This window comes from Engystomops pustulosus, chromosome 3, assembly GCF_040894005.1.
Source record: "Engystomops pustulosus chromosome 3, aEngPut4.maternal, whole genome shotgun sequence".
NCBI lineage: Eukaryota > Metazoa > Chordata > Amphibia > Anura > Leptodactylidae > Engystomops > Engystomops pustulosus.
Window position 1 is genome coordinate 23,657,600 of NC_092413.1, and position 72,089 is coordinate 23,729,688.

Genomic DNA, 72,089 nt, shown 5'->3' on the forward strand with positions numbered 1-72,089 from the left:
ACTTCCCCACGTGGACCGTCTGAATGCAGCCTGAGGCCCCGTTCACACGTTGCATTTTGGTTGCGTTTTCTTTGCATTTGAAACCCATTACAACAGCTGAGGAGAGACTAATTACATTACTGTTAACATTTGTTAATGCGATGTTAATGCTAATACATTGTTAACGTATGTGTTAACATCCAATTTACGATGCATTGTGTAAACATAAACGTTAACAGTAATGTAATTAGGTAAATCACCTCTCGTCAGCTGTTGTAATGGGTTTCAAAATGCAATGAAAACGCAACCAAAACGCAACGTGTGACCGCAGTGTGACAGGTCTACCATCAGTGACTCTGGGGTTGACCACTTTACCTCCAGTTTTTTCGTACTGTGAGTGTCAGGGTTTTTTCACATTGGTGTTGGTGCTCCTATTCAGTTGCACATTCGGTGCACTTTGTCTCTGTTTCCGTTTTTCTTCCGTTTTGTCTCTGTGATGCATCCGTTTTGCCTCCGTGTCCGCAAATAAAACTGAAGGGTTAACATTGCTTTGCAAACATCACACCTGGTTTTTCAGCCTCGTCTCTGTTTTTTTTTTTTTTTTGCAGACCCATAGACTTCTGTTGCCTTCCGTGATCCGCATCCGTTATGTGTCATCATTTTTTCCATGAACAACGGATCAATGATCAATACAAGAAATCAGTGGCTTTGTGAGGCATCCGTGGAAATCACTGACCCACGGACGTGACGGACAGACGTGAAAAGAAACGCAACGCCAATGTGAAAGAGCCCTAAGTGTGGGGGAGGGCAGGATAATAGGTAATTTACCATAATGATATGTAAGGTGACGCCTCCTGTCTTTTGTGTGATGTGATCTGTCCATGAGCAATCGCCCTGCCATTCATGAATGTATCAGGATCAATGTCCTGGCAGGGCGATTGCTCAATGGACAGATAGGGATCACATGACCCTCCATCTGCGGCCATTTTATGGACAGGAATGTCCAGCTGATGAGGTAAAAGACAGGAGGCTTCACTTTACATATCAAGAAAGCGGAGCAGAACTATTAATAGATGTATATTGGTATTTTACCTAATATATCAAATTACAAAATACATGAGGTAAAGTGGCCAACCCCTTTAAGTATAGGGTGACATCATATTATCCTTATGGCAGTGCAGGGAGGAGATGAGGCAGCCTGCTGTGTGTGGTGACATGTGTCTCTTCGTCCAGGGCCGCAGCAGTCTCTTTGCAGACGCTCCCTCCAGCAGTGCATTAGCCGCCTGTGCTCCCCCCACCGCCAGGCACAGACTGCAGCGCCGGGAAGTGCTGTGCCCTCACTACTTGGGGGAGGGGGGACAAGTGCAGACACTTTGCAAGAAGAAATCATCTTATTATATAGAAGAAGAAGGAGGAGGAGGAAGGCTCCGAGCAGCAGTGACGCCGGGAGATGCACAAACTTCCCGGCAGTGTCACCATTGTGCCCGCATCTGTGCCAAGGCTGCTGGGGGCTGGCACTGGAGGGCACTGTGACCTGGCACTAAGATGAGGAGGATCCATGGCGAATGGGAGTAGTAGTATCATGCTGAAATGTGTGGTGGTGGGCGATGGGGCGGTGGGCAAAACTTGTCTGCTCATGAGCTATGCCAATGATGCCTTCCCGGAGGAGTATGTGCCCACTGTGTTTGACCACTATGCAGGTAAGTGGCACTTTGCTATGGGGGGTAGGTTATGTTATGGTGCCAGCTGGAAAGGATGCCATGACTTGGTTGGCATGTGAGTGGCCCAACAATCTCCATTGGATCCTACAGGAGAAAAGTTTTGCTAAATATTGCAAGGAAAAGTTTACATAGTTACATAAACTTGGCGGATAGGTCACATGTCCAGGGTGAGAACAGATGATCGGGGTGTAGTCTGGCAAAACTTTTGTAGCTTGTTACCCCATTTTATGCTAATGTGTAGAAATTTGGATTATTCTGATTTTAATGTGCAGTTCTCTCTGATACCCCATGTTGTGTATGATCCCTTTTAGCCGTGGCCTTAAAGGGGTTTTCCAGGATGGGATAATCATAGTTTTCTTCTTCTATAAATATTCTGATGCCTGTCCACAGATTGTGACAAGTGAGAGTTGTAGTACCGAACACAACCTGCGGGCACTTGGGGCACTGTTTTTTTAAATAAATCCTGGACAAACTTGTTAACTCTCTATTGGGGTGAAGATTGAGCTCAGGGATTTCTTTCTTCTTTTTAGGGGTTAATAGAAATGCAACTGTTGTGCAACACTGTTACTGACTACAAGTTCTGTATACATTGTATAACTTGTTGGTTGGCACATCGTATAGGCACCATCACGTATAGGCATCTGTCGTGTAGCAGCTGGTGGCAGAGCCCGGGCCTACCATCCTGTGGCTTGTGCCCGGGCTGTGTGGGAGGCCCTGGTACACGGCTTTCATATAATAAATGACACGTTGTACATCAGGGATATTGGGCGCCAGTATCAATATCTCATCCTTTAGTAGCCTTAAGGCTGCAATCTCCTGTTTTGTTTACCTTGCACTTATATTGTGTCAAGTGTGTTTACAGTTAGTTTACAATACATTAATAGTTAGTTTACATTGTGTTTACACGGTTTCGATTTTGAAATGTACAATACATGTGTATCAAGTTTACAAAGCATTTACATTGTGTTTACAATGTATTTAGGTTTTATTTACAATGGGTTTACAGTTTGTTAATAATACATTAACGGTTTGTTTGCGCTATGTTTAAACCTTGCTTACAATACGGTTACACTTTTGTTTGCAAACGTAAATTGTGTCAACAATAGATTTGTAGGCCAGCACGGTGACATCTGCAAAGAGTTTGTATGTTCTCTCTGTGTTTGTGTGGGTTTCCTCCGGGTCCTCCGATTTCCTCCCACACCCCAAAACATGCTGGTAGGTTGATTAGATTTTGAGTTCCATGGGTACAGGGACTGATTTGGAAATCTCTGTGCGCTATGTAAATAAAGGAACTATTTGCATTATATTTACATCTGGTTTGTAGAATGTTAACACTTTGTTTACATCAAGTTAGCTTATTGTTGACATCACGTTTACGTGAACTCCATTCAAACACAGTCTAAATGCAATGTTAAGGCAAAGTGAGGGTACAGTCACACGTGCCTTTTAATTAATGCGTTTTAAGTGGATCTGGCAGGAAGCAGAATGGTTACATTTTTCCTTCATATTTCTTGTTTCCTTCTGGGTTTAACTCAGAAACTGCACGTGTGACTTTAGCTTTCAGACGCGTCTTCTGGCACTGCCGGGCTATCTGCGGCGGTCTCCTAGCTCCCAGCTGCTGACCCTAGTTACCCTGACGTCCCACTCTCATGCACAATAGTCGTGTTGTTCGCTCCGAGTCCCCACCTCGTGTTTTCCTGGAAAGCATTGGAACAATCCGTGAAAATAACGGGCGATGGTGTCATCCCTGGTCCAGTATGCAATAACCCCAGGGGCAGAAGATGTTTACACCTCAGATCCATGCATGAGAACAGAGAGGCCTCATTATGTGGATGTACAACCTCTGCATGACACTTCTTACAAAAAAAATGTATTTAATTCATTAAAAAAATGTTTTCTAGATTAGGATTTTGTTAGGCCCCATTCACCTGACTGTGAAACGGCCGCACAATGGTGGTCTTTGACACCCGGTCACGGGGTCTCACCGCACTATGACCGCAAAATATAAGACATTTCCTATATTTTAGCATTTTTACAGCCCTCAGCTTTCAATGATGGCGGTGGGGTGTGGAGTCTCCACCCAGCCGCGTGCTACACACGGGTTAGGGCGCGTTCACACTTTGCGTTTTGACCTGCGTTTTCATTGCGTTTGAAACGCATATACAACAGCTGAGGAGGGGTGATTTGCCTGATTACATCACTGTTAACATTTCCGTTTACAAAACGCATTGTTAACAACGCGTTAACGCATGCGTTCTGTTAACGCATGCGTTAGCATTGCGTTTACAAACGTAAATGGTAATATAATTAGGCAAATCACCTCTCATCAGCTGTTGTATATGCGTTTCAAACGCAATGAAAACGCGACCAAAACGCAATGTGTGAACGCGCCCTTACGGTTATGTGCATAAGCTAGACATTTGGGTCTTTAAAGGGGCCGAGTCACTTGATAACTGTTTTTAGCCCGATCCATGTACGCATAAGCTTAGAATTGTGGAGCACCATATTGCGACTTCATCGCAACGCGGCTGCAAAGTAAACCCCGTGTATGACATTGATATGTGGGGTGTCGAAATTCGGGTGCCCAATGACCTGATGTTACTGGTCTACGTTATGTAGGGGGAGATTTATCAGAGGTGTCTGAAAGCAGAACTGTTCTAGTTGGCCATACCAACCAATGAGAGCTCAGCTTTCATTTTCCCACAGTTGTTTATGAAATTGAAGCTGGGCTCTGATTGGTTTCCATAAGCAACTAGAACAGTTTCACCTGAGACAAATATGTTTTATTTGAGACAAAAAAAATCTCAAAAAGTATTAGAGGAGACCAAAGTGGTGATATATCCCTGCCCCCTCTTTATGCCAGGGGAAACCCTCTGTGATTTAGAAATGCGATATATGGACAGGTGATTTCCATGATGAAGTTGGTTCCTGTTCTGTCAATGATCCAACCTACGCAAAGGGTGCGGTCACACGTCGCGTTTAACGCGTGCGTTTAAAAACGCATTGCAAAAGCTGAAGAGAGATTTGCCTTATTAAACAGCTGCTAACACCTGCATTTACAAAAGCGTTAACATTTGCGTTTTGTAAACACAGGTGTTAACAGCTGTTTAGTTAGGCAAATCTCTCTTCAGCTTTTCCAATGCGTTTTTAAACTCACGCGTTAAACACAACGTGTGACCGCACCCAAAAGATTTCCTTGCTCTGTCCAACATCTACTCATGGAGGATTCACTCAGTACCGCAAATGACAGGACCCTTGGGTCAATCAGTACCGAGAATGACAGGACCCTCGTATTATCTAAACGTTCCAGTATCGATAAAATATTGAAGTTCCAATGTACTGTGCAACTCTAATTGTGGGGGCATCATCCTTTGGCCAAATAAACGGCCATCCATGTGATAAGGTTGGGTTCTTCCTGATTCGTTGTTGGAAAATACAGTTTATGTTCTTTTATGGCTTTTAGCAGCGGGACAAGTAAACGTCTTGGCAAAATTACAATCCGAGGACTTTGTGAAAAAAGTATAAAAAGTGATGGAGCTGGCGTTCTTAGAACCGTCTCCGCTCCACGTCCTACGGTGGTCTTGAGGAAACACTTACCCTTATACCCTTGGCTCTGCTGTAACTTCCTTTTTCTCGGCTATATTAGGATGTGATACCGTGCACCGTCTGACCGGGCCATCACTGAACAAGTGTATGACATTGAGCCAGTGCTCTCACATACTCTACATTAGTAGGCTGGCAGCTGCGCACAGGCTTTTATATCCGGGTGTAACGTTTTGGCTCATAGAAAGACATGGAACTGTTGGAATATCACACATTTTAAAGTGATACTCTGCCTTTAAAGGAAATCTACCACCAGGATAAAGGATTGTAAACCAAGCACACTGACATACCGATGTGTGCCCCCTCTGGCAGGATCTGCTCTTCTATTAGCTTCTTATTCCTTGGTTTTTACAAAAAAAGGATTTGAAAATGATGCAAATGAGCCTGAGGGGCTCTGGACTCCATAGAGTTAAATGGAGCCTGGAGCCCCTCAAGTTCATTTGCATAATTTCTAAAGCCTTGTATTCTTAAAAACAAGGGCATAAGAACCTTAAAGAAGAGAGGAACCTGTCAGAGGGGGCGCGCACCAGGATGTCAGTGTGCTTGGTTTGAATGGAAGTGAAAGCTGCAGATAAAGATCCAGTTCCTGCCTTAAAGGGGTTTTTCCACGAATCATGTGGATGCTGATTGTGGGGGGTCTTGGTGATAGAACCCCCACAGATCACTAGAACTAGGGGTCCGATGATGTGCCCCAGTTGTACCCCTTGTTGCTCCCCAAGATAATGGAAGAGCTGGATGTGCATCTCTGGGCTGCCCAGTTCATCTCTATGGAGCTGACAGAGATTGCTGAGTACAGCGCTCAGCAATCTCCGGCATGTCTATAGAGATGAATGGGGCAGCCCCGCCATGCGGCCGGCCCGCTCCGCTCATCTCAGGGAGCAACATGAGGTTCGACTGGGTTACATCGGACACCCCTTTCTCGTGATCTGTGGGACCTGTGGATGGGGCCTGAGTTGTTTCATGGGACAACCCCTTTAATATCCCATTCTGTAGCGCACAGAACCATGAGCTTATCTTTAATAGGTCACAGAAAGCTTCTCGGTGCTATAGACCAGAATATAGGGTCTTCTGAAGTGACGCAACCACTAAACTTTACTCGTCTATTGTGAAAAAGGGAGTCATATTTGACCGACCTAAGGGGAGATTTTTTTTATAGGTAAACGTGTGAGATTTCACATAAAAGAGAGAATTTTAGAAAGGACACTACACACCCTGAGGGTGGCAGTAATTTAGTGGAGGGGGGGGGGGGCCCGGTTACAGGTGCTAGTAGTGAACTGTCCCAACAGAACTGGAGCCCATAAATGTGAGATTATTGGGGGCTGCTCCCCCACAATCAACTATGACCTATCATAGTGATATGTAATGAATATAATTAACAATTATGTGATCAGATACATTTTCAAATTTTTGTAAAAAAGTCATTTTGTGTTGGCTAATTAACTGTGTGATTTTTCCAGATTTTTCTGATTTCATCCTTGCTAACAAAAAGTGTATTGAGTCAGACTATGACTCAGATATAAGGACATGTAAGCACAGTGCCCTCTCCCGTAATGGTAACTACTATGCACTGAACAAAAATAGCTGTAGAGTCAGACGCAGAAATGTCTCTTTTTGTGTGAAATCTCAACCATTTACCTATAAAAGAAAATCGGAGGCATTTATTGCCTGAAATGAGTCACTTTTAGAGGCTGGAAGAAAGGGGGGGGGGGCATCACTTCGGACCTCCCTATTTTTAGTTCTATTATACCTACGTAAGGATCACACATAAGGATTGTGGACCAGAATTACAGGCAGTTATAGACATTGGGAGGTTTGAGGACATTGGGAGGTTTGTGCCAGTTTTTTGGCACTCATATGACTAGTTCGACAAAAGGGCATGGTCTATGAAAAGGGGGTGCGGCCTCGCACCAAAAATAATGCTGAGACAACTAAATTCTGGCCTAGTTTTCTGGCGTAAAATAAGCCAACTAATAGGAGGTGCAAAGTACGACTAGACAGTCTTAAACTACGACAGATTCTTCATCCAGCACTAGACACTTCAATTAATCTTGTGCAGAATAATACTGTCTAGTTTTACCTCATAAATCTGCCCCATAATTTGAACTTCCTGTATCTCCGGTTTTGTAGATCACCGAACCATAAGCCTGATAGAATAAAATAAGACTCTTATCTTTAATATGACACCAGGAGTATGATTCTAGGTACTACAAAGCTGAAGATAGAAGTGTCTGAAGTGAAGCACCTACTCCAGCCTCTAAAAGTGACTCATCTTGGCTCATTTTCACATGACTGGGGAGGTGATTTTTTTATTTATTTTTTAATAAGTACATATGCAAGAGACAATTCTAGAAAGGACATTTCTTACTCTACTTGAGTTGGTTGGTAGTTTAATAGGACAAAATCTGATTCCATTTAAACTGTGACTTTCTCCTCTCTTGCCGTCCCTATCATCCTTTCTTAGCTCTGCAATAATATGTTGTAACACCCTTCTGTTATTTCCATAACAAATTGACAACTGGGTGTTACCATTTCTCTTATCAGAGGGGCATGTCTATATTGTCAGCCATTGAGAATTTCAATAAGACAGTGTTAATATGTGTTGATCAGCCAAAAATGCACAAAGTGGAGTAATAGCACCTATTATGGTACATTGTGCAGAAATGCATAAAAAGAAAGAATACAGAAAGTACTACAGAAATATAATTGTCTGATTTTTTTTGTTATTACTGTATGTTCTAGTTGTTTTGTCACACACTTTATAACTCTTCTGTGCTTTTTTTTTTTTCAGTCAGTGTTACCGTCGGAGGTAGACAGTACCTTCTTGGACTTTATGACACAGCGGGACAAGTGAGTATAAAAGACTTTGTGGCGATTATTTTGGATGTTTTTGCCATGATTTTTTAAGTGTCTTACACCTAAAAACAAGCCTTACATTTAATATCAGTTTTAATCACTTTTAGACCCAGAACTTAACCAGAGAAGATTCTTTAAGTTCAGTTACCCGCTCCTATCTGTGTCAACTTTTGTGTTTTTGCTAGATTTTCTGGGCAACAAACCTAAGATTCTGACTGATCTCTTAAAGGGGTTGTCTCTGTAAGGTCACATTCTGAATAGTATATCATTGTGCAGTTAAAGAGTCAGAGACAGAGGGTTTGAAGGTTTATATTAAAGTTTAACAGGGTTTTTTTTAGGAATATTGTGCTGGGTTAAGTAAAAATGACCAAATACCGTACATCCAGTTTTGGTCCCTGTTTGACCAGATGTTCCCAAGGAGCCATTGGACTGGCTTCTTCCAAAGAGTGGACACTCTGGACCAGGGTGTGAAGTCCCTTGAAAAACAGGATGTGTCCAAGGAGACCAGTCACTAGATGAAGCGCCACCTTTAAACTTCCCCCCTGTGATACTTCAGTGCAGGGATAAGCCCTTCAAGGCCCCCCACATCAGAGAAATGTTGTTTGGCCCCAAATCTTTCCAAGTGGGATCAGGCATATTGAATTTTTATTATGGTAGATCTTTTTTTCCCCTAGAAAATACACCTCCTTCAAAGTTGAGCATGCATGTGTGTGCGAGGAAATGATATTATAGCTGTCAGGCAAACCAACTTTTGGCCAAACCTTATGAGCGCACCTTTAAATTTACTGATCGTGAAACCTTAATAAGTAAAGTCCCGTCTTCCTTCTTTACTTCAAGTTACCGTGACCTCTCTGCATTGAGGCTCTTAAACTGCAGCATTGCCGACTTCGGATTCTAGGAAGAATATCCCTTTAAATGTCAGATAAATCGTTCTCAAACCAGTCTATGGAAATTACAGTAAATCCATAGTGGCAGCGGCATGCTTGTATTGCTTAATCTGTGTCATCTGTCATTGTAGTCACTGTTATAAATGAAAGGGAGGAACGTTAAATTACCCAGTGCAGCGGAAAGAGGAATTTTCAACAAATGCGTACAAGGATCTCATTTTCGTTGGCGATTATCCTCTCCGCTGAGCAGTTGTGCCAAGCGAGAGCAGATTATGCAGGGCAGGCGCGCGCAGTCTGTCTGAAACGTTGGGCTTTACATATTGAAATGTGTATCTGTAATGTTACTGAAGTTTGGGGATGGCAGCCGATCAGCAGTAAGTGGATTTCTCCGGTGATATTCCTCGAAGCCTTGGCATTCATTCAGGGTTGCATAATACAAGGCTGCCAGGCCTGGGAAATATTGCTGTTCTTATTAGAATGTTCGTGAAGATATACTCTCTAGAACTTTCGTCCTGCAGAATCCAGGTCATTGCCATAGTCAGTTTTTGGTAGGGTATAAATCATACTTCCTAGAATTCTTTCTTTTATCTGAAATCTTTGCCACAATTTGCCACAAAAAAAAAAATCACTTCTAAAGTCATGCAAAAATGAGCAGTGGCGAGTCATTTATTGCCTGAGATGAGTCACGCTGAGAGGCTTCAGGGGGGAGTGTCACTAGAAACATGGTTCTGGTATCATATTAAAGATAAGGAACTCATCTTTCAAATAACATCAGGCTGTGAGGTGCAGATTATTAAATTAAATGTCATCCCATTTCTTTAATGCCTGTATTTCTGGTTCTCAGAACCACACATGTGATGGGAATTGAAAGATTCTACTCTTTAATATGATACTAAAAGCATGTTTCTAGGTAGAATATAACCCAAGATATGGCCATTTGCATTGACTTCCCTTTCGACCTCTAAAAGTGACTCATCTCAGGCAAAATATGACTGTTTGACTGTTCTCAGCTGCTTTGCATGAGGGGGATAATACTTAAGTGAGGTAAAATTTGATGACAGTGTTGCTTTAAGGCCTCATGCAGACGACCGTATATTTGGCCATGATCTGGCCAAATTGCAGCCAAATTATGGGCACCATTCTATTATACCCGGTCACTGTACGGTAAGCACATGGGGTCTCAACGCACCTAACCTGTGTTAGTAAAACCTGTGTGTAAAAAAAATTGTCAGTCACAATGATTGTAGCATGTAAACAGCATCTGACATCTGTAAGACGACTCCGTTATGAGGGGCAGAAATGTTAGATTTTTGGACGAAAATAACTAAAGATGGAATTTGGTTCTATTCTTACAAAATGGCTGACTGAGAAATCTATGTTTGAACCCAGTTTAGTTAGGTTCACCGCTTAATTATTTGTAGGAAAGATCTGAGAAATTAAGATTTGTGTGGTAAAAAAAATGACAATGACAGCAGCCATTTTGTTTGACTATCCTGTCAGTATTCTTATTTCTTGCCAGGCCTAGCTATGTGGGGGGTAGCAGTAGCCATTGCTACAGAGCCTGAGAGCCTGAGGGGTCTCTCAGAATAAGATAGGAGTACAGTATAAGTGACACACGGGCAGGGGATTCACATCACTGATATTGGGGCGAGGTCACACAACACTTCTCTATTAAAGAAGCAATAGTCTGCCTCTGCCTGAAATGGCTGATAACAGGGAAGGCCAGATTTGTATTCAGCTCTAGTGAAAATTATTCCATTTTTTCAGATAAAGATTACAGGAAACAGAAAAGGGGATGAGGGCAGAGGAGATCTTCTGGTGATTTCTTGTAAACAAATGCTTGGTCTCTACCAGAAATCTTTTGAATTAAGAATTGTGCAGGATATCATACCTATATAACGATATACTTTTCTATTTGGCATAAGGATGATTTCGCTTTTCATTCAGATTTTCTTTATTTTTGTGCTCCATTTTAGAAACTGGAAAATTAAAATCCTGACTGGAATACTAGAGTTGTTGTATGACAGACCCCTGGCTAAAATGCAGGCTTTTGGTGTGATTGGGTGTATACTGGGTTCCCAGGTTTCACCCTTTATCGTGTCTGTGATCTTTGACTGAATATCTGTCACATAGGGGCAAATTTACTTACCTGATCCTGTCGCGATCCCTGATCCGGACGGTCCGACGAAGATGAAGTCCGTAGCTTGTGCGCCCGATTTCCTGCATCTGTCGCTTCCCCGCTGAAGTCTGCCGGAGTTCACCACCTTCTTCCTGGTGCTTGTAAATCCTGCGCGTAGTCCGAATCCGTCGGGTTGTATGACGGCCACGCCCCACCCCGATTTACGTCACATGAAAGTCCGATCATCTGCACCAAAAAACCCTGTTAAAAGCGGCGCAAATCGGAAATCGTCGGGAAACTTGACGAAAATGCGTCCGCAGACCCTTAGTAAATGAGCCCCATAGTCTTCAACCCAAGTGTGCACCTAGCCTGCTGAAGTTTAAGGACTTGTTCAGCTGCCAATTCCCCACTACTATGTAGAATGGCTCGGCCCAGTTTCCTTAGAGGGGAATAAGATGCTGTGAGCCATCTCTGACACTGGAAAGATTAATATGTAGTGTTGGATTTTACGTTTGGGAGATAACTGAAAAAAACATGCATGCTCAGCTGATTTTTCATCCAACATGAGCAAAAGAGAGGCAAAAAGTGCTGATAGGAAAGAGACGATCATCACGCACAATAAATATTAGGGTGATATATTAAATTATGCGTATAACCATCTTTACGGTAACATTTTTTTTTAAATTTTCTTAAAATTTTAATTCACACAAATGAAGGCCCCATTTCCCGATCACCACTGTCTAGTAGTGATGTTTGGCTTTTTTTTTCCAGGTCACCGCTGGTACTAGTTGGGCCTCAGTAGAGACTTTTACACAAACATTAAGTTACTGATATCTGGCTTGTCGGATTTACAGCCTGTATTATGATTCAATGCAGTATTTGCTATTCTGCAGGAGCTAAAATCTCCCAACATTCCTTGCTTGCAAAGAACTTTGTTTTTGTTTGTTTTTTCCTCTCTCGCCTTCGCCTAGGGAATTGTGACCGCACTTTAGAAGATGTTGTACACCTTTAATTTTAGATATATTGGAGCAGTATAAAATACTGTGAAAGCCCTTTAATTAAGTTCTCAATGACTTGCTTTATTTCCGTGCCCAGGATTATTCACATTCATAGTCCCCGGCCCCAGTATCTCATACATAAACAGGTTGTCTGACGTCCTCTCCGACCTTGCTGTGAGACTTGGACAAGTGAATGACCTCATCTGGCGGTAATGTGTTTAGTTTGCAGATATTTTTGCTGGCCTCGTCTCTCTGATACGTGATGATCTTGTAGTAGAAAATGTTTCTATTTTCTTCCCTTGCGTTTCGGTTACTCAGCATTATTTTCCCGTATTCCCTGCTGTTCTTGGTCTATTACGGGCACGGCAAAGACCGGCCACAGTTTATCCGGAGAAGGTTACTACATGTGAAACCCAACCGATGTTTTTAATACACAAAAACATTGCATACGTGTGTTCATACCATACGGCATGAGCTGCACTTATCACTGCCCTTTCATGGTAAAACCTTGGAGTTGTGCCCAGCATTTATTTTCGGCTATACCGGATTCTGTCGCTCGCACAGGCAGACTAGAGTTTCTCTTTAAACCACAGATGTAGCAGATGGTCTCTGATTTAGGGATCAGAAAGCTGGAGCTGCCAGTTTATAATTTCACTTGGATGTGACGCCTCCAATAACTATTCGCAACTATTGAAGTTCTTTCCTGAGCATGAATTGTACCCGGAGCACCTGAAAACCAAAGACGTATGAGACCAAGCGGAAAATATCAGGAAAGCCTAATTCCCAATAAACCTGAACGTGCAACTGACCCCAGCTCGCATTTCCAACAATGGGGGAGGTTTATCAGGGTGTACAAGCCCTGAAAATAATCACAATTCTAAGAATTCTACGCCACCGGAGCCTCCTGATCATGACTTCCAACTTTTATAGAGGCAAAGAGAGACAAAAGATGTGGGGTGCATGCGTGCAGTGGAAATTGCCCCCCCAAGTCCCACTTTTGTAGCCCTCATATATTGTAGCTGCCTCATACTGTGCCCTCCCGCACCTCCCCCTCATATTGTGCCTGCTCCTAGCTTCTTCTTTTGCTGTTTAATATAAAAATAAATAACTAAATACAATACTTCTCCCCGTTCCCCTGCAGCAGCTCTTCTCCTCTTCTCTCCTGCTTTGTGTAGCAGGCTGATGACATCATCACATTGTGCCTTCTGGCTCTGCTACAAACAGCAGCCGAACAGGGTTGATTCTCGAATTTTTGCTGCCTGGGGCGAAAATTGAAAAAGTTTATTTTTCAGGTAGTACGGAATTGTCAGCATTTGGCGAGTCTGCACTACCGGTGGTGAAATGCCGCCTCTAAAAGGGTCTAAAATCTACCGCCTGAGGAAGGGACTTTACCCCGCCTCATGGCAGATGCGGCCCTGCAACCGAGGCACAGTGATATCTCTGCATTCAACGCTGTCTACATTCAGAGGTTGGTAACAGAGTTTATGTCCCGGGTAAAAGTAAAAACAGAGGCAGGCAGAGGGCGCCCATAGGAACTTGTAATTGTTACTGCTATATATTTCTTAATTCTGCTGGTAGATTTCCTTTTAATAGGACATCAAAAGCGTGGTTCTAGATGCTATAGAAACAAATATTTAAGCATCGAAAGTGATTTTTACACATCAGCCTTTAAAAGTCACTCGTCTAAGGAGAAAAGTGACTCTCCTCTGCTTATTGTCTTACGACTTTGTAGGTGATTTTTTTTTTTTAATAGGTAAATGGGTGAGATTTCACATAGAGGAGGGAAATCTAGAAAGTACATTTTATACCTGACCTAATAGGGTAAAATTTGATGACATGTGTCCCTTAGGTTGTCTCAATCCTGGTCTGTGATACGGGGTAACTCTGCTGACACCACAGAATTTTTATTTTCCTAGCTAATATTATAATGTCATTGTTATGACATGGAGTCAAAACATATGTTGTTGCCATCTCTTCCCTCCTGTAGCAAACTCTTACATACTACCCTTGAAATCTCAGATTCCTGGACAGTGGGAGTAGTGGGATATTGGGTTTACTCCAGCTTTAGGGCTCACAGATTGTATGGTGGCTGCATCTTAGAGACCGAATGTAGCTCTGAGGACCGTACCGTTATATATAATACAAGGAATCCCTTCATCCCCACAATGCAGGGACTCCTTGCATCATATATATCTATGATGCATGGAGGCCCGCCCCTGGAGCGGTGTTCAGTCTATAAAATGCAGCCACCACGTGGTCCCTGACACATGATCTTGTGTTTGAGGTCTTGGGCAGAATCTACTTGACGATCTTTAGATTTGGTTATGGATGTCATCTATAAAACCAAGTACCCATGTATTATTTAGTGGTGATTTCTGAGATGGCACACTCCCTTTATATGCTAACTACCTGACTGGGTATATGACATTGTGCGACGACCTCCTTACAAGCAGCGGATGTGGGACATGTAAAGACGTTCCTGGTTTATCTGGTGACCCTACATCTCTCCACACGGCGGTGCAGTCATCTGCCTCAGGCAGTAATCCCAGTCATTGCATCAGTCACTGTCACTCTAAAAATAGCGTTCAACTTTCCAGTCACTTTGTCCTTGTTTATTCGTCTCCCGTTAAAATTTTTTTTTTTCATCCTTAGTAATCTGTAAAAATTGGCCATTAAAATGCGTCCTCGGTGCTGACATGTAATTGCCGGGGCTTGGTAATTGCCAGTAGATGCTCGAGTAATTCATGGCTTGGCTGATGAGTACACACTTTATGGGTTTTCACTAGATAATGGGGGTATGTGCCTAGTCAGAGAACAAAAATGCTGAATAAATTATGGTGAGGGTCCCATGTGACTCATAAGGAGGAGATGAACACGTTTCAGGGGTCGGAGATGAGTCCTAGTGACTCCTAGTTTCTGTCGTTTCCTCCTCAGTTCTTCCCACATCAGTTAAACTGAATAATATCTTAACAAAACGTGACCAATGAATATGTCACCGCGTCGTGAAGGATGTTTGACGAAGTCTCACTGGCTGAACCCTCTTCATACATACCACATGTTTTCTCAGCTAAACCAGTTACCTACGCTGTACTGATGAGATGCAAAGACTTGGAAACAGGGCTGTCTACAGTTGGGAATCTGTTCCTTCTGGCTTTAATCCGACGTCATGTCATTTGGTTTCCTGAAAGTCATGTGTGATGTTACGGGGGCTGTCTAACAAGGTAGCTAAGAGGCAATGTTTTCCTTATCTTATCCTGGAAACATTTTTTTCTATATTTCCGTGCATAATACAACAAACATGTGAGCTGTATATGTATATACCCTATACTGTAATACAATAGTAATGTAGTATTTGGTATGAGTGATCAGACCCCCCCTAGGATTCAAGTACCCTAGCGGGCCATAAAATACAGGGGAAAAAAACCCTAAAAGTTCAAATCGCCCCTTTTCCCTAGAACTAAAATAAACAAACATAAAATGTTAGGTATTACAGTGTCACAAAATGCCAGACCGATCAAAATTTAAAACCAATTATTCCTAGCTGTGAACCCTGTAAGGGAAAATAACTGTTTTTTACTATTTCAAAAAACGTTAAAAATTTCCCATCTTCCCAGTACGCGGCATGGAATATTGAATGGCTCTACTAAGAAAACAAGCCCTCATACAGCTCTGCAAATTGAAAAGTAAAATAAGTAATGGCTTTTGCAAGGTGGGGAGCTAAAAACTGGCATTGGTGTTAAAGGGGATGTATTGAAGTATAAGATAAAGATGCAGTTATGGGGGGGCCGGGAGTCAGGCTGAAAAGTGAAATGGGTACCTGCGCTTCATTTACATCTTTGGGACAGAGATGATCCCTATTTTGGGATGTTATTACTGGATCAGAAAGTGCAAAGTAGTGAGTGAGTGTTGGAAATGGGTCAGTCGTTAATCCGTGTAGGGAGTATGGCTTTTATTTATCTTTTTTACAGACAACTGGCCAATTTTAAGTAAAATTTTATTTTGATGAACAATCCCTTTATAATGACTGCTTTGCATGGGACATATTTCTAGAACCTAACCTTTATTCTCTTGAACATTTACGTTAATGTTATAGTGGTTTACTTTCTATTTTGGACGAACATTGGTAAAAAAAAAAAAAAAAATTATAGCAGTTCACGGTGCAGATTTCAATCGTCAAGAAAAAAAATGAAAGATGTGCCTTGGTTGGTTGAACACGACTTATTATAATTTACAGTTTAAACAGTATGGCATTGTGTATAGTTCCTACACATATGTCTATATGGCTGATTTATTGTCATGTCCAAGCAGATGTGGTCCAGAAGATAATGGGGCACATTTACGCGGACCACGATTCTGTCAGGTTTCCCGAATTTTTCCTTTTTGCCCCGGGTTTTTGGCGCACGTGATAGGATTTTGACGCATCGGCGACGGCTTGAATGCGACACAAATCGGGGCCGTGGACATCGGACAACCCGACTGATTTGGACAAACCACACCTTTTAAACACGAAATTGCGTTGCAAGGTCAGAAGATGGTGAACTCCGGCGGACCTTAGCGGGGAAAGCGAGACATGCAGGAAATTGGATGCACGATCTTAGTGAATCGCGGCAGAACCGATTTCTCGTCGGACAACGCACAGCGGGGATCGCGACGGGACGGGTAAGTAAATGTGCCCCATTGACTTTAGGACCAGGTAGCTGTATATTAGTCACGTATACAGCACAGTATACGTGAGTCACATGTCCCACATTTCCCTGTGGTATACACATCCCATTTGCTCTGAGCACCCGCAGACGTCCCCTCGGTCCTCGGTTTGAGCAGGATGATTTAATAATCCCTTGTGTCACAACATTAATCATCCCTTCTCCTTCTCCTTCTCTTTTCCAGGAAGATTACGATCGCCTGAGACCATTGTCTTATCCCATGACCGATGTGTTCCTGATATGTTTCTCTGTGGTAAATCCGGCCTCGTTTCAGAATGTAAAGGAGGAATGGGTGCCCGAGCTGAAGGAATATGCACCAAATGTGCCATTTTTACTGGTGGGCACGCAGGTAAGTTTTTGCGACGGTTTAGAAATTCAGAGGTGAACTTTTCCCGCCAAAAGTTGAAGGCATATTTTGCGAGGTAACAACAGGATTTGATTGGGTCAGCTGAAGGACCTATCAGGGCCTGTTGCTAGGCAGGAAGATTTGGTAGGGGGAATAGTGTGTTTTTATTGGCTCAGAGGGGTGATCAATCACAACCTGTTATTGGAGGTTATGTAACATTCTGCTCAGCTACAGGAGGTTGATTGGTTGGGATCTTTATGCCTCCCTAGGGAATGATTATTTAATGTAAGTTATGTGGCCTTGTACTCTAGTGATGGGAAGTCCAGCTCTTCTTAGCGAGCTGGCTCATTAGGCTCCGCTCACTAAGAAGAGCCGGCTCTTTTGGCTCCTGAATGGCTCCCTATTAAATACATGATAGGGAGCCGCAGGCCAGTCAGTCTCCCCACACCACAGCACTTTTAACCCGATTCTATCGGGTGAAAGGGGGCGTGGTGAGCCATTTAGGGCGGGGTTTAGTGAGCCATCGGCTCACTGAGGTGAGGCGGCTCTTTGTGAACGACCCATCACTATTGTACTCTGATTATTCCCATCCCTCAGGAGCAGCTGGATTTGTACGCTCATCCACCGTTAGGTCTTGTATGTTCTGTGTATACGCTGTATTCTGGTCGTAAATACGGAACGTATTGTAACCGTATGGCAACGTATCCGCATAAAATACGGTGGGCTGGCTAATGATGGATGGCTGACAGAATGCACCTTCCACTGGTTCTGGATACTGTATATACGGAAGCATACAGTATGCAGTATGTATTTATTATTTACTTCCATAGGACATACGGAACAGAAAATAGGACATGCTCCCGCTCACGGTGCAGTACGGTACGGTGGAAAATATGGTCATGTATATGGATGCCCGTATTGCCCATTGGAATGCATGGGGTCGTATTCCGGTCGTTTTAATGCGCTCTCTACACGTTTGTATGGATGGGCGCCTTGTACTGTATTGTATGGTTACGGTCTCTATATTAGTTAGGCCTCATGCGCGGGGCCGTATATACATCTGTTTTTATACGGTCTATTAAAGTCACTTGTCCGCTATAGCCAATCACTGGCCAACATGTAAAGCATGTGACATCTGAGATCAGTGATTGGTTGTTTCAGTCATATGAGAGTGAGGTATATGACATCTTCACTGCAAGAAGGGACTGTGGCAGTCGTCTTATATTTGTTATCCATGATATCAAAATAATGAGACAGAAGGGCTCTGGGGGCATTACCTCCATACTACAGATTTGCAGGCTGTTACACTGTCTCCCCTGCTCCCTCAGCACTTCCCCCTCTCTCTGCCTAATGTAATCTCACTGCAGCAGAGGAAGTTTCAGCAAACAGTAGGAGGGGGAAGTGCTCCAGTGTAACAGCCTGTGAATCGGCAGTGCGGAGGAGCCCTGGTAACACCCCCTTCTTGGTCATTACAATTATAAAAGTTGATTTTAGAAGGAAGGAGGCCATGAATAACACATATAACAAGATTATAACAGTCACGGTGCCTGGATCTATGAGTAATGTCCCTGGTTTATCATGATGGATTTTGGTGGTAGATTTTCTTTAAAGGGATTTGGCAGAAAATGGACGTCAGCCCCTTTAACACAGACATTATGGCCTGTAAATTTGTGATTTTTAACAGCAACGTTGCAGTGATATTCATTGGATGCGCTGTTTAAGTGCAGTGCACTTTTTAAAACCAGAACAAATATCGGGTCAGGTCATTCTGTCTGGCTGTGCCCTTTTCTTGTCTCTCATTAAATGTGTTATTAATAGAAAAAAACCTTCCCTCCGAAGGGCATTGGGGACTTAGGATGTTCTGTGATGTTTCTCTGCTTCACATTTCTATTTGCTTTTTTTTCATGTTTCAGAATATTAAAAAAAAGTGAAAAAAAATGTCATTTTTTATTTTTATGTTTCTGACTTGCAGATCGACCTAAGAGATGATCCCAAGACTCTATCAAAGCTAAACGATGTGAAAGAGAAGCCCATTACTGTAGAGCAGGGGCACAAGCTGGCAAAGGAGGTGAAAAAAAAAACTTTTTTTCTCTTAGTTTTTATTTCTTCTGGCTTCATAGTAGGAGCAGCAGAGGGACTGTATCATTATGTAAATGAAGCGCCGCTGATCCTTACGATACCAAATATTATTTTCCAACCAAATAACACAACCTACGTGCTTCAAATACAAAGCGTCGGCTAAGACCAAGTTCACATTTGTATAATGGGGCCTTCAGTGCAGATCATCATAAAAGGTGGAGTCCATTATAGCAAGTGGGGTCTATTGTTTGTCATTGGATCCGGCATTGCTGTTATGTGCAAATTAGGATTTCATCTCAACAAGTGCACTGTGGGAGTGGTCTCACACTGCTGTGCTCTTAGCTCCCTGCATTTCCTACAAATTTTTACTAAAAATAATTTTTCCGATCGGGGATATCTACATGACATGACCAGCTAAGTATTTAAAGGGCATCTACCACCAGGATAAAAGACTGTATGCAAAGGAGCCTGAGGGGCTCCAGGCTCCATTAACATCTATGGAGCCTGGAGCCCCTCAGGCTCCTTTGCATACAGTCCTTCATCCTGGTGGTAGATGCACTTTAAGGCAGTGTTAATATGGTAGCCATTTAGACCTCAAAATTTTACATCAATTCTGATGAGACAGCCATATTTAATATTTAAGTAAAATTCTTGCTTTCTGCGGTGACCACCAGAGGGAGCTATCTGTAGACAAGTTTAGTTTTAACTTCTTTAAGAACTGCACCTCACTGGTGACTGGTGCAGCGCTCACATGCTGTTAGGGCACATGATTGAAACACGATTATACTACTAAACTACCAACACCCTAAGGTAGGGCATAAAATATCCTTTCTAGCATTACCTCTTTGTCAGTTGAGTCAGTCCTTCAGATGCACCTGTCCTGGGCTCTATAACAATTTGATTGATGGTTCTGGATTCATTTTGGTATGATCTTTGAAATTCCACCAGAACCATGATTGTAGATGTTATGCACAAGGGTGCACCAACCATTAGGTGAGTTGGGCCTCTTGCCTCAGGCAGCACCACCTGCAGCATGATGGGGGGAAATAATTAGGGGTGCAATGCAGTACCTGATATAAATAGTGTCTCTTCACACCCAATGTAAGCATGGAGAACTCACATGCTAAAACAAATCTGCAGTGCTGCTTCCCCTGCAGCCTCTAAAAGTGACTCATCTCAGGCAAAAAAGTGACTCCTCTCTGCTCAATTGCATATGCCTTTGGAGAAGCTTTTTAAATAGGTATATATAATCTATTTTTTCTGACTTGTATTCTGATGTCTTGTACTGTAAAAACAAATAGAAGGTGATTTAGCCCTTGTATATTGTGAGGATATGTCTGTGCGATGATCATGGGTAGAATGACTTCATGCTATTTACTGGCAACCCATGGTACAAGCTCACCATTTTTGGAAAATGACATCAGTTTTCTGCTAGGAATATATTAGCAGATGTATTTATCCGAATGAAATCGGAGATCGGCTCATTAGATTTTGCCCTAAAGATAAAATGCAGAAATCTGCATAAAACATGAGTAGCCACAATGTAGCACAGCACAGCCGTCATATCATACAGCTTCTATCACTACTAAAGGGGTTTCACATTGCAGACCAATATCGCATAGGCAGAGGGTCTCCTGACCCACCACCCAGTCATGGCTTCATTCATGGGAAGTCTAAATGGAGAAGTTGTCAGCTTGCCTGCTGTGACAACAAGTAGCAATCAAACAGTGTCACATTTGCACATCTATAATGTGACCCTATTTATTAATAAAATGCACCATAGTAAGCTTGTGCTTCTGCTAAGATCTAGCATAAATCACCCCATTATTTACTGTGCTAGTCCTGACACCTTGGATGTCCCTCTCCAGAGGTCCTGCTTAAAAAGAGCCCACCAGCAATTTCAATACAAAGCTCTAGTCCGTGTAAGGTATTTGTCCCTGGAGGACTGTATAACCATACCTTGAAATATGCTGTTGACTTAAAAAAAAGAAGTTCATATTCCAGGTTTGTAGCTGGACTTAGATCATTCTGCTGCACTGGTATGTAAGATCTCTTCATTGTACTGCTACACAGCTCCTCCTGCCCTGCTGTATGATTCATACAGCAGTTATTAAGGTAAGAGGGGGCCATGCTGTGTTCAGTGATCCAAGTCCAGCTATAATCCTGGAATATACATATTTATTGGTACGAACAATCTATTGTCAGTACGAACAACACACACAAAGGTATGATTACACAGAACTCCATGGACAATACTTAGAGATGGAAAACGACTTCCACCTTCTTGGATCTTGCGGAGGGTCCTTATTGCCCTCTCAGGTGACCTACTGTAGAGACCATGATATGTTACAATCCCCTCCTTATATCACCCCACTCGAAGTACATTATCTGAGGCTCCCGGCTGTATCTATACAGAATACTGAATCCATCCCACACGGTTATGTCGGAAATCTCTATTCTCCGTGTATCTCTCGATGACGACACACTGGGGCAAATTTACTTACCCGGCCCATTCGCGATTTAAGAAGGTAGTTTCTCCGCCGTCCACCAGGTGGCGCTGCTGCGCTGAAAGTAATCTCATCGCGCCGGAATGCACCACCTCGGACCAGGTGAAGGTAAGCGCTCCCCAAGCGACACTTTTTCGGTTTTTAAATGCGGCGGTTTTTCCGAATACGTCGGGTTTTCGTTCGGCCACGCCCCCCCCCCCCGATTTCTGTCGCGCGCATGCCGGTGCCGATGCCCCACAATCCGATCGCGTGCGCCAAAATCCCGGGGCAATTCAGTTACAATCGGCGCAAATCGGAAATATTCGGGTAACACGTCGGGAAAACGCGAATCGGGCCCTTAGTAAATGACCCCCATTGTGCACAAGGCGGATGGGAACCGGCGCTTGCAATTGTTTGCTGCCTACTGAACAGGAAGATAAATTGTAGTCCCATTTCATGGACAAAGAATTGCTTTTTATCCTTTCCAGGTAATTTAGCTTTGCCATCCTCACACAGTTATCCCGCGCCTGTGTCACATCCACCAGACTTGTTCCGTCATCTTATTATTTAGCTTCAGTATCGCTGCCGCAATAAGACATGGAAATGATTGTCTTGATTTATATGTAAAGGAGTTAAACCAAGATTTATATTATAATCTATTTGGTGGGGATCCAACTGCTAGGACCCCCCTACCTATCACCATAATCCTTCAATACTTTCGGAGAGTTGGAAATTGCTGAGCACGGCACTGGGGTATATCTGGGACTCCCATTATAATTCCTTTATTTATGTAACTTGCCAAATCAGTCTCTGTCCCCCCATGGGGCTAACAATCTAATCAACCTACCAGTATGTTTTTGGAAAGCAATTTCGGAAGCTCCCATAGTATTTCAGCTCACTCACTCTGATTCCATTGCTTAAAGGAAATCTACCATCAAAACTCATCATGATAAACCAGGGCCCTTACTCATAGATCCAGGCACCGTGACTGTGGTAATCTTCTTATATTTGTTATCCTTGGCCTTTTTATGCTAAAATCTACCTTTAAATTGTGCCAATGAGCCAGAAGTGCCCTTGGAGGGGGTGTTTCTAGAGCTTCTCCGTACTTTAGCTTCACAGGCTGTTATACTGTTTGATTTACGATCTCTCACATGCGTTTTCTGGCATAAAATCTGGCTACTGGAGTCAATTGTACTTGCAGTGGGTGCCTGGTATATGACAAGACCCGCACCTACTTATATATGCGCATTGGGCTGGGGTGAGGGTCCATCAAAACTGGTGTGAACGCTGATAAATGCCTGCCCATGTCTTCATGCCACATATAGAGATTTATACTTTGTAACCAGCAGACCCAGCAATGTGAATGAGCCCTTGAACATCAGCCCTTCAGCAGTAGGAGCCTTTAAGCTCCACTAATAGACAAACCATTAATATGGCGGCCACGGTCTATATATGTGCATATGAGGGATGCAATACTTAAAAGATGAATTACATTACTAGTGTGCTGGCAAGAAAGGAATCTTGCATAATACGCAGATATTAAAAAATAGCAACTGTTATGCATAAGAAAACTAAAACTTCTCTTTTTGTGGCCACTTTTGTGGGGGGGATTTCATTCCACATAGTTGAAATGAAAACCTTTTATGGTATGGTGTGGCTGATACAAAGTTATTTGGGGTAACAAAGTCTAGGGTTTACATTAAAAGGGAATTACCAGCTTATCTGTGCCAGAGCATCATGGGATTGATAGCAAACCACAGGACGAGGAAAGGGGAAATGCAGGGATGGAAAGTTTTGGAAGATTTCTAAAGAACACTGTGGAGTTAGTAACATATCAGGAATCTGCATAAATAATGGGGCAGATGGGATTTATTAAGGCTGCTGCGCTGAAGTTCCCCGAAACGCACTGGAATACACCGAACCGGGCTGAGTGAAGGTAAGTGCAAGCTCCGCAACACATTATTTTTTTTTTCAAATGCTGCGTTTTTTCCGAATCTGTTGGATTTTCGTTCGGCCACGCCCCCCCCCCCATTTCTGTCGCGTGCATGCCAGCGCTGATGCGCCACAATCCGATCGTGTGCGCCAAAATCCCGGGGCAATTCAGGGGAAATCGGCGCAAATCGGAAATATTCGGGTAACGCGTCGGGAAAAACGCGAATCGGGCCCTTAGTAAATGACCCCCAATGTCTTAGTACAATGTGACTGAACAGAATCTTATCTATAGATACAAGACATAAATGTATCTAGCAGGGTTCCCACCAGCAGAATATACTGTAGTTGTGACTTAAAGGGGTTGTCCTCTATCCACATGATAGGAGATAACAATCTGATCGGTGGGGTCCCACTGATTACTAGAATGATAAAAACGGCAGGTCAACAGTGTGTCCTGGTGCTCCATTCAGTAGTATGGGCTTGTACAAAATTGCTGAGCATTACGGTCTGTTATCTCCAATACTCACACAGTGAATGGAGCGGCAAGACACATACTGACTTTCCACTCCATCAGTTAGTGAGAACAGGACTCCCATTTTTGTGATGAGTGGGAAATCCCTGCAGTCAGACCCCCACTGATCAGATAGTTATCCCCTATGATATGTATAGGGGTTAACAATCAAATCTGGGAAAAGGTCATAATCCTAAGAATATAAAGGAATTGCTATACATGCTATTCTCCCTTTTAGTGCATGACCTCCATGTGTTTGCTGTTGCTGTACTGCAGTTACCTGTGACTCTTCAGGAATAGCAGATCTTTCTTTTGTCTGCAAAATGATGTAAGCCTGTAGCGAAGTGCTGTCCTCCCCCCTTACTCCAGCACACGGTGACTCACGAGCTGCAGTCTATCTCAGCATCATCAAGAAAAGGGCCAACAGTGCAGCCGCTTCCCCTTATACATAGTCACCACACAGATGATGGCAGAAGAGGATGCGGCTGCCAAGTAGGGTAATAGAAAGACATAAACACAAAAAAACTGCTAAAAGGCTACTCGATGCTTTTCATGTATCCAAGTACTTAAAGGGAACCTGTCAGTTTAACTAACCCACACTAACTAAACATATCTTTGAAAACTGCTATTATACAGCAGTACCACTATCCCTATATTGTTCCTCGCCATGCCTGAAAAGTTCTACAGTCAGTTTGTAAAGTTGACTCACCATCTATGCAGATGACCCCATGCGAGTCTGATCATTGTCTTACCTTTGAGCCAGTGCATTCATTGTTATCCAAGCTCGGCTATGCCTCTAGCTCATTTTTTTACCCCCTCCCTCAGGAATTAGAGAGAAGTTGTCTGTTTGACCTGTAGAGAATTCCTGAGGGAGACGTTGGCCGTGTGCGACTCACAGGAGAGAATTCCTGAGAGAGAGGTGAGGGATGAGGGAGCAGATTTCTCTTCAGCAAGTCACATACAGCCAGCGTCTTTCTCTTTCCCGAGGGAGAGGCGAGTCCACTTTACAAAATGTCTGTGGAGAGGAACAATATAGGGATAGTTGTACTGCTGTATAATAGCAGTTTTACAAAGATATGTTTAGTTAGTGTGGATTAGTTCAACAGACAGGTTCCCTAAGGACACTACACCACCCACAGGCCCTTATGAATCCGGTAGCTTAGTGTCTCCAATAGCCCTTTCTTTGCCGCAAAAAGCTTTGTATTTACTCATCACCTATGGCAGATCTATGATGGTAGAGGCGTACACACACACACACACACACACACACAACCTCAGCGTGCAGGATTCAGGCTGTGGATGCACAGGTAGCACAACATGGTAACTGCTGCCCCTGTCTTCAGTGAATAACTGCACTAGATAAGTATAGACGTTTTATTCCAAGAGCAGTTCTGGAGTTTATTTGGGAAGTAACTTGCCCGTGTGTGGTTAATAATCAGATATAAACCCCCTCTATGGCTCTACAAGTCATAACTGAACCAACATACTGAGTCCAGTTCAGCTGAGCTGTTGTGGTTGTGCAGACTTGTGGAATGAGGCTGAGCTCACCATAAACCACCATTAGGACTATTGTTTTTTGGCTTTCAAATTGCCCTATATGAGCACATAAAAATGTGTGTTGGCTCAGTGAAGCCGGAGTAATACATCCCTGCTATAGTGTGCGTTCATCAGAAATATGGCGCTCCACGTCTTCTGTGACTGGGAGCACCAGAGAGGAGTCCAGTGGGGCTTCATACAGCAAGTATGAGGGTGGTGGCATTTTGAACCCGTTTTTTGACAGTTTCTCAATTATCTTAAGCATTTTTTTAACTGACCTAAATATGGGTTCAAAATATCAGGTGTGCCACCACCTTAAGGTTTTTCATTTTAACCCAGGCAGTGCTTACACAAGGTCTAGGTGTCCCTTTAAACAGTGAGCAAGCAACTAGACAGCCCCAGGCAAATAATGGAGAAGCTGCAAACACCTGATGGGGGGGGGGGGGCCGGGGGTGACAGGTCAAGTCCTCATTAGATCTCAACTTTATGACTATATGTCTACAGCCTGAGGGTGATGTCACACATGGCGTTTTTAGTGAGTGCGTTTTCATATCATAAAAAACGCATCCGGTTTTGTCCGGTTTTCCGAATTTGCGCAATTAAAACCGGTCAAAAACGTGTTTTTTACGATCTGAAATGCACTAACTGAAAACGGCCCAAAAACGCCATGTGTGACATCACCAAAAGCCGGGGCCTGCTCAGTGAGTCAACAGACTTGTAATGAAAAAAAAGCACAAAAAAAATTTCTTTGCACTTTATTACAAAGAAATCATATATATATATATATATATATATATATATATATAAATAAAACTTGTTGCACATGAATGACCTATATAACTGTGTGACACGCATCAGAAGGCGAACGTACCTGGTACACGTAATAAACCGCTTTATAGTCATGCTTGTCACCACTCAGGTTGTAAAGCTTTATTGCTAGTTTCCGACAAATAATGGCTTTTTTCCCCCCTTTTTGACAGATCGGGGCGTGCTGCTACGTCGAGTGTTCAGCTTTGACGCAGAAGGGACTGAAAGCAGTCTTTGACGAGTCCATTATAGCTATTTTAACTCCAAAGAAGAACCCCATGAAGAAAAGGATAGGCTCCAGATGTATAAACTGCTGCCTGATCACGTGAGACGTTGCGCTCCGCTCCTACGGTACGAGTCCCGCACAGCTGTACCACCGCTGCACAATAGACTTACATTGACCTGATTTACGGATATGACATGACGGCTCGCCAGCCTTCTGAAGGAGAGATGTGGTTTCTCAGGGTCTTATTCATATCGCCGCTACGTGTGTGTGCAGTGTGGTGACCGCGCTTACACAGACAGGGGCTGGAGTCATCCGTCCCGCTCTTACTATCTGCTTTTGTATGTCAGTCTCTTCCGGTTCCAGTAAATCCAGAACGGAGCCAGCAGGAGGCCGACGACGTAACCGAAGGTAGCGCCTAGCGAGCAGGAGATCGGCCACACCTGCGGGAAGACAGAGAACAAGCTTTATTAGCACAATGGAAGGAGCACAGGTGCAGCTTTAGTACAGGATACCTCCTCTTCATATACAGGTTGAATGAATTGTGATGTATGCCGGGGGGATATTTAGTGTAATGATGTAATAAGTGAATAATACAAAGTAATATCTAACTGTACACAGGCTGATGAATGACGGGATGAACGGGCTCTCCCTTCTATGACAAACACAAGGAAATAACACTGTGTTAAAGTTTTTTTTTTTTTCACCATGGGCCCATAGAGGTAATAAAACTAACAAACAGTGTATACTTACCTCTCTCTGGTGCAGCACGGTACCTACCATCATCATGGGCTCAACATTGACCTCACAACGACAACCATGTTGCCGCTACGGCCTGTTGTAGGTAATAGTGGGTGTACGGCTGCATTAATTGGCTACACCGGAGAAGGGGTGAGTATACCCCATTTATTGTTTTCATACATCCTAGGGCCCATAGTATAAAAAAATATATATATCAAAACTGTTATCCCAAATATAAATATGTATATGTGCTATCCCCTGTACACAGGATAATTAGCTGATCAGCGAGGGTCCAACTGCTGGGTCAAGCACGCGCCCTGCCGCTCCATTCACAATCTGTGTTAGAGATACCAGAGCACTGTGCTCTGCAATCTCCAACGTTCCCATAGTATTGAATGTAGCAGGAGGGTGCATGGTTCATCTTGGCACTGCACCAAATAATGGGGGGTCTGTCAGTTTATCTCCTTATACTGTTAATGGGGGATTACCTATATACTTGAGACAACCCCTTTAATCCCTGTAAACGTGTGTTGGGGATCATAGGCATGACCGTGTCTGAGGTGTCCAATAGCAGAGGCACATTTAGTATAGACCCATAGCAATTCTGGATCTTCTTGTATAACTAGGTTTACTTGAACAGGGCTGAGCTGTCAACTTACCTGGGAAGCAGAATTAACCCTAACAGGGGCTTCGCTGGTAACTGGGGCAGCTGATCAAACCCTAATGTTTGGCCATCAATATGTTACTCCCAGAAATCCCTGTGAAGTATGTGTGGAAGAGAATGTGAAGAGTTATCTCCTATTATTTCCTATACTGCTGCAGGCCAGTGAGGCTTTTGTAGACCGCTGCATGTTGTACGTGTTACCCTAGATATTGTGTCCTGGTATTTTCTAGTGGTCTATTACTACCGGCACTGTGTTTTTGATATTGCTTTTTTTACATTCAAGCAGTGCAGAGCGTAGGGGCTTAATAAGCGGTACAGAACCCGGGGGGTTAATAAAAGGCTCTGCAGCTTTGGTGAGCGAGCAGTATAGAGGCTGCGAGGGTCTCATTTTGTACATTGTCCACGTCTTGTGGAAATGCATTTCACTCCTTCACTCGCAGGTCAGGCTTGGATAACGCAAGCCCCTGCACAACTTGATCACGCCAATGTGCCTCAGTCTTTCTTTGGAGCAGAGTTCATTTCTCATTGCCTAATAAACCTGTGCAGTGTTTAAGACCAGCGTCTCTGTCTTTCTGGGGAATATTCGGAGCCCCTCCGTCCACAGGACACATGTCCTGATGGCTTCAGTCTCTTTAGTCCCCCCCTCCACTACCACTTTCTTAAAGAGAACCTCCAGAAGTTCAATACTAATGGGACATCGATATAAGATCGCTGGGGGTCAAATCCGTTGCTCTGGTCACTAGGTGTCAATATTCCTATTTGTCTATACTTCGGATAATCCAGCAAATCTTGATCATCTAAAAGTGACCATGAAGGTTTAATAGGGATTAAGTAGAGACATGACACCAAGGTGTAGGCAGCTGGAACCACCGCTGCCTCCTTCATTGTTCAATGCAGATGAGTGCATGATATATTAATTGCTCGACTGATTAAATGTAACCTGTCAGCAAAAATTGGTTTTATAAACGATTACCAATATGTTGTCTAGCAGCTTTACATGTTCATTTAATGTTTCTTAAATAACCTAACATGGTTCAAACACCCCCCAAAAAATCAACTTTGTAAAATGGTGGTATAAAGTCAAGGAGAATGAGAGTTTAACACGGAAGTCAAGCTCTCCCTGCCTCAGAACGCCGCCTCCTCTGTGAATGACATCATGCACCGGACTTCAGGAGATCTGGTTAGTGATGTCCCTGGATGCTGGACCATTAATTACAGTGAAGGGGCTTTCTGCGGAAGAGAGAGCTTGAATTCTGTGTTAATATCTCCGCCTCCTTGATTTTATACAATCAATTTATACTCACTCACAATTTATATCACAAGTAGATTTTCTGGATGATGCCTCCACATTGGGTCATGAAAGAAACATCATCTAGAAGGTGTTCAGCTGCTTGACAACATACTGGTAGTAGTTAATTGAGTCAATTTCTGCTGGCAGGTTATAATAATAATAATAATTCTTTATTTATATAGCGCACACAGATTACGCAGCGCTGCACAGGCATGTCAAATTGGTCCCTGTCCCCGTGGGGCTCACAATCTAAACAACCTAACAGTATGTTTTGAAGTGTGGGAGGAAACCGGAGTACCCGGAGGAAACCCACACAAACACGGAGAGAACATACAAACTCTTTGCAGATGTTGACCTGGGTGGGATTTGAACCCAGGACCCCAGTGCTGCAAGGCAGATGTGCTACTCAGGTTACCTTAAAAGGGTTAATCCAAGGTAACATGCAAGCAGGGGAATGTTTTCAGCCTGGTGGAGATAAAGGTAGGCTCTGCTTACCCCTCCCATCTCCATAGGAGCTGAGCAGCCACACCAACATACGGCCAGGAAGAGGAGCTGCTGTATATGTTGCATGCACCGCCGCCATGTACAATAGACGTCCATAATACTTTTGTGTGCACAAGGCTGAAGACTGACACATATCACCTAGACAGGGGATACATGTCTGACTAGTGGGACCCTGTTTATCCCAAGACTGAAACCTATCGCCTGCCTAATTGCGGGTAGCCCGATGAGCATAGCTATGGGGGTCCCCACAAGAGCCCCTTCTGAAAGGACGGATGGTAACTCACATACGCTGCTGACTCTTTGGGACGGCCAGAGATTTCTCTTCAACGTTCCCCTTTCCTTCTTAATGACCAGTGAGATCCCAGTGATGGGAACCCCACTGATCCGGGGAAAAGGCTGTAACTTTTAATCTTGGAATAATCTCCAGGAGCTTGAAGATCCAGGTCATGTGTATGAATACATACAGAACTGATCAGACCATGGGAATGGATAGAAGGTAGAACTCCCCGAGGACACAGAACTACAAGGAACAAGCCACCATTTACCAACATTAACCCCTCTGTTATACTCCAAGAGGAGAAGAAAATATTATTTCCCATTACTTGTGTAAACCTGGAGTGCGTCTTATAGTCCGAAAAACACTTTACTTACATGGTGTGGTGCCCCCTGGTGTTCAGTGTATCGCAATGTGCAAGTTTACCTTATGGCCAGGTCTCTTGTACATTTTCTTGTACAGAATGTGAAAAATGTTTCAGCCAAAAGTCAAGTCTAATGAAGCATCTAAGAACTCACACAGGAGAGCAGTCAACAGAAGTTTCCTTTTGCCCTGCTTGTCAGGAAAGGAGCATAGCCTCCACAGAAGCATACAAGCGGTCCCCTACTTAAGAACACTCGACTTACATACGACCCCTAGTTACAAACGGACCTCTGGATGTTGGTAATTTATTTACTTTAGTCCCAGCCTACAAAAATCAGCTGTAACAGTTATCACTGGTGTCTGTAATGAAGCTTTAGTGTGAATATTGATTCTTATGACAACCCAACATTTTAAAAATCCAATTGTCACAGAGACCAAAAAAGTTCTGGCTGGGATTACAATGATAAAATATACAGTTCCGACTTACATACAAATTCAACTTAAGAACAAACCTACAGACCCTATCTTGTATGGAACCCGGGGACTGCCTGTAGTGGTATAGTAAAATCCTCGTAAAAAACAACTACCATGGTCCTTTACATTTGGTTCCTCTGCCTCCCAATATTAGCTCTTCCTTCTATCTTAGCGCTCATGATGACTGGTACAATTTTCCATTGTCAATCATGATAGTTATGTCAATTACGGGAATGAATCGTACAATTATTACAGGGGGAAACTTTTAATTGAGTGCAACATATCAGGCCACTACCTAATTTCATGCTGTATTATGGCCTAATGAAAGCCTATGGGCAAATTATTGGACGCTCACCTGATATGTAATGGAAGGTAGAACATTCGACTATATTCTTACTGATTATTGCTAGAGCAGCTTTTTCCATCAACAGAGTAGAGGCCCCCCACTTGTAAAAAATATGGGGCTTCATTGTTCCAGATCTACACTCACCGGCCACTTTATTAGGTACACCTGTCCAACTGCTCGTTAACACTTAATTTCTAATCAGCCAATCACATGGCGGCAACTCAGTGCATTTAGGCATGTAGACATGGTCAAGACAATCTCCTGCAGTTCAAACCGAGCATCAGTATGGGGAAGAAAGGTGATTTGATGCCTTTGAACATGGCATGGTTGTTGGTGCCAGAAGGGCTGGTCTGAGTATTTCAGAAACTGCTGATCTACTGGGATTTTCATGCACAACCATCTCTAGGGTTTACAGAGAATGGTCCGAAAAAGAAAAAACATCCAGTGAGCGGCAGTTCTGTGGGCGGAAATGGCTTGTTGATGCCAGAGGTCAGAGGAGAATGGGCAGACTGGTTCGAGCTGATAGAAAGGCAACAGTGACTCAAATCACCACCCGTTACAACCAAGGTAGGCAGAAGAGCATCTCTGAACGCACAGTACGTCGAACTTTGAGGCAGATGGGCTACAGCAGCAGAAGACCACACCGGGTGCCACTCCTTTCAGTTAAGAACAGGAAACTGAGGCTAAAATTTGCACAAGCTCATCGAAATTGGACAGTAGAAGATTGGAAAAACGTTGCCTGGTCTGATGAGTCTCGATTTCTGCTGCGACATTCGGATGGTAGGGTCAGAATTTGGCGTCAACAACATGAAAGCATGGATCCATCCTGCCTTGTATCAACGGTTCAGGCTGGTGGTGGTGGTGTCATGGTGTGGGGAATATTTTCTTGGCACTATTTGGGCCCCTTGGTACCAATTGAGCATCGTTGCAACGCCACAGCCTACCTGAGTATTGTTGCTGACCATGTCCATCCCTTTATGAGCACAATGTACCCTGTAACATCTGATGGCTACTTTCAGCAGGATAATGCGCCATGTCATAAAGGTGGAATCATCTCAGACTGGTTTCTTGAACATGACAATGAGGTCACTATACTCAAATGGCCTCCACAGTCACCAGATCTCAATCCAATAGAGCATCTTTGGGATGTGGTGGAACGGGAGATTCGCATCATGGATGTGCAGCCGACAAATCTGCGGCAACTGTGTGATGCCATCATCAATATGGAGCAAAATCTCTGAGGAGCTTCCAGCACCTTGTTGTATCTATGCCACGAAGAATTGAGGCAGTTCTGAAGGCAAAAGGGGGTCCAACCCGTTACTAACATGGTGTACCTAATAAAGTGGCCGGTGAGTGTATATGGTGCAGCAGTCTCACCCTGGAGATTTAGCTGTATGCGAGTGCAAGTAGAAATGTAATACACAAAAGCTCCATTTAAATGTCTTGCTCTGAAGATCAAGCATAATACCCATAAAAGATAAGAATATGCTAAATAACATTGAATAACATCCCCTGCTCATGAGTCGTTTGCCATACAGTGTGTACAGCAGAGATCTGGCACAAGTACCAGGTCTATTCTCTAGGATCTGTACAATACACAGGGTCACAGTATACAGCTGTTCCTCATACATTGTACATGTAATAAACTGCATAGAAATAAGGAACTCACCTGCCAAGGTCTATCCCAGTCCAGCGGTATAGGAAAAGCTCCCAGCCAGGCTCCAACTATACTGCAGATTGTGGTTATCTGGAGGCTGTGGTCCCACACTGACATCGCTCTGAGGGAAAACCAGAAAAAAAGGACACGTGAGATGTATAAAACATAACAGGCTGTAAAACTTGATAACTGGATTGTGTTTGTCAGGAAACTGGAATGCACAACAGATAGATATGTGAGAGGCAGATAAGAGAGAAAGATAGATGTGGGAAAGACGGATTAGATATATAATGTATTGATAGATATGAGAGAGATCATTAAATTATAGATAGATATGGAATTGACGAATTACATATATAATAAATAGATAGATAGATATGAGGGCGAGCTATGAGATAGATAGAGATAGATAGAGATAGATATGAGAGAGAGAGGGATACTTAAATAAATTATAGATGGATATGGGATTGACTGATTAGATATATAATGGATGGATAGATAGCTATGAGAAAGATAGCTATGAGATAGATACATAGATCATACCCATCTTTACTGAACACTCTGATCCAGGCATGAAAGTTTGGTCCTAGTATACACAGACATCGGGATGTGGTAAAAGATGAGAGCAGGACAGCAAACAAGAAGGTTTCCCAAATGGATCTGTAGAGAAAACATAAAAGTGCACACACTCAGTATATAAGAATCTATATCCTCTTACCGCCAACACCACTTTACAGCAGTCATAGATGGGACCTATTCTACACCTTCACATTTTTACACCAGTGGAACAGTAGAAGAGATCCTGTCCTGTGTACAGTTCCATCTGGGATCGATTCTGTTTAACCCCTTGATCACCAAACGAGACCATGGCAAGATCTACATGGATCACCTTCTCAAGTGACATGAATGAGGAATGGGTAACCCCTGTTTAACAAGTCTTTTACCCAAAGTATGATCTGTCTGTTCACAATTAAATCTCTGTTAGTCACCTCATTTACAGATTCAGTCACGGCACAGCGAGCTGCGCTATTTTGTTTTCAGTAAAAAGCTGGAAACTGTGAAGGAAAGCAGATGGACCCCTTTAAATACCACAGCCGGTCATGTGACGTCCATGGCACTAGCTATGATGGAACAGAAGTCTAAAAACAGCAACACAGATGTGAACGCTGCCTTAGCCTGCTGTCCGGGCAACCTTATCGTTGTCCAACCGGTGACATGACATTATATAAAACCTACTCACTCTATGAGAGGCGCGCCATACAGGACTATAATCCCATGGAACAGCAAGCAGGAGACAAAGAAGTAGAGGCCGGATTGCTTCAGCTTATTGACCTGAAATATACAGATAAATAACAGAAATCAGACATGTAAAACTCAAGTGACAGCCTGACACCGTCAGAAACAGCGCCACACTTGTCAATGGGCTGTGCCTGGTATTGCAAATCAGACTGCTCAAGTAGATGCTGCAATATAAGACAATCTGAGCCAATCTCTTTAAGCTCAGATGCTATTACCTTGTGGGCAAAGGAGCTTCTTTTGGTGGAAGGATTTGGTTTCAGCGTTAAACGTAACAAAACATTTACAGTAACAACGCACACGGAGCAGATGCACAGCCAGGTGAGGTGCGTGCCCAAAAGAGAGAACTCATCCAGGAGGAGCGGAGGGACACAGAGGGAGAAGAGGACGGCCAGACCGCACAGCACGTGTCCTACTGACAGTCTTCTGATCTCTGTCTCATCCATGATTCCTGCAGTGAGAAAGAGAAATTCAATATACATGATCAAAAGTAACAAATACCAAGCAAAACAATGAAGTTACAATATTCCCCTAAACCGCACTCTTTCTTTTAAAGGTTCTCTAGACTTAAACTATTAAAGGGGTCGTCACACAGGATAGGAAATAATGATCTGATCGGGGTGGGCTGGCATCTGAGACAGTAGCTGATACCTGAGAGCACCAGGGAAACCAACGCTCCCATAGTACTGAATGGAGGAGCAGGACACCTGTTTAACCTAGAGCTCTATCAATTAGTTAGAATAGGACCCCAGAGGGGTCCCAGCAGTAAGACCCCCCTCCCCCCTTCCCTAATCAGATTATCCTCAATATGAGATTGGTTGGGGGTCACACCCCCTGAACCCCAACTAATTAGCTCTGCTCAGTACACAGTGGATGAAATAAGAAGTATCTAGCTCCAATAGCTTTGTAGTGGGAGAACTGCAGCTTAATTTTCATTCAATAGAACAATAGCTAAACTGCAGTAACCTAATCTACACACCACACAAAGAATGGCGCTGTCTGCATCCTACTTCATTCTCTGCATCTGAGCTGGGGGTCTCTGGGGGTGCTAAGGGTTGGATCTCACATATTGTGATACTAAGGACCTACAGTATTCTATGGAAATATTTTTGATCCTTTAAGGATCACGGTGTGTACACAAAATCAAAGTTGGATCTAAATTTGCCATCATAGGGAGTCTAAATAACTGCTATTATATATTTATGTGGCCATACAAGATCTCACATGCTATCTAAACATCTTTTATCGGAGCCTTAGGCATCGCGCTCACAAATGGTGTTGAAAGTGGTACGAGTTTGTTCAGATTTTGGTCTGAGTGCGTTTTTCATAGTTCATTCAAAGTTCAGTCTGAGTGCGAGCGGGTTTTTTTTTGGTAACACAGAATCATCATTTAGATTCTCTCTCTGAAACTTGTGCAGTTTCTAGAAATTATAAATTTACAAGTTGATGTTAGAAGGGACGGCAGCCATGAATAACAAATATAAGAAGATTATCACAGTCACGGAGCCTGGATCTATGAGTATTGTCCCTGGTTTATCAGGATGGATTTTGATGGAAGATTTTCTATAAGCAGTTTTGTCATAATGTGCGATATATATCACGCATTCATCTCTTAAAGGGATTTTTTAGATATTACGGACCTATCCCTAGGAGGAGGCAGTACATGACTACTGCGACCAACCCCCTGACCTCCAGGTTACACGGTCACCATTACCATAGCTAACAAAGATCAGCAGTACCGCCAGCCGTGTGGCCATTTTTAAAACCTTGGACATCCCCTTTAAGTGGCTGACTTGGTTATAACAACTTGTCTATCCCGGTCCCGGCAGCAGTTGTCGCCCATTCGGCCATGTTCTGCTATGAGAAAATCTGCAGACACATAGATCACCTATATAACATTGCAGAGCCTGGGCGACGATCACAGCAGTGGCCATATTGTCCGTTACAGTGTAACAGGACGTGTAAATTGTATTATACTGGTTGTAGTAATGCTATAGTAGAGGACAGGATGATGTATAATGATATAGAGGGCTGTTATATTAAAAATTACAAAGAAAATGTAGATCATAGGAGATTCCGGTCTGAATATTATAAGTATACGGGTTATATATCAGTACAGGGCTCCTGCAAGGCTCAGTGCAGTGCAATAGGAGGCGCAACCATAGAGGACACGTCCATACTACAGGACTCGGTGACTCCCTGTTTCTTAGCCCGGCAGGACACACAGGATAAGGTCACCATGACGAGAGGAGACACTCACCTGCCGCTCACCGCTCCTCCTCCATTACCTGTGCCCCGACTCCGCCCACAGCCAATGGGAACGCACACCAGTACAGCCAATGGGAGCGAGAATCTGTTATCACGTGATCCCGGGCATTAGACGGAAGTGACGACACCGGAAGTGCGCGTTGTTTACAGTCCTCCGCTGTACGGAACGTAAAGGAAGCAGAGTAAAGATGGTGTGCGAGAAATGTAAGTGTCACCCGAGCGTTGGGGGGCGCTGCTGAGGGGTGTGTGTCATATGTTCTTCAATTTTAGGGAGTCATTTCTCAGTATTGATATTGTACGCCGGTGTATAGTAATGTGTATAATGTACATCATATGTGTAAAAAAAACTACAACTCCCAGCATGCCCAGACAGTCCTAGGTATTGCGGGGCATCTTGGGAGTTGTAGTTTTGCTCTCTAGACCCTGTCTGCCCTTTGTAGTCTATAGTTAGACATGTACAGGTATCACCAGTTCCATGAGCCTGTTCGTCAATTTTACAGGAAAAATATTGTAAAGACAAAATTTGGGACTACAGTGTTACATGTCCCTATGACAACTATGAAGGTCTGGTTTAGGTTTTGGGAGTATAAGACCCTCCTCTGGTAAGATCTTGTACCTGTGCGGAAGATCTTGCTCCTTTAATTCACTACTTGTACAACGCAATACACTAACTATAGGAACCGAAAATCCGGTAGGTCTAAAAAAGGATGACCAGGGCCTCAAATACCTGACATTTACTTTGTTATACATGAGAAACTGCTGTGAGTTATAGCTAAAGTCTCCTCCTTAATAGATTTAAAGGGGTTGGCCACTTTAACTTTTTCCTAAGGCTTTTAGGGAGAGAAACCAATGTTTATGTCACTTACCTTCATAAGGAATTCTCCAACGTTGTCCCAATCCTCCTGTGCGATCCTGTAGCCATTTCTTCTCTTGCTTGCTGGACGCCCATACCGGATCACTCACTGGAGGAACATGTGATGTTCCTCCCGTCCAGTACGCGCTCACGTGATGTATCCTGTACTCCGCTGTGAGTGTTCATAACTGCGTCTTTGCTCAGTGTGCAGAGAAAAGCCCAAAGAAGAAAGGACCCGAAGACCTAAATCAACTATTAAAATTGTGCTAATGAGCTAGAAGCTGGGGGTGTTACCAGAACCCTTCAATACTGCAAATTTACAGGCTGTTAAAATAAGCAGAACCCTCTGCTCTCTACCCCCCCCCCCCCTATTCTCTGTGTAATATAGCAGCAGGTAGATGAGAGACATGCTCTGTTCATCGTAACAGCCTGTGAAGATACAGATGGGCTCTGGAAATGCCCACCAGAGCTCTTCAGATTCATTAGCATAATTATAAAAGTTGATTATAGAAGGGAAGAGGCCATGGATAACAAATATAAGAAGATGACCACAGTCACTGTGCCTGGATCTATGAGGAACCAACCTGTTCTACAGGGCAGTGACAAGATCCCAATGATGTCCATCAAAGATCAGCAATACCCAGATTAAAAAAAAATACATTCAGATGACCTAAGGAGTCATGAGGACAGATGCCTGATTCCTCCTAGACTACATAATATCCCATAGGACAAGAACATCACCGTGAGCCGACTTCAGCAGAAGCCCCCGAACATGTGATGACTTAATACTTAATACTATAGGATATTAATTAAACCTGGAGCGGACATCCCAGTGTGACTCTTCCCCGCCTCTGTGACTCCTGACTTGTGATTTGTATACAGCCTTCAAAGATCCCACATTATTCTCACCCACAGAATCTAAATTGTATGCACTTAGTGACCTTTCTGGCATTACTTCTTGTATGCAGACATCATGTGGCCACAGTATCAAAGGCAATATCATTATGTGAAGTGGCTACATTTAGGGTTAAAGGACTGTTTTTTTATTGATATACTCAATAATGATTATTAAATAGCAGTGTCTGATGTAGTGGATGAAAATGTTTATTGAAAAAATGTGATTTCTGCTTCACAGGTGAGAAGAAGCTGGGCACCGTTATCACCCCAGACACATGGAAGGCAGGGGCAAGGAATACCACAGGTACATTCTATGTTCTATATCATTCCATAGTGTGACCTTCCAATGTGATTATGGCCGCACACTGCCGCTATGTTACATCACATCGTAATAGAAAAGAATCAGATTATCTTGTGACTTGCATCATATAATGTGAAATGTGCTCATGTTTAACAGCTAAAAGGGTTTATCCAGGGTCAGGGTTTACAAGGGATGTAAAAATAACAAAGACTGTGGGGCAGATTCTTTAGGGCAGATTCAAAACAGGTGGAGAAACCATATAAATCTCCCTCTCGTTGCCAGTTTCAGAGTTTTTCCGACGCGCACTCCTATAGTGGCGGAGGAAGGGCTGGGGTGTTAACATCTGCCTTGCCACATTTACTATGGTCTCCGCTGGTAAAAATAGTCTGGGGGTAGGGCCATGTAGGCCGGTAAACACATGAGTACAGGATGAAGTAATGGCTGCCATGACTACCCTTATGTAGTGAGTACAGTCAGGATCACTCTTACCTTGCCTATGTTGCTTTTAATTTGTGGGTTGTATATCACTGTGTAATTTATTTTCATTTTCATTCTTCCAGAAAGCGGAGGCCGAAAGCTGAATGAGAACAAAGCACTGACGTCAAAGAAAGCGAGGTTAGTACGTAGACATTGGGACATATTTACTTACCTGTTTCTTGGAGTCCACAGAAAGTGCATTGTCCGTGTATAATGCCCTGTGCCACATTTCACTAAGATCGTGCGCCCGATATCCTGCATGTGTCGCTTCCCCGCTCAGGTCCGACGGAGTTCACTTTTTTTTTTTACTGGTGCATGTAAGTGCGTTGTCTTGCAACACAATTTGAAAGTTAAATCCCGTGCTTAGTCTGAATCCGTCGGATCGTCCAAGGCCCGTCCCCTCGATTTCTGTCGCATGGAAACCAGCGCAGCTGCACCACAATCCGATTGCGTGTGACACAATCCCAGCGCAAACCCCTGTTAAATACCCGCGCAAATCCCGAAAACCGTGAACAGTCTGATGAAAGTGCGATCCGCGACCCTTAGTAAATAAGCCCCATCGTATGATGGAGAAAACCTTATCCCTGTCCATATTCAACGCATCGTGTCGACCAGCACTCTTTTAGCTCTGTGGGCCAGTCTTCAGCACTGGATGAAGACAGAAGATTGATATCGTGATGATGAGATCTACATAACGGCGGCCTTGCATCCATTGGGGCAGATTTACTTACCTGGTCCTGTCGCGGTCCAGCGGTGCGTTCTGTGTGGAGGATTTGGGTCTTCCGGCTATTCACTAAGTTAGTGCGCCCGATGTCCACCAGGTGGCACTGCTGCACTGAATTCCGTCGGAATGCACTGAAGTTCACTGTCCTACGCTGGGTGCAGGTAAATGCAGCGTTTTTTCCGAATCCTTTGGGTTTTCTTGCGGCCACACATGCCCATAGACAGCTTCTTAAAGGGATTGTCCACTTCCAGCAAATAATTGGAATGGTTTGTGTAAGGAAAAGTTATACATTTTTTCAACATACTTTTTGTATCATTTTCTCACATTTTTCTAGATCTCTGCTTGCTGTCCTGCTATAGAAAGCTTGTTTGTTTACTTGCAGTGGATAGAAATCTGTCCATGGTCATGTGATTGAGAGGCAGGCACAGGAGCTCTTAGTATCACACGGCTCTGATTACTCTCTGTGATAATAACGTCTCATACACCTGCATGTCCATCGCAAGACCATGGACAGATTTCTATCCACTGGAAGTAAATATAGAAGCTTTCTATAGCAGGACAGCAAGCAAAGGTCTAGAAAACTGTGAGGAATCGATACAGAAAGTATATTGGAAAATTGTGCGCCATATGCAAAGAAATCGTTGTTCTGCCGCATGAAAGTATAAGTGCGACCCTGCTATTAGAGGGAATTTAAATACGGCCGCTAATTGGTGAACTTCTCCTGTACAGGCAGTCCCCGGGTTACGTACAAGGTTCCATAGGTTTGTTCTTTAACTTGAATTTGTATGTAATTCGAAACTGTATATTTTATAATTCTAGTTCCAGACAATTTTTTTTATTTTTTTTTTGTCCCAGTGACAATTGGAGTTTCAAAGGGGTCCATCTTTAACTAGGGGAGGTCTGTAAGTCGGATGTCCTTAAGTAGGGGACCGCCTGTACTTGCTACTGCTACAAATAAAAATCTGCAGGCAATATGTCTGAGACTGAATTTACCTTCTGAGTACAGAATGTTAACCTTATGTTTACATAGAGACTTCATGATCACTAACACAGAATCCTGACTGCCCCCCTCCCCCATTCATTCTCTTTGTATATAAATAGAACATTTTCATTCACTTGTAGATGCTCAATGGTGTATCTGATATATATATGTACACACATCCATTTACCAATGACACTCAACCTATGACGATCCCCACTGAGGTGGGGATCGTATAGAGCAGTGGTCAGGTATATGCAGCCTCACAGCATTTTATGTCTATGGGGCTAAGGGAAAGCAAGTGCTGTGCTATGTTACACCCACAGTCATTAATGTAGCGGCGCACAGTCTTCTCCTCAATCCATAAACCAAAAACAAATAAATAAATACTGTAGAACATCTAACAGTAATATGTACCAGAAAAGCCAAAAGCCTCTTTGAATAATCACATAAAATACCAAAAGAAGAAGCAAAAGAGGAAAAGAAACACAAGGCTACAAAATGAGTAATGAAAAAGTGATAATCTTTATTCCATATCAAAAGACATAAAAACTATATAAAAATAAAAGATAAATGCATCACAGGACGAGATACATAATGCACACCAGGTAATAGGTCCTGATAAAGTAAAGTATCAAAAGAGTAGTACAGATAATATGTAATATAAAGTTACAAAAGCACATATAATATAGCAAGAGGTTATAGATCATAGACACTAGTATATGTATACATGCTTACAAAAAGCAATAAGGTGAGCAGTGTACCATGGCTACCAACAGATCCGTCCAACGTGACAAGAGACGTAACATGATCAATGATAGATAAGTAAACGCCAAAAAGTGACGAAAAGAACGTAGGAGATACAGTAAGAGGACAGACTATTACCTGGCGTGCAACCCCGATGCGCGTTTCAACCGGTGCAGGTCTTTGTCCTCAATACAGTCATGCACTGAGTAGGAGCAGGGCTCACAATCTCCATTCCATAGTTATGGCGGCCAATGATTAGACCACCAGGTGATAATTGTCCGCTATAGGACAACCCCTTTAATATATTGGTCACAGCTCTACATTTCTGACGCATAGTTCCACACATAGATCCGCTGCCTAGGAATCTCATCTTTCAGATCACATCTGGTTTGTGGTCCAAACTCAAGAGTTCAGCTCATTAGTCCACCAAGCGGGTTTAGTGCCCGGAAACAGTCCAGAGACTTGAGACGTAAGTAGGGACAAAAAAAGGAAGAATACAGGACACTTAAAAAAAAAAAAAACTTAAAAAATTATTTTGTTCCAAATCCAGTAAAACTTTAAGCACCAGACATCCGGCTTGTGGTTGTGTGATCTACAGAACTGGACATACACATTATGCGCAGGGCTCTGAAAAAGCCAGAGGTGTGAATACAACCTGAAGCACACAGAGGGGCTACTCCACACCCCAGTGGTCTGTGCTGATAATTTGCATATTTGTAAAGTTTAGCTCAGGTTTGGACGTATTAAGGGATAAGAGAAAGTTAGTTTTGGTCGAGGAACCTGCCATCGGATCTACTTTAATCAGTAGGTTTCCTTTAACTTTACCTATATTTCCGTTTCTGTAGCTCACAGAACCACAAGCCTGATGAGATCTGAAAGATGGGAGTCTTATCTTTAAAATGACACCAGCAATATGTTTCTAGGTTATAAAGAACAATATAGGGGAGTATCTGGAGTGACTCTTCCCCCCCCCCCTCCCCCTGCAGCCTCTATACTTGACTTGTCTCCGGAAAAAAAATATGACTCCTCTCTGCTCATTTGCTCTGCTCATGACTTTGGAGGAGATTTTTCTTTAAGGGTAAACAGGTGAGATTTCATAAGGGGTAATTCTAGAAAGGCCATTTTGTATCCCAAATGTGTGGGGTAATGGGGTAAAATCTGGTGTCAGGTTCCCTTTCAGGTAAGCATGATGTATAGCATAAGAACAATAGAAATTATAGGTCTCTATGAGAGAACCATTGCAAGTACTAGTGAGATGTATAATGTATATGCATCACCTTACAACAATGTACGCAGCCCAACTAATGTTCCCTATGTTCTTATCGCAAATATGTAACCATGGTAACTAGTAATCATTCTGCTGCCAGGAAATGTGCTAGTAAAGGTTATTGCTATTTCCAGCTCTCAGAATAGGAAAGACCTACCGTGACTTGTAGATTATAGAGCTATGAAAGCAGAACGATGCGGAGATCTCACGGGAGCAGGAAATGTCTGATTTACATCTAACACTTTCATCCCCCTTTATATATACAATGTATTAATACTGACTGTCAGGTTATGCAGGTGAATTGTATCAGATGTGAGTTCATACTCTTGTGTTTTGTCTCTTAGGTTTGACCCCTACGGAAAAAATCGCTTTGCCATATGTCGGATCTGCAAAAGTTCTGTTCACCAAGCCGGATCACACTATTGCCAGGGATGTGCCTATAAAAAAGGTAAGTGATGGGGTACAGAAAATGTTCCATCACAGGAACAATGGTGAAAAAGGAGGTCGAGTTTCAGCATTAGAATGTTGTCCTCTTCAGGTCTTAAAATGGGTTCCACCAACTATTTAAAGGAAATCTCCCATCATGATAAACCAGGGACCCTTACACATAGATCCAGGCACCGTGACTGTGGTAATCTTCATATATTTGTTATCCATGGCCTCCGTCCTTCTAAAATCAACTTTTAAAATTATGCTAATGTGCATGTGGGCCGTTACCAGAATCCTTCAGTGCTGCATATTCACAAGCTGTTACACTGTGCAGCAGCAATTCATCCCATCCCACTGTGTGTGATTACATCAGGGCCTGGATCTATGTGCAAGTGTTTGGTTTATACATGCTTTGATTTGGATGGTACATTTCTGTTAAGTTATCACCTTCCCACAGGATAAGGGATATCAAGCTAATTGAGACTCTGACTGCTGTGACCTCTACTGATCACGATAACAGAAGCCCAAGCAATCTCACATTCTCACTAATTGATGGAGTGTCTGGTTGGATATGTGTCCCGTCACTCCATTCAATAGTACAGGAGTGTCAAAAATTGCCAACCACAGTACTCGGGTATCGCCGACACTCCCAATCACTGTCTATGAGTGTGGGAGATATCTGAGCGCTGTGCCCAGCAATTTTTAACACTTTCTGAGTATTGGAGCAGCAGGACATCAATGGCGCTACATCAATTAGTGAGAATGGGACATCAGCTCTTCAGATTGCAGGGGGTCTTGTAGTCGTGATCAGTGGTCAGCACTCGGCAGTCTGTCCCTCACCAATCCTCTTGTTATCCCCTATCATGTTTATAGGGTTTAACTTGAATAATGTGTATAAAGCCTCTTTAGAATCATAGTAGCCTTACACTCTAACGTTTCCTTTCTTCCTTCTAGGTATCTGTGCCATGTGCGGAAAGAAAGTCCTGGACACCAAGAATTACAAGCAGACCTCTGTGTAGGACTCCCATCCCGTAGTCCAAAGACTTCACTTGTGTAATGTTCATGTAAATAAGTTATGTCTCCCTTAAGACGTTGAATTACCTGAGATTTTCATCAGCGGATGATCTTTCCGTCTATTATTCGGCGTATATTTATTCTGCCTTCATAGAAATAACATCCGATGATCTGATCCCTCCACAATAATTCAACACGGTCCCGAATTTTGAGTTTTGTAAAGAAATGGATTGCTTTTAACCCTATGACTGTGCGTGTCATGTATTATTTGGATAGGTCTCTATAGATCTCTTACCGGTATTTCTATAGTATTACCGGGAAGGGGAATCTGAGTGATGATTTCTGGGATTTTTATTTTTACAATTTCCCAGTTACAGTTATTAGGCCTCATTCACACAAGAGATATCCAGCTGCACCATGCGTCCCTATGGAGAGGGGAGGGGTGAGCAGCACATTCTGCCTCTCCAGCAGTGTGCACGGAGCCTTAGCTGTACACATCGTCTACAGCTTTTACACCATCTTTCTATTATTGTATAAGTTCCCCTCATGCCTCAAAAGAAAAAAAATAGAAATAAGAAAAAACCTTTCCCATCTTTTAGGTAAATTGGGAGTAACAAAATTAATTATATTTGCCAAATGCCACAATAATGAGCGAGAATTTTTTAAGGCATTTTTATTATTTTTTTCAAAGTACATGTCAGTATTTGGTACCATTGCCCCTACACTGTATGACCTGGGTCACATGTTTTGGATCTCCTTCTACAAGCTTCATAGAATAGTTTGTAGGAATTTGTTCCCTTCCTCCTGACAGACCTGGTGTAGCTGAGCCGTGTTTGTAGCCTCTTGCTCGCTCCTGCCTTTTCAGCTTTGTCCATAATTTTTCCATAGGATTGAGATTAGGGCTTTGTAATGGCTCCAAAACATTGTTCTCCTTAAAGGGCATCTACCACCTGGATGAAGGACTGTATGCAAATGAGCCTGAGGGGCTCCAGGCTCCATAGGTGTTAATGGAGCCCCTTAGGCTCATTTGCATACGTTCCTTCATCCTGGTGGTAGATGACCTTTAAGCCACTGTGTAACCAGTTTGGCAGCAGCTTCGGGTGATTGCCAATTTGGAAGACCCATTAACACCCAAGCTTTACCTTCCTGGCTGATGTCTTGAGACGTTCTTCTTCTTTATCACCACAAAATGTTCTTTCCTCATGCTGCATCTATCCCTCCACAACAGGATGCCGCCCCCATGTCTCACGGTTGGGATGTTGCTCTCTTTATGGTTTCTGAACAGTTTTATTGTAGTTTTGTCAGACCACAGTTCCCGTGCATTTGCAAACATTAATCTGGGTTTTTAATGTATTATGGTGCGATGGCTTCTTCCTGGCAGGGTGATCTATCACTGTGGATAATGACACACTCTGACCAGCTGCAGCATCTTCTGAAGGTCTTTTGCTCTTCGGCCCCTTCCACACTTGCGTTGCAGATCACGTCAGAGTCTGATCAGGGTGCGATCAGACTTTGGTCAGTGAAAAACGCACATTTTGCATCAGAGTGCAATCAGTTTTCAGTCAGAGTTTGTTCAGTGTCTCAGTTTTTCACGCGCGTTTTCAATGCAATTTCAATGCGTTTTTCACGCACAGATAATGCGCGTGAAATGGACTCAGGACTGAGCTCTATCTTTTCTATGGCAATTGATGCGTGAAAAACGCATTGCACTTGCATTGGATTTGCATGTGTCTCAGAGTGCAATGCGTTTTTGATGCATCTCCATAGACTTGTATGGTGCGTTTTTCACGCGCGTGACTTGCAAAAGTAGAGCAAGTCGAGATTTAAACGCGCGTTAAAAAAAACGTGCGTGTGTGCGTGAAGCTTGTGCAAGTCCACAATTCTCTTCCTGGTAGTTTGGCTGATTTCTTTAAACTTTCCCATGAAAGAAGCAGAAGTTACACAAAGAAGCAGTGTGTTCCAGGTGTGCCTTCAGCTACGTCCTCAGACATGTCTCTAACTCAGATGTTGCCAATAAACTTCCAAATGACCTCATCATATGGGCTGTTCCAAATTGTTTTAAGGGCATCTACCTCCAGGATGAAAGACTGTGTGCAAATGAGCCTAAGGGGCTCGAGAATTCATTAACTTCTATGGAGCCTGGAGCACCCCCCCCCCTCCAGGCATACAGTCCTTCATCCTGGTGGTAGATGCCCTTTAAAGGCAAAGTGACCTTTGAACTTCTGACTTTTCTGAAAGTAATAAAAATGCCTTACACATTCTCTCTCTTGTTATTCTGACATTTGACAAATATAAATAATTTTGGTAATCCTAATTGAGCTAAAAAGTGAAAGGTTTATTCTGATTTCATGTCAGATAGTGAGAAAAATATCATATGTCTTTTATATAGTGGATGGAAACTGCTAGATTCATAGTATCATAGTTTATACGGTTGAAAAGAGACACAAGTCCATCAAGTTCAACCAAGGAAGGGAAGGGATTGGATGAGGAAGGGATTTTGGGGAAACAATTCTATATATCATAACCATCAATGTTATTTAGGTGTAAAAAGGCATCTAGACCCTTCTTGAAGCTCCTCTGCTGTCCCTGCTGTGACCAGCGCCTGAGGCAGGCTATTCCACAGATTGACAGTTCTCATAAAGACTGGACATCCCCTTTAATCACAGCAAGAAAGGTCACATTAGGAATCGGATCCAGAGCACTTGCTGTTGTCTATAGGAAAATGTGGCCCATCCATAAAGCACTTTGGGGCTGATTTCCTAACAAACTATTGGCCACAGATGTAACTTGTTTATAAGACCCCACACATGACACAATCATTGGTTCTGGAGACATCTTGGACCTGGCATTTGCTATAATTATTGCCCGGGTCTTAGTGACTTCATTAATACGTAGTAGATACAATATAAAGCACAGACATGTATTAATATGGAAATTCCATATTCTTTATTACTCATCTTTCCAGATATAAAACAACATAAAGTTGAGCACCATTTGTCAGTGAATCACAATTTTAACAAGTTGATTGTATTTTATATAATACATTATTTTATATGATGGGTTATTGTTTGATCAGAGCGAGGAATTCTTCCCTGGTCTTGGGGTCCTCTCTGAAGATCCCGTGCATCGTGCTGGTTACCGTTCGGCTGTTCATCTTCTGTACCCCCCGCATCACCATACACATGTGCCTGCAACCCAGAAGAGAAACAACTTCATCTATGGGGCCTGGATGTCATTGAATGGAAACATTTTTGCTCCAGTTTCTAACACAGAGCTCCCAATCATCAGCAATCATAGAGAAAATTTCTGGTTACCCACAGCCACCACTAGAGGGAGCTCTGCATACTGTATTATTGTGGAGGTTAAAGAACGATAAGTTTTTAATATTAAAGTGTTGCACAACATATCTACACTTATTTTTCTGCTCCTGCCAGACCTTGACTGATGTGATAGAGGTTCTTAAAGGACATCTACCACCAGGATGAAAGACTGTATGCAAATGAGCCTGAGGGGCTTCAGCCTTCATTAACTCCTATGGAGCCTGGAACCCCTCAGGCTCATTCGCATTCAATCCTTCATCCTGGTGATAGATGCCATTTAATATACAATTCCCCCTTTAATAGAGTTGTACCAATTTCACGTTACCCCCTATCTTGTGGTCAGGGAATAACAAGCTGATCTGTGATTAAGAGTATGGATACACAGCGATCCCTGTGCTCCCTAATGGATGGAGCAGCAGGTTGAGTTTGTGTCCTACCGTTCCATTTAATCCTTTTGGAGTGTCACAAATTGCATAGCTCTTTAAGAATGAGACCCCCTTTCTTCATGATCAATGGAAGACCACCTCCCCATTAGCTTGTTATCTGCTATCCTGGGGGTAGGCGATAACATGCAAACTTGATAAAGCTTCTTTAATGCATAAACAATGTGCAGGAGGTCTCTGAGCTCCCTCTAGTGGTGACTACAGGCAGACATTATGCAATTATTTAATGGGATTTGGAGCTTTTTTCATAAATCTGTCATTTCAGACTACACTAAAGTTATATCAAGGAATTAATTAAACCTAACAAGTCTTTATACTTCTTCTTGGGACTCATTCAAATCTACAGGACGGCATTTCAGTACCATAAACTGATTCTGACATCTAAATAAAACTTGCAGCCCCCCTTTTTGGAAATAGCTGATGTGTGGGGGTCCTGGCCGTCGGTCACTCAAATGTGTAGAATGGATGGTTTACGCTAAGAATAGGCCCTCCGTTTTTTAAAAAAGGTGGATAACCCCTTTAATGGAAGCCCATCAGCAAGGTACAAACCATATACAATGATATAAAATTATAAGAGGAGTAACACTACATGACACAAAGATGATACTTACGAAGCCTCCATAACTACTGCTACTCCCATTGGCTGCAGGGCCTCATTGATCGCAAGGGCAATCTGCTTGGTGAGACGTTCCTGAACTGTAACAAATATACATATTATTATCACAGCAGATATGACAATAAATAACAACATATGTAAAAGTGGTGTGACACCAGTGACCCTAGTGATGTGACTATAAGGGTTGTACAGGATTATAAAACAAGTTGAAAATTGAGAATGCAGGCAGTATGTTATAGAGCAGGAGAAGCTGTACAGATTATACATAGTGTCCTGTCTGCAGACAGCATGTTATAGAGCAGGAGGAGCTGAGCAGATTGTACATAGTGTCCTATCTGCAGGCAACATGTTATAGAGCAGGAGGAGCTGAGCAGATTGTACATAGTGTCCTATCTGCAGGCAGCATGTTATAGAGCAGGAGGAGCTGAGCAGATTGTACATAGTGTCCTATCTGCAGGCAGCATGTTATAGAGCAGGAGGAGCTGAGCAGATTGTACATAGTGTCCTAACTGCAGGCGGCATGTTATAGAGCAGGAGGAGCTGAGCAGATTGTACATAGTGTCCCATTTGCAGGCAGCAGGTTATAGAGCAGGAGGAGCTGAGCAGACTGTACATAGTGTCCTAACTGCAGGCATCAGGTTATAGAACAGGAGAAGCTGAGCAGATTGTACATAGTGTCCTATCTGCAGGCAGCAGGTTATAGAGCAGGAGGAGCTGAGCAGATTGTACATAGTGTCCTATTTGCAGGCAGCAGGTTATAGAGCAGGAGGAGCTGAGCAGACTGTACATAGTGTCCTGTCTGCAGGCAGCATGTTATAGAGCAGGAGGAGCTGAGCAGATTGTACATAGTGTCCTATCTGCAGGCAGCAGGTTATAGAGCAGGAGGAGCTGAGCAGATTGTACATAGTGTCCTATCTGCAGGCAGCAGGTTATAGAGCAGGAGGAGCTGAGCAGACTGCACATAGTGCACCTCTATGTTCTAGAGCAGGAGGAGCTGAGCTGTAGGCTGCATTAAAGGGTAAGTAGTGTAATGTTTTGCTGAATATTTTATTCATGCTGTAAAATGTTACTAATATTCATCACATTCTATTGTTTTTTTGTATATAAGGTATAAATGTGTGTAGGAATAGTTGTGCCTTTACCTTGTAATCTGCGGCTGAAGATTTCAACAATTCTGAAAGAAAACAGAAGGTATAGATGAGGACATTACTTTTGTTATAGGATCCAGTTCTACATCACCAGGTAAGAACAGACACGTGTGACCGCTGATCCTCCTTACCTCGCTAGCTTGCTCAGCCCCACAACTTTTTTGTTTGGTAAATATCCAATGTGCACCTAGAAGAACAATAAAGTGTTAAACATGTATCCTGCAGCGGGACAATGATCCCAAACATCCAAACAACAGGGTAAAGAAGAACAAGGAGCCCGGGAAGCGCTGATATGTCCCCCATACATCCCTGATCTCATCATCATCTTGTCTGTCTGGGGTTTCATGAAGAGATAGAATTCTACACCCACAGGAGATCCTTTGATCCAAGATGTTTGGAACAACCCCCCTGCCCTGGTCAAGGCAGAGGATTGAGGATTTATCTCTGTGCATTTACTTTGCATTTTGTTTCTTGATCAAAATAAGACTTTTAACACTCTAAAGGAAATCTACCATTTGTTTTTATGAATTATGAAGCACACATACCTTGAGAATGCTGTAGCTTCACTGATGCAGAAACATATTTTGTTTAATCCCTGAACCAAGTGGTTTTGCTACAAAAACTATTATAAAATTCATGACCTTGGGAAAGCTGGGTTGCATGCTGGCTGCGGTACGTAATAACTGTCCAGACAGGATTAATCAACCTAAGCTGGATGACTCATACACAGCAGCTGGGGGATGCTGTAGCGATTGACTACTTCTGTCTGTCAGGGACAACACAGTGAATACAGCGTTCTCTGAAGCAGTGCATAATAAGGGTGAGAGGAGAAGCACCAAGGCTGCCACAGGAGTGATAGAGCCTCATTATCATAACATTATAATAGTGATTTCAGCAAAACCACTCAGCTCAGGGATTAAACAAGATATGTTTCTGCATCAGTGTAGCTACAGCATTCTCAAGTTATGTTTGGTTCACAATGTATAAAAGCAAATGGTAGATTTCCATTAGAAATTTTACTTAGCAGTATTTTTTCCCATGACTGCCGAAAACATTTGCACAGCAATGTACATTGTGACCCCTTTAAATAGTGAACAGATTCATAGCTATCAGTGGAGCTCTGAGACCGGAAAAAGTTCTGCAGGGTACGGCGTAACCCCCCTGTGACTTATCTATAACCATAATCACATTGATCACTCATGGGTACATACCTTGCCAAAAAATGGCACCAGGTGATGTTCACAAAGCGAAAAGACATCGATATCCTTCACAATGACAATCTCATCGTGATTCTCATCAAATATGGCGTTGTTGAGTATATCTGTAATATAGGAGTACACACAATAGTGGGATTTATTAGGACAAAGTTTAACATCTGTATCCAGGGTTTTTTTTTTTTACAATGGATCCTTTTAATTGTATTTTGAGTTAATAAAATTTTTTACCAACACCATCAATTCTATGGTACAGTCAAAATATATATGAGTGATTGGCACAGTACATATAATATATAACAATGATACCATAAACATGAATTGTGATTGGTGCGGTGGCAGAGAGGACCCGCCCCCGAGGAGTTTACAATGCACAAAAGAAAAGGGATTGGAGAAAGTAGTTGAGGGTAAAAGATGCTCAGGTAGTAGTGTAGTGGTTGTAGGGTTAATGCATGTTGTCTTGAGGGTTTAATTTGTGAAGGGAAACAGTTTATGATCCACTGATTGTAATCTGCAACTTGTGTCCTAAATGTTATACTTCTATATGGCCTGTGCACAGATAGATGGGGCAAACCTAAGTATAAAGGGAAAGTACGTATTTATCCCATTAATGTACAATGTTGCAGACTCTTTGCATAGAAATCAGCATTAAGGGATCCTCTGTTAATGTTACATTGACAACTGGGTGTTGCTATTCTCCCCATTAGTGGGGCATGTCTCTTCAGTTAATCAATGCAGATGTCAGTCTATGGACAAAATACACTATACGGACAAAGGGGAAGAGTAAGGCAAATTTACCAACATATTAATGCGTTTCCAGGAGGCATAACAGAGGGATAGAATAATGCAGAATTCCAGAATTGTATGGGGAAGTATAACTGTAAAATAGGGATCTTTAGGAGTTTCCAGATATTCACTTGCGGTCACTAATTGGTAAACCTTCATTGTTCACTTCTTGTGCATCTGTCCTGTCATAAGATGATCACTTAATAATAATAATAATAATTCCTTTATTTATATAGCGCACACAGATTACGCAGCGCTGCACAGAGTTCTCCAAATCAGTCCCTGTCCCCATGGGGGTCACAATCTAATCAACCTACCAGTAATGGAGTGTGGGAGGAAACCAGAGGACCCAGAGGAAACACACGCAAACACCATACAAACTCTTTGCAGATATTGACCTGGATGGCACTTAAATCCAGGACCCCAATGCTGCAAGGCTGTAGCGCTAACCACTGAGCCACTGTGCTGCCCGATAGATGCTGTGCTTGTCACAGTCCAGCTCTGGCTTGTAATGAGCCATGAACTTGTGTGGTCTCATGACCAGGATGGATTCTTATCCTCACTGCTGAATAATGGTTCCCATTTATTGAATCATGTATCAAGTAGCATCTCACCCACTCTTCATTGAAAGATCGTTGACCCCCAGAAGTTTATCAGGCACCTGCTACTTCTTTATGGATGAATGAGCCCACTAGCTAATATGCGAATGCGTTTTCCAGGATGGGATAAGGAAACATTGCCTCTTAACTACCTTTTAAGGCAGCTCCCTTAACATCAATCACGACTTTCAGGAAGCCTAATATTATGATCTGGGTTTAAGCCAAACCAGTACAGGCAGTTCGCAGGTCCATACAACATAGGTTCCATAGGTTTGTTCTTAAGTTGAATTTGTATGTAAGTCAAAACTGTATATTTTATAATTGTAATTCCAGACAAAAAATTTTTTTGCTCCAGTGACAATCGGAGTTTCAAAATCTTTTGCTGTAATGGGACCAAGGATTATCAATAAAGCTTCATTACAGACACATTACAGCTGATCATTGCAGCCTGGGACTATAGTAACATCCAGAGAGCTTCACCAGAGGTCACAAGGTGCAGAGGAGTCCGTCTTTAACTAGGGGTCATCTGCAAGTCGGGTGTCCTTAGGGACTGCCTGTATATCTATTTCACTGTAGACAGTGCTGTTTCCATATCTTTGCATCTCGTCAGTACAGTGTAAGGAACTGGTTTAGCTCAATGAGAAGCTTTTGACTAGGACCAGGAGGTAAGAACTCTCCTTACAGAGACTTTGCCATTTAGGGCCGCCTTGCAGGTGTGTGGATATAAGTCTCCATACGCCTGCAATGCAGCATTAATTGGCAAAGTCTCCATTAGGAGAACTCTTAATTCTATCCCATCTAAAGTGATTGCAACCTCTGTGTCCATAGTCATCCTCTAATGTCTAGTGTCTAGTGTGTCTAGTGTGTATGAACTCACCATGAATGGTCTCCTGATATCCCTTGGTAAAGTACTGCATGGCTTTGGCAGCTCTGATGGGGGTCTTCAGCAAGCCGTCCCTTTCGGGATTCTCCCCCAGTTCTTTTAGGATGGTGGTGTAGGCGGTTTCAATAGACGCCAACTTATCTTTTTCGTGGTGGTCACCGTTGCACTGATGTTGCGCCAAATTCTTCTTCTTGTCCACGTCGCCATTGTAGCTGGTGATAAAGTGGTGCTTGTGTTCTCCGTTCACGTGGCTGTTCATGGCGGATGAGATTTTCTGGCAGGGAAGTGACAGCTCTGATGGATCAGGTACAACAGACAGACTCATCCAAGGGGAAGTCCTCTGTATTTATACATCTCCCGAGCACCAAGGCCAATCTCAGATACCAATCTGTGACGTAGAAACCATCAAGTGTTACACTGGGGCATTATTTTCGGGTGGCCTCGGGCTAAATTGCAGATGACACAAGGGTGTCTGATAAGCAGGTTAGCTATGCTGCTCTTCCCGATGAGCTGGCCAGACGCCCTTACACTCATTATGCTTTCACAGATTCTATAATTATCATGCTAATAATGTAGAAAGCAGGACATGGCCAAGTTCTTATCACCAGCAGATACAACAGGATACAGTAAGGAGAAGACCGGGCATTAGTCATGGACACTGAGCTCCATGTATGAAGTGAGGAAGCCAAAAATAAAGGGAATATTCCACCATCAGATGTCATTTTCTAATTCATATCCCCAGAATAGTGATATATGTGTATATATACCTACATACAGGGCAAGTCACACTTATATTGGATCAAGGACAAGTTCACGGATACGTTTTCCCAGTGGGAATAAGTGTGTAACATATCAAAGAGCGGATATTCTCAATCAGATCTGTAATATCTCTTTTTAGGACAGATATGTCTTTATAGATTCTTATGATTAGATCCGGCGCCTTCTGTGCCGTATTCAGCATGAGGGACAACACGTCATATAGCTGTGCATCTCAGGGAACGTTCCCGGTTGTTATTACAAATTTCTCTTTTGAACCACAAGAGATCATTCAGATCTGATGGCGGCAATCGATTCCTGGTCTTCTTTGATCTGCTACATGACCACCTTCCCATCGGATAAACTTTATTGATGTTTATTTATTTAACCAGCCCCCTCCCGGCCACCAATGTTTTTTTTTTACGCTCTCTGGCAATCCCTTTAAGAACGATCTTGTACGTAACTTGGGGACTGCCTGTATATAGTAGCATAGGGGGCCATTGCTAGCCAAAGTCTTGGAAGCAGAGCCAGTGTTCCCATTATTTTAAGAAATTCCTGCACTGAAATTATGTTTAAAGTTGTCTGTCATTCAAAGAAGTGGCACCCTTGTCTGCAGGTCGGGGGACATTTATTATCGACATTTGAACAGAAAACTAGTGGAAATTTATTTTTCCTTGCTGCACCATATTTATGAAGTGTCAGGGCTACAATATTGGCCAGTTTTCCGGCACTCCCAATTTTTTTGCCCGCAAAATTGTGGAGCTACTTGTGAATTTGCCACTTTTCCGAAGCTTCTAATTTTTTGACTCATTTTTTGGCGCACAATTAGTCCTACTAAAAGCTAGAGTTCTACTTCTTGAACGGGGAGACAGTTCTTAACCTTTTTGTTCATGCGCCATACTGAAAATGATAACACGCTTCCAGCACCACCCTGCGCCAAAAATTAATAAACGCCAATAAATTGGTTTTGCACTTTTCCAAATTCACATCGGTAGAAGAGCACAGATAATGCAGGACAGCAGTGCAGATCATTTGTTAAAAATGTCTCCATTCTAGAGCTTCATGATGGAGCAGATGTCTCCTGTGATGCGTCTCCTTAAATCCATGTTCTCCAAATTTATAACCACAGGATTGTTTAGTATTACAGAATAATTACAATCTATTTCAGCTCCACAACAAGAACTTTTTGTGATTGTTACTTATCATTCATGACTCTTCATCTAGACTGTAAACTTTCTAAATTTCCTTCAATGGTAGTAGATGACTATCTGTGATTCCTCCCAGGTTTCCAGGTTTAGGAGCTGACATTCTACTCATATGATAAACCTTGCTTAATAAGTGCAAAACTGTACAAGTCATGCATGGCCTGGCTGGCAGGGTAGTGATATCACATGGGGGCATTGGTAATGTACCTTTACATCACATGAATATCATCTGCATTCTCTCTAATACTGTATTTTCTGCTCTCAGGATGTTCGTTAATTATTCTTGTTTGATGTTGCCGTTAGTTAAGATTCAAACATTTCTCTGAATTGGCAAAAATGTATCAACATTTTAAAGTACAAAATACATTGAATACATTTCTCCTTAGGTTCCATGGTGTCGCTTAGAACCAGCACTCATTACTCAAAGTACAATGTGGAAGTGAATGGTGACAAATACATTTTGGGTAAAATCAGCAGTACACGTGATGAAAGAAACTTTGTAATATATTTAATAGTCCTCCAGTTACTTTGGCTCTTATCATCCAGAAGATGATTCATTTTGAAATCTCTGCTGAATTCCGTCTTGCAGGTAGATAGACAAACACTCATTGGGGCAGATTTACTTACCCGGTCCATTCACGATCCAGCGGCGCGTTCTCTGCGCTGGATTCGGGTCCGGCCGGGATTTATTAAGGTAGTTCCTCCGACGTCCACCAGGTGGCGCTGCTGCGCTGAAGAGCATCGGAACGCACTGGAATACACCGAGCCGGGCTGAGTGAAGGAAAGTGCAATTTTCGCGACGCATTTTTTTTTTTTAAAGGCGGCGGTTTTTCCGAATCCGTCGGGTTTTCGTTCGGCCACGCCCCCCGATTTCCGTCGCGTGCATGCCGGCGCCGGTGCGGCACAATCCGATTGTGTGCGCCAAAATCGGCGCAAATCGGAAATATTCGGGTAACACGTCGGGAAAACGTGAATTGGGCCCTTAGTAAATGACCCCCATTGAGTTGTCAGAGGTGATGGCTGCGTTCCGTTTTTAACCCCTTACTATAGTACGTCACACATCGACCGCCGCTGTATGGAGAAGGCTCACGGCACAAGGTGGATGTTTGCTGTTTATTGCAGCAAACACCCACCGGAAACACTAGCGGTCAGTTTTATTAACCATGTAAATTCCTCTGTCAAAGCTGCCAGAGGCATTTAAATCTCTGCGGCATGTGGGCACCGCCATATTGGATTTTATCGCCGCCCCCTGTGAGGTCATTGGTCGGGGGGGGGGGGGTGATCGGTTGCTATAACAGCCACGGGTCATACAAAGACTCAAGGCTGTCTTGTTTTAACACATTCATTACAATGTGTGATTTGCTGTAGTTTGGCAGTATATGGTAGGATCAGCCAGACAACCTTGGGTTAAAGTACCCTAGGGCAGTGATGGCGAACCTTTTAGAGACCGAGTGCCCAAGCTACAACCAAGACTCACTTATTTATCGCAAAGTGCCAACACAGAAATTTAATTTGTGACTTATACTCCCTGCTCTGTCACAGCTTTCATTCATACCAGCCCCTGAGGACACCAATAAAGCAGAAAATAGGAGAAATTTGGATGACCATTGTAGCTTCCCTCCAGGGTCCCATAAACAGGAAGAATAGTCAGGGCCGGAGCAGGAGCTACAATGATAATCCAGATCTGTCCACAACTTCCCACTCCTCCAGTAGTCCCAGGTAGCGCAGTCACTTTAAAATAGCTCTGTGCACAGCAAGTCCTGGGCTGTCTGGGACTGCAGGAATATACCTGGAGTCCTCTCTGTTGATGGCCTGGGTGCCCACTGAAAGGGCTCCGAGTGCCACCTCTGGCACCGGTGCCATAGGTTAGCCACCACTGCCCTAGGGGATCTAAAAAATAGTAAAAAAAAAAGTATAAAAAAAAAATCAAATTAAATTTAAAAAAAAACGAAAAATTCTAATCACGCCCCATTTCCTAGAACTGATATAAATATAAATAAACAGTAAAAATCATAAACATGTTGGGTATCGCCACGTCCCAAAATGTATAACCCATCAAAATATAATAACCGTTATTCCCGGCGTTAAACCCTGTAACAGAAAATAGCGCCCAAGTCACTTTTTTTGCCATTTTGAAAAATATTAAAAAATTCAATAAAAAGTGATCAAAAGGTTTTAAAAGTGTGAAAATGACACTTCCCACAGCCCTGTACACCATGGTATGAAAAAGTTATTAGCACCAGCAAATGTTTTTGTTGTACAGGATGTTTGAAGTTTTGTAAATGTATGAAAACAGTATGAAACCAATACAACTTTGTTATCCCCTGTGATCGCGCCGAACCAAACAAAGTAGAAATGTCATATGGGGCGCAAAGTAAAAGATGTAAAATCCAAGCCAACAAGAAAATGCAGCAAATGCATTTTTTTAACCAATTTCACAGCATTTGGATTTATTTCCCGCTTCCCAGTACATGGCCTGGAATACAGTCACTATAAAATGCAATTTGTTACGCAGAAAACAAACCCTCATACAGCTCTATACATGGAAAAATAAAAAAGTTATAGATTTTTGAAGGTGGGGAGTAAAAAAACGGAAAGCAAAAACGAAAAAGAGCCTCAGTATTAAGGGGTTAATAAATGAAGAATTTTATCTGTTACTTTGCTACAGTTTTTACATAATATATAACCTTTTCAAATTTAAATTTTTTATTTTTGGGTACATAAAGGGGCCGATGTATTAAGACTGGCACTTTGGGTACCAGACCTATTGATAAACTTCGCCAATGTGCGACCTTCCTGAATTACTTAGACCGGTTAATGATTCTGACCCTTAAATTACACGCAGGAATTGAAATATATGCCGTTTCAGTTATAACCTGGCACAAGTAGTAAATTCGGCTAGCCATGTGATCTGATCCCTGACCCTCAGTGTTCCCCACACCATCAGACCCACTTAAAAAAAAAATAGAATCTTTTTTAAGCTTTGTGAGCCAAAAAAGTGGCATTAGTCCAAGCACCCAAAATGATTATTAGGCAATATCAAGGCTGGATTATCAGATGGGCTCCTGGGGCGCACGCCCCAGGGCCCCCATCAACTTACCACTAAGGGCGCCTCCACCAACAGCAAAAGGGTATGCAAATACCTGGTAAATTTAAAAAACAAATGTATGGGGTTGATGTAACTTTTTTGGTGACTGATTTTAAGTATTCCATTGTTGTACTGGAATGACCCTGTGGACAACCCCTCATGTGCATCATGGAGCCTTGGGCAACCATGACCCATTTGCAGGTCCTTTGTATACAGGGCAAGTCTGAAGTCCTAGGACATCATTTTATTTCAGAAACAAAAGGTAAAATTATATATCTGAATCCCCCAGCAAGTAATGTGTGAGGGTACCTATCTTTTAGGCTATGACTGGAAAATGGCCGCCATCTTGTTGCCATATTGTATCCCGAGCCTCCAGCTGTGTGTTCAGCCCCATGGTCAACACGTGTATGATGTTGATAACTATTGAACCAGAATTTGTAAACATTTCTGAGACAATCATTGTCTTCGTTGATTTACTACATAACTCCCCATTGGAATAATTTGCCCTTGATCCAATATGGCGGCTTTTAAGACATATTCTGGACATAGCCTAAAGATAGAGTCCTTGGGGCATATTTATCAATATGCCCATGGCAACCAATCATAGCTCAGCTTTCATTTTACCAGTGCTCATGAATATTTTAAAGGGGAGCTGTAATTGGTTGGGCATGGGCAACCAAGCACATTCTTACTCTTAGGCAGCTTGATAAACCTGATAACTTGTTGGGATTTTCTGTTCACCGAGATGTAGGAATCGGGCCTCTTATTTTAGGCCCTTGTGGATGACAGTTTCTGAAATATCTTTTTCCATCTCACAAACACAGAGATGAGAAAAGCTTCACGTGTAAGGCCACCAGCGCGGGATCTGTTTTCACTTCCCCATGGATAGTACATATTAATGACAGAGAGATTGGTATCTAGTCTGTACTAACGCAATTAATGGCGGCCGATGTGGAGGGAGAGACACCGTCATCAGCGCTGACTCACCTACTGGGCCAAAGCTCATTAGCTAAATGTTAGCTCGCAGGCGATGGATGGTCTGACACACAGCGTCTGACAGCGTTACGTGTTATGTAGGATGAGCCCATTCCACACTCCTGTTCCATATGATGTCGGTCGTATGTGAGAGGTGTCAGGAAACCTCTCGGGTTCTAGGCTAATTCTATCAAATTTCTGTGTATTATAGAGCCATATGGATAGGACTCGCTCTCATCTGTCATCTGTTGTCTGTGTTCTACCTCGTAAACTTGCGCACAGCAACATGTAGGGGCTTATTTACTAAGGGTGCCGGGGCTGCATTTCTGTCTGGTTTTCCGGGGATCACACCGGGGATTGCGTGGCACGCGATCGGCTTGTGTCGCAATCAGACCGGCTTTCACGCGACCCAAAATGAGGGACGGGCCGTCGGACAACGAATACGACGGATTCTGACAACGTGCGTTATTTAACATTTAAAATTGTGTCGCAAGCCAAGTACTCACATGCACCTGGAAGAAAAAGGTGAACTCCGGCGGACCTCAGCAGGGGAAGCGACACATGCAGGATATCGGGCGCACGCTCGTAGTGAATCCCAGCAGACTTCATCCTCGTCGGACATTCCGGATCGGGGATCGTGCAGGGACCAGGTAAGTAAATGTGCCCCGTTGTGTCAGGAACATAACTGGAAAAAGCTGGGCCCTTACGGAAAGGGTATAACAGTCAAAGTTGGAACGACCCCTTCAAGTTTTATTAGTGATGAAGGGGTCAGTCAAAATCTGTGTTCAACGAGTTGGACCAAACTGCGAGAAATAGTTTGGTTTGGTAACTGGACTTGACCCCTAAAGAAGTCAATGGGGACCGCATTTTTAACACCCAAAAATGGCTGTAAAATAGGGAGAGTAAGGGCTAGAGGGATGCAATATAGGGGGTAATAACCTGCACGAATATTAGCTAGGGAAAGAACTTAAAATAATAACATAAGATGAAAAAGTTGAATAAGTAATAATTGAAAAAATAATACGACGCCTGCTGTATGACGGGGGAAGGGGCAGTGTGTGCCGTCATAGTGTGTGCACGCAGGCAGGAAGAAAAGAAGCTGGAGCCGCAGGGAGAAGAAGTAACATTTTTAAGGGGGCTCTGCTGTGGACATTACCTTAAAGGGGGGCTCTGATGTGGACATTTCATTAGCGAGAGGGCTCTTCTGTGGACATAACCCTAAAGGGGAGCTCTGCCGTAGACATTTCATTAGGGAAGGGGAGCTTTGCTGTGGATTTATTAGTGAGGGGGGATCTGCAGTGGACATTTCATTAATGGGGGCTGGATGTGATCATTTTATTAAAGAGGGCTTTGCAGTGGACATTACATTAAAGGGGGGCTCTGCAGTGGAAATTTCATTAAAGGAGGGCTCTGGAGTGGACATTTCATTAGTGAGGGGGCTCTGCTGTGGACATTACCTTAAAGGGTAATGAGGGGGCTCTGCAGTAAACATTTCATTAGTGGACATTATATTAAAGGGGGCTTTGCTGTAATCATTTCATTAAAGGAGGGCTCTGCTGTGGGCATTGCATTAAAAGGGGCTCTGCTGTGGTTATTTCATAAAAGAGGGGCATTGTGGTGGACATTTCATTAGCAAGTGGGGGGGCTCTGCTGTGGATATTTCATTAAAAAGGGGGCTCTGCTGTGCACATTAAATTAAAGGGGGGTATGCTGGGGACATTTCATTAACGGGGTCTCTGTAGTAGACATTACATTAAAGAGGGGCTGTGCTATTGACTTTTCATTAGCGAGGGGAGGCTTCTGGGCATTTTATTAAAGAATAGCAGCTGCATTTCCCTCCGCAGGCTGATACTCCAGTCAAAAAGTTTTTCCATTTTTTTTTTTTGGTGGTAAAATTAGGTGAATTTGGTTATACTTATGCAGTAGGTATATATTTCTCATAGTGAAACGGCCAAAGACAAGAGGACATTACAGTCAGTCCCCGGGTTACGTACAAGATAGGTTCTGTAGGTTTGTTCTTAAATTGGATTTGTATGTAAGTCGGAACTGTATATTTTATCATTGTAACCCCAGCCAAAATTTTTTAAGTCTCTGTGACAATTGAATTTAGAAATGTTGGGTTGTCATAAGAACCAGGAATAACACTAAAGCTTCATTACAGACGCCTGTGATTACTGTTATAGCTGAATATTGTAGCCTAAGGATAAAGTACAATAAGTTACCAACATCCAGAGGTCCGTTTGTAACTAGGGGTCATCTGTAAGTTGGGTGTTCTTAAGTAGGGGACCGCCTGTATAGATATAACAGAAGATAGATGGCTATTATAGTGTCCCCCTTTCTGTAGCCCCCTTCTTATTTAGACAGACAACAGAAAAGGGGTCACTATCAGGAGGGGGCAACAGAAAAGGGGACAGGCATTTTAGACCGGGGCTGCTGGAAATGGCACATTATATGGCAGGGAGCATGGGGGACGGGCTTTTCTATCAATTTTGTGATCTGGGGGTACCCCAATTGAATATTCCCACTAAGCACAGTATATAACTATGTGATTGGATCTTTGATCTTTTTTTATAGGTATGAATACAGAAAATAAATTATATAAATATGGTATTTCCAATCGTTCTGAGCCAAAGAATAAAGGGGACCATTCGTCAAAATTCCATAATAAGATGACTGTAAGAAAATGGCGCAGCTGCATTTTTTGGGTCAATTGTCCTACATTTGGAATTATTTTCTAGCAAAATAATAATAAAGTAAGGCGGTGGATTTATACATTTTGGCCGGTACCAAATAAATCTATTTTTTGTTTTTTTGCTGGGGGGGACCATCAGTGCCTCCATGTCGGCTATGTCACCTAGTGGTCCCTGTGACCTTTTCACATAAGTGTAATAGGGACCATATAGCCTAAAATAAACACAATTTCAGCGTTTTATACAGAGGCAATGAATCCATTGATTCAGGATTCAGGAGATTTGACAGGGGGCGATCCATCCTACGCAGCTACACGGAGCCTCAGACACCATATCCTATTGGTATGTCTAACCCTATTAGATGGTGACTGTAGTTCACCACACAGCATGATCATCCCTCAACATAATCTCCAAACCGTCCATCAATGAGCTCTCCAGGGCTGAACATTGATTATGCACGAGGATCTCCATTCACTTAGAAGTTCCAGCTGATACGGAGGAGAATGAAGCGTCTCTCATTGGAGACAATAAATCCATTTTACAGAGCACTAGTCCTGCATGTCGTACCGTGCGGCTCATGGGGAAGCACATGCATCCATCACATGAGAACCAAGTCAATGATCCATACACCTGATGCCTTCATTAATTGTAATAATTGGTATTTCCGTCCATGATCATCTCCTATGTGCCGCATGACGATTATGCAGTGTTAATCAAAGTATCAGATCCGACTCCCTATACAATGGTTATATACTGACCAGATACCTACCTGTATGGGATATTCAGCCCACTGAAAATTATTGTGTGACACCCAGGGCCAGATTATAGGAGGGGCTCCCAGGACGTGCACCCCAGGGCCCCCACCAACTTACTCCTAAGGGGGGCCCCAACCAGCCGCAACATTTTGTTTTGTTTTTAATGCTGCATTGGACCTAAAAATGAACTAAGAATGTAGGGGGCTGCCTAACAGGACCCTATTACATAGATGTTAAATGTGCGTTCTGTTTGGGCTACATTTTGCACCCAGTGGCCACCACCAACCTTTATCTGCTACTGGTGACACCCATCTCTCATACCCTGCCATGTTTGAGCAATTTGGGCTCAGACCATAGCTATAACTTATGGTAGATATCATTGAAAATAAAACACCACACAAGACCCGCCTCTTTGGAAATACCCTGACCCAGTCGTCCAGAACCGGTTACACAGACATTGTATATGGAACATCAAAAGGACTGCAGGGTCCACGTCCAGACCAAACTGTAATTGTGCGAACCAACCCACCTTACAGGTTTGGATTAATCCGAGGTTTATGATCTTTGTGACCTCCTTGACTTTCACATAGTAAGAATTCTAAGGGGTTTTGGCTTCTTTATAATAAGGTCACCAGGTTAGAGGTTAAGTTTCTTCAAGGGTCAGTGCACTCAACAAGATTGGAATAGAGTCACAGATGACCAGAAATAACAGTGTCACAAACAAGAAGTAGAATCTGGTGGCCTCCTCCTGATAAAGCTACAATCTGCACAATCTACTCAGCTCCATTTGCTGTATAACATGCTGCCTGCAGACAGGACAGTTTGGACAATCTGCTCCACTCCTCCTGCTCTATAACATGCTGCCTGCAGATAGGACACTATGTACAATCTGCTCAGCTCCTCCTGCTCTATAACATGCTGCCTGCAGATAGGACACTATGTACAATCTGCTCAGCTCCTCCTGCGCTATAACATGCTGCCTGTAGATAGGACACTATGGACAAGCTCCTCAGCTCCTCCTGCTCTATAATATGCTGCCTGCAAAAAGGACACCATGTACAAGCTCCTCAGCTCATCCTGCTCTATAACATGCTGCCTGCAGATAGGACACTATGTACAAGCTCCTCAGCTCATCCTGCTCTATAACATGTTGCCTGCAGATAGGACACTATGTACAATTTGCTCAGCTCCTCCTGCTCTATAACATGCTGCCTGCAGACAGGAGACTATGTACAATTTAGTACACTACACTATGTACAATCTGCTCAGCTCCCCCTGCTCTATAACATGCTGCCTGCAGATAGGACGCTATGTACAATCTGCTCAGCGCCTTCCACTCTATAACATGCTGCCTGCAGATAGGACGCTATGTACAATCTGCTCAGCTCCTTCCACTCTATAACATGCTGCCTGCAGAAAGGACGCTATGTACAATCTGCTCAGCTCCTCCTGCTATATAACATGCTGCCTGCAGAAAGGAAACTATGTACAATCTGCTCAGCTCCTCCTGCTATATATCATGCTGCCTGCAGATAGGACACTATGTACAATCTGCTCAGCTCCTTCCACTCTATAACATGCTGCCTGCAGATAGGACACTATGTACAATCTGCTCAGCTCCTCCTGCTATATATCATGCTGCCTGCAGATAGGACCCTATGTACAATCTGCTCAGCTCCTCCTGCTTTATAACATGCTGCCTGCAGACAGGACACTATGGGACAATTTTGTTTTAGTCTGATGTGTGTTTATGAGTGGTTTTTTTAGACCCCACTGGGCTATTTGCACAATTTTGCGCCTTTTTCCCGCTGAAGTTATCTGTGATGCAGTAATTCCAATTTGTGCTTAAAGGGGTATTCTCGTCTCGGCATTCACATTCAGTTTCATTAATCTGCCATATATAAACATTTCTTCAATTAGATGTTATTAAAAAAATATGTTCCTGTGTGAAGATAATTTCTCATAAATGTAGTCATTTTGTCCGTTAGAAACGAGATAGCTTCCTTGGATACGGCCACGTCTGCTGGAGGGATTGCACAAAGAAACAAAAGGTTTTTGTATATGAAATGTCCGGGATTTACTACATGACCCACAGCCATCCTGTGGCAATGATTGCTGAATCCAGGAGGTCAGACAGGACTCAATAGCTCATGTCTGGCCACCGCTTCCAGAGTGTGACGTGGTCGTATCCGAGGAAGCTATCTCGTTTCTAAGGGACAGAATAACTACATTTATGAGAAATTATCTTCACACAGGAACATTTTTTTTAATAACATCCAATTGAAGAAATGTTTATAAATGGAAGATTAGTGAAACTGAATGTGAATGCTCAGGCGAGAATACCCCTTTAACTTGTCTTTGTATTTCACCTGCATCCACATGTTTGCGCCTAATTTAACATTGATTTGTGCCTAAAAGGGTGCAAATAATTGCACAAAAATGCTCCAGCCCTGACCATGTGGAGGAAAGGTAGTGGTATGCAATGCACAATAATTTCAGCTTCTTTTTAAACTTAAAAAACCAACTGAGACGGCAAAGAAAAAAGAGGTGCAAAAAATAGACTCACTAGAGGCATAAAAATTGAACGGGGTGGGGGGATCAAAAAGATAAATGACCCTACATGTATAATCTGCAAAGCAAACTAAATGATACCTTCTCCACGAAGGGTGATGCCACACATGGCGTTTTGAACCCATTTTTGGTCCGTTTTTTAAGCAGTCCGTCCAAAAACGCATCCGTTTTGACCAGTTTTACTTAAGATATTGGTAAAACCTGTCAAAAACGGATGCGCTTTCAAAAACGCATGCGTTTTTGAATGCATTTGTTTTTCAACGGACTGCTTAAAAACAGATTCAAAACGCCATGTGTGGCATCACCCATAGTCTTTTGCATGATGGATAATTGTTCCTTTGCACATGACTATTAGTAAATAAAACTATTATAGATAATCTTTTATAAAGCTATTAAAGGAAAACTACTACCAGAGCCCCTCGGTCCTGCAGATTCATGGTCTGTTACACTGTGCAGGAACACTTACCCCTCCCATTCTGTGCTAGAACTTCCTCTGCTGCAGTGAAATTACATCAGGCAGAGGGAGGGGGAAGTGCTGAGGGAGCAGAGGTGAGGTGGAGACAATGCAACATGCAAAGAAGCATGTGAAGCTTCAGCACGGAGGGGCTCTGGTTACGCCCCAGACTCCTTCCAGTTCATTAGCATAATTGTGTAAGTTGAAGGAGGGTCATGGATAACAACTATAAGAAGATCACCACAGTCACGGTGCCTGGATCTATGAGTCAGTGGTTTCTTTAAGGGGAAGTTCTATTTATTAACATTGAATTTACCTTCATCACATCTGAGGCTGTCATATATCCATGTATCTAAGAATAAGAAATGCCCAAGATGAGGGCTCCACCTGGTGGTACATTTTAGGGAGGGCATTGATAACACATGAGCTCTAAATGACACATTCCCTTTATTGTTTTGCTCAGAACAATCACAAAGATAGCAATTTATATTGTTTTGTTATGTCCTAATACCTCTAAAAAAGATAAAAACTTTGCAAAAAAAAAAAAAAAAAATTCATATGTTTGCACCTGGAGGTGTGATCTTTGTTGGACGAGCCGACGATCTCATTGATATGACTTTGAGAGCCAATACCCGGGGCTGTAAAATCCTCATCTGTGTGAATGAGCCCATTGAAAAACTTGATGCTGAACCTTTCAGCTCCATAGTGGGATTTAGCTTTGACAATGTGAATCTATGCCGCCATCTAGTGACACTTTATGAAAATGCAGTTAAATAAAATTTTAAAATTGCATGGAAAGAATTTGGCACAAAAGCCTGTTTGTTGTAGATGTTTAATGCTGTGGATAGAGAGTGTCATCACTGTATATTTAACATGTCATATTGAAATAGGAGTGTAATGTCGGCCCAGGCCAGGAGATCATAACATTGGATGAACATTCATTATACTTTATATTTAAACCTCTAAAGCAGATCTTTATGGTGGCTATAATGCTTGCACAGGTTTCCTGGGCTGAAAGGACACTGGACAACACTCTGATCAGTAGGGACAATCACTGGGACTGCCATCAACTACAATGAATGGATGTGCCAGTGATACCCGAGGGCTGTGTTCAGCAATTCCCAACACTCCCTTTGTATTGAATTGAGGTCACCTGCTTGATCTGCTGTTCGTTAATTATAACAGGACCCCAGTTCTTAGTTCCCAACAGTCGGACCCTCACAATCAGATTGTTATGCCCTATTGTTAGGACACATACGGCCCTCTAACGATCTCTGACCGGTCCGTGTGAGGTCATTGCAAACTTTGAACGCCCCAGAATAATGATACAATCAAGTCCTCCATATTTTCATTGAATCATTGTTATGTTTTATTTATCGTTCTTTTTATGTAGGGATAGGTTATATACTGAATACAGTGTATAGGTATCAGTAGAACTGAGTTAAGTCATGTGGCACTATGAGAAAATTAAAGGAAATCTACCATTTGTTTTTGTGCATTGTGAACCAAACATAACTTGATGCTGTAGATACACTGATGCAGAAAAATATCTTGTTCGATCTGTGATCTGATTGGTTTTGCTCAAAAAACAATGATATAATTCAGGACCTTGGGAAATCTGGGTGCAGCCTGGCTGCCATGCATAAAAGAGCTGACTAAACTGTCCAGACAGGACTAATCAACCTGAGCTGGATGACTCATACACAGCTGCTGGGGGATGGTGCAGAGATTGATTACTTTTGCCTGTCAGGGACAACACAGTGATGACGTATTCTCGGCTTATGCTGGGCAGGACAAGGCTGAAGCAGTGCATAATTATGGTAAGAGGAGAAGCACCGGGGCAGCCACAGGAGCGACAGAGCCTCATTATCATATTATTTTTTTTTTCAGCAAAATCACTCAGTTCACAGATTAAACAAGATATGTTTCTGCATCAGTGTAGCTACAGCATTCTCAAGGCATGTTTGGTCCATAATGCATAAAAGCAAATGCTAGATTTCCTATAATTGGCCACCCCTGCCCTAGAGGATAACATTATAACTTGATACAACCCCTTTCACACTTGAATATCTTGCTATACACCAATAATCTGTACACATCTTTACCGCAAAGTCAATAAAAGTGACAAAACAGATAATAACGTAGTGGAACCCCATGTACTCCCTATTCTTGGTGCCGTAAGCCTAATAAATCCCCATGGACAAGACAACAATAGTGAAATGCAAGTGAAATTCATATGCAGCTGCTCAGGTAAAGTTATAGTAACAGTAGTAAGAATAATATCTACAGTTCTAATGTCACTAAGGCTGTGTCAGCAGGGGACATATGGGCATAAGCTTGTGTACCCCGCTGCATTGTACAGTACTGGAAGACCGGAGGAGATTTATCACATCTCATCCTCATGCTGTGGATAAAACTGGCGTGGGAATTCTGAAAGCAGAGGATGATGATCCCATCATTGGTTCCACCAGCGGAGTCATCCTGCTTGACCGTACCCTAACAGAAGGTTTGTCATCCAACTCACAAGAGGTGAGATATATGGATTGTATAGCAATAGTTTTTAGACATTGTATAGCAAGGGAGGTCACAAACACCGGAGAGCCCTGTGCCAGAACATGCACATGTAGGGCATCTTGCTATTGAGGTTCATCATAGAGAGTCCCCTGGTTGTGTCTCTCTAACTGTTGCCTCCTTCAGATACAATGGGGCACATTCACTTACCGGGTCCTGCGTGTTCCCCGATCCGGAGTGTCCGACGACAATGAACTCTGCCACGATTCACAAAGATCGTTTGCCCAATTTCCTGCATGTGTCGCTGCCCCGTGAGGTCCGCCGGAGTTCACCATCTACTTCCCGGTGTATGTGAGTGCATTGTTTTATGACACAATTTACACTGTTCAATCCTGCGCTCTGTCTGTATCATCCGACAGGCCACCGCCCTCCCCCCCAATTTCTGTTGCATAAAAGCCGGCGCCAATGAGCCAAAATCCGATCGCGTGAGACACAATCCCCTTCTAAATGCTTGTCCCAGCTGCGCGATCCCCGAGGGTGTGGGAAATGCTGTTATATGACGCAGGCGGCTTTGCCAGTGGCAAGTAAAGGATAACACCCTGGTGGTACTGAAGTACGGGTTCTTGTTCTGCGGACTCAAACCCGCAAAGTTCAGTACATTGCAGTTCATGTCTGCTCATCACTAAACAGGAATTCTCACTGTGTACAATGTATCTAATAATGTCATGGAGGTATCTATCATAAAAAGAGTTGAGCTGCTGTATCCAAGCGGCCATTGAAGAGACATCTAATGCATATAGAACCTAGCCGATGTATCCAAGCTTACATCACAGACATATGTACAATATATAGGACTGAGCTGATGCATCTAAGCTTATAATATAGAGGTATCTACCATACAAAGAACTGAGCCTCTGTATCTAAGCTCTCATAATAGAGATATGTACCATACATAGGACTGAGCCGATGTATCTAAGTTTACATTATAGAAATATATACCATACATAGGACTGAGCCGATGTATCTAAGCTTATATCATAAATATATGAACCATACATAGGACAGAGCCAATGTATCTAAGCTTATAATATAGAGGTATCTACTATACATAGGACTGAGCCGATGTATCTAAGCTCAAATTATAGAGATATGTACCATACATAGGACGGAGTCGATGTATCTAAACTTATAATATAGTGGTATCTACCATACATAGGACTGAGATAATGGGGGTCATTTACTAAGGGCCTGATTCGCGTTTTCCCGACGTGTTACCCGAATATTTCCGATTTGCGGCGATTTCCCCTGAATTGCCCCGGGATTGTGGCACACGCGATCGGATTGTGGCGCATCGGCGCTGGCATGCACGCAACAGAAATCGGGGGGGGCGTGGCCGAACGAAAACCCAACGGATTCGGGAAAACCGCCGCATTTTAAAAAAAAAGTGACGCGGAACTTGCACTTACCTTCACTAGGAATAGGCCGGTGAACTTGAGTGCATTCCGGGGAACTTCAGCGCAGCAGCGGCACCTGGTGGACATCAGAGGAACTACCTTAATGAATCCAAACCAGACCCGAATCCACCGCAGAGAAGGCGCCTCTGGATCGCGAATGGACCGGGTAAGTAAATCTGCCCCAATGTATCTGAGCTTACATGATATAGATATGTACCATACATAGGAATGAGCCTCTTTATCTAAGCTTACATCATAGAGATATGCACCATAGATACGGCTGCATCACTGTATCTAAACCTGTGAATGTCTCTATCATAAGTAGAAATGAATTACTAATCTGCTACCTTAGTTGTATCTATCATACATGGTAATTAGCTTCTGTATCTAAGCTGCCATTATAGAAACATTTAACATACATTTAACATTTACTTACCCGTCCCGTTGCGTCCGGCCATCCGGAATGTCCGGCGAGAATTTGGAGCTGCTGCGATTCACTTACAGCGTGTCGCTTCCCTGCTGAGGTCCGCCGGAGTTCACCTTCTTCTTCCCGGTGCATGTGAGTGCTGATCTTGCGACACAATTTGAATTTTAAATTCCGTGTTTTTTTCCGAATCAGTCGTGTTGTCCGACGGCCACACTCCCCGATTTGTGTCACATGAAAGCCAGGCGCCGATGCGCCAAAATCCGATCACGTGCACCAAAAACCCATGTGCCATTTAGAGCAAATCAGAAATATTCAGGAAACCCGACGGAAATGCGTCCGACGGACCCTTAGTAAATGTGCCCCACTGTGGCCCACATTTATTAACGCCCTTGCGCCAGTTTTTGTCTGACTTTGCACGTTCTTTTAATTGCAAACTGCTTGCACAGGTATTTATAACGTGTCCGTGAGACACATTTCATCGTCCAGCGTCCCACCCCCGATTTCTTTTGCATGAAAGCCAGCGCAGCGGTGCCAAAACAGGATTGCAGACACTTCATGACTATGCAAGGCGTGTATTCCCTGAAAAAGTTGCACAGTCCAACGAAAGGTCGCGACCCTAAGGAAATGAGCCTCAATGTTCATAAACCATGACAGTGATGACAGTGTTTTACACCTCGCTTGTTAATTCCCGAAATATTCATCAAACTCATCAAATCTGCTGTCAAGGACAAACATAAGGAATCTCCCGGCTCCTCGCTAATGTCTTGAATCTCCTTGGATTTCGTATTGTATTTGCATTCATTACATGTGCTTGCAGTATATTCCTCTGACGGCAATTACAATCCTATTGTGTATTTAGTGCGTTCAGCGGGGGCTTACGTAATACCGCAGTGTGCCGAGATGTTGTAATCCATAGCAACCAATTGTCATGGGCTATGGATACACCAGCGGCCATTATCAGATTGGCTGCTCCAGTGCTGCCACTTTAGGTAATGAGGCTATAATCTGATTTGTGGGATGGGTGTCCGTCATCACTTAGGGCCGCGTCATTGGCATCACATCTCCAGAGCTGTGTATGGAAGCCGACTCTGCTCTACCTTATAATTAACTACTCCCAGCTTGTTGCAAAACTTGTATAATAAGGTATTGTGTACACGTGCACCCGATATATTCTATTTTAAATCACTTTATATACACTAACAAGACAGGACCTGCAACTTTGCCCTATAAATAGCCAGCTGTGAATGTGACGGCGTGCAAATATCCGTGGATGTGGAATCCATATCATCTGGTGTCAGATTGGAGTTTGGATCTAAAATAGGAAAATATCCTAAGGGTCCCTGAAGGCAGGGATGTACCATCCATGAGGCAAGTTGAGTCTCTTGCCTCAGGAAGCGACACTTGCTAGGTGGAGTGGGGGGCAACATCAGGGGCGCAGTTATCTGCAGGACCTGCACTTAAAAATAGTGTCTTTATCCACCGGATGTCAGCATGGTTGTGTGAGACACTGTACTCTTACTAAAAAATAACTTGAGAAATTACTACTGGATGGGGCAGTGGGGGCGCCATTGTATAGCTCCCCTCAGACAGAGATTTTAGGTCAACCCTGCCTAAATGTATTTCATATCACATATAGATTTTCCATTTCTCTGGCAGAATACACATCTTCAGTGAGTCACTGGGGCACATTTACTTACCCGGTCCTGTCGCGATCCAGCGGCGCGTTCTCCGATGAGGATTCGGGTCTTCCGGCGATTCACTAAGGTCGTGCGCCCGATGTCCACCAGGCGTCGCCGCTGCGCCGAGGTCCACCGGAGTTCACCAACCTATTCCTGATGCATGTGA

The 72,089-nt window shown here is 43.0% G+C and overlaps 4 protein-coding genes across 4 annotated transcripts; 2 read left to right on the forward strand and 2 right to left on the reverse strand.

Annotated features, from left to right (window-relative positions):
• The first annotated feature begins 1,241 nt into the window (after nucleotides 1-1,241).
• Nucleotides 1,242-28,743, forward strand: RHOQ (ras homolog family member Q). Its single transcript, XM_072140297.1, has 5 exons — nucleotides 1,242-1,679; nucleotides 8,092-8,150; nucleotides 17,048-17,212; nucleotides 19,182-19,277; nucleotides 26,734-28,743. The coding sequence occupies exons 1-5, from the start codon at nucleotides 1,538-1,540 to the stop codon at nucleotides 26,887-26,889; spliced, it is 618 nt and encodes a 205-aa protein (XP_071996398.1). The 5' UTR covers nucleotides 1,242-1,537; the 3' UTR covers nucleotides 26,890-28,743.
• PIGF (phosphatidylinositol glycan anchor biosynthesis class F) lies at nucleotides 26,659-36,785 on the reverse strand. Its single transcript, XM_072140296.1, has 6 exons — nucleotides 36,654-36,785; nucleotides 34,612-34,844; nucleotides 34,338-34,429; nucleotides 33,641-33,757; nucleotides 33,110-33,218; nucleotides 26,659-27,226 (listed from the first exon to the last, which is right to left on the reverse strand). The coding sequence occupies exons 2-6, from the start codon at nucleotides 34,837-34,839 to the stop codon at nucleotides 27,113-27,115; spliced, it is 660 nt and encodes a 219-aa protein (XP_071996397.1). The 5' UTR covers nucleotides 34,840-34,844; nucleotides 36,654-36,785; the 3' UTR covers nucleotides 26,659-27,112.
• On the forward strand, nucleotides 36,712-44,594 carry CRIPT (CXXC repeat containing interactor of PDZ3 domain). The gene is made up of 5 exons (XM_072140298.1): nucleotides 36,712-36,865; nucleotides 38,650-38,715; nucleotides 39,273-39,327; nucleotides 43,251-43,354; nucleotides 44,290-44,594. The coding sequence occupies exons 1-5, from the start codon at nucleotides 36,850-36,852 to the stop codon at nucleotides 44,352-44,354; spliced, it is 306 nt and encodes a 101-aa protein (XP_071996399.1). The 5' UTR covers nucleotides 36,712-36,849; the 3' UTR covers nucleotides 44,355-44,594.
• A 2,678-nt stretch (nucleotides 44,595-47,272) lies between these two features.
• LOC140121082 (GTP cyclohydrolase 1-like) lies at nucleotides 47,273-53,698 on the reverse strand. The gene is made up of 6 exons (XM_072140295.1): nucleotides 53,353-53,698; nucleotides 51,088-51,197; nucleotides 50,008-50,063; nucleotides 49,871-49,902; nucleotides 48,724-48,808; nucleotides 47,273-47,537 (listed from the first exon to the last, which is right to left on the reverse strand). Exons 1-6 carry the CDS (start codon nucleotides 53,681-53,683, stop codon nucleotides 47,411-47,413), a joined length of 741 nt encoding a protein of 246 aa, XP_071996396.1. The 5' UTR covers nucleotides 53,684-53,698; the 3' UTR covers nucleotides 47,273-47,410.
• Nucleotides 53,699-72,089: the final 18,391 nt, after the last annotated feature.

Bases quoted from the DNA above. Each gene is read 5' to 3' on its own strand.
- RHOQ (XM_072140297.1), top strand. From the start codon at position 1,538: ATGGCGAATGGGAGTAGTAGTATCATGCTGAAATGTGTGGTGGTGGGC. The intron at 1,680-8,091 runs GTAAGTGGCACT...TTTTTTTTTCAG, and splicing joins TGTGTTTGACCACTATGCAG to TCAGTGTTACCGTCGGAGGT. The intron at 19,278-26,733 runs GTGAAAAAAAAA...CCTTTTTGACAG, and splicing joins GGCACAAGCTGGCAAAGGAG to ATCGGGGCGTGCTGCTACGT.
- PIGF (XM_072140296.1), bottom strand. From the start codon at position 34,839: ATGGATGAGACAGAGATCAGAAGACTGTCAGTAGGACACGTGCTGTGC. The intron at 33,758-34,337 runs GTGAGTAGGTTT...TTTTCTCTACAG, and splicing joins TATGGCGCGCCTCTCATAGA to ATCCATTTGGGAAACCTTCT. The intron at 33,219-33,640 runs GTATGATCTATG...GTTTTCCCTCAG, and splicing joins AGAGTGTTCAGTAAAGATGG to AGCGATGTCAGTGTGGGACC.
- CRIPT (XM_072140298.1), top strand. The intron at 38,716-39,272 runs GTACATTCTATG...TCATTCTTCCAG, and splicing joins AGGGGCAAGGAATACCACAG to AAAGCGGAGGCCGAAAGCTG. The intron at 43,355-44,289 runs GTAAGTGATGGG...TCTTCCTTCTAG, and splicing joins GGGATGTGCCTATAAAAAAG to GTATCTGTGCCATGTGCGGA.
- LOC140121082 (XM_072140295.1), bottom strand. From the start codon at position 53,683: ATGAGTCTGTCTGTTGTACCTGATCCATCAGAGCTGTCACTTCCCTGC. The intron at 51,198-53,352 runs GTGAGTTCATAC...CCTATATTACAG, and splicing joins ATATCAGGAGACCATTCATG to ATATACTCAACAACGCCATA. The intron at 48,809-49,870 runs GTAAAGGCACAA...TATTTGTTACAG, and splicing joins CTTCAGCCGCAGATTACAAG to TTCAGGAACGTCTCACCAAG.